At 43.9% G+C, this 70063-nt stretch overlaps 3 protein-coding genes across 4 annotated transcripts; 2 read left to right on the top strand and 1 right to left on the bottom strand.

The window, feature by feature from the left end:
* Positions 1-4455: 4455 nt before the first annotated feature.
* On the bottom strand, positions 4456-15752 carry ACTR5 (actin related protein 5). The gene is made up of 9 exons (XM_050907581.1): positions 15369-15752; positions 14235-14464; positions 13123-13292; positions 12056-12273; positions 11530-11712; positions 8751-8873; positions 8068-8207; positions 7021-7153; positions 4456-5574 (listed from the first exon to the last, which is right to left on the bottom strand). The coding sequence occupies exons 1-9, from the start codon at positions 15750-15752 to the stop codon at positions 5317-5319; spliced, it is 1839 nt and encodes a 612-aa protein (XP_050763538.1). The 3' UTR covers positions 4456-5316.
* A 1807-nt stretch (positions 15753-17559) lies between these two features.
* ADIG (adipogenin) lies at positions 17560-22934 on the top strand. Of its 2 annotated transcripts, none has more exons than XM_050907429.1 (3): positions 17560-17686; positions 19493-19794; positions 21638-22934. In XM_050907429.1, exons 1-3 carry the CDS (start codon positions 17560-17562, stop codon positions 21893-21895), a joined length of 687 nt encoding a protein of 228 aa, XP_050763386.1. In that variant the 3' UTR covers positions 21896-22934. The 2 variants fall into 2 exon arrangements, with proteins under 2 accessions (XP_050763386.1, XP_050763387.1); XM_050907430.1 differs by lacking the exon at positions 17560-17686 and adding an exon at positions 19398-19458 and having other exon boundaries at positions 19564-19794.
* An 8723-nt stretch (positions 22935-31657) lies between these two features.
* On the top strand, positions 31658-67476 carry ARHGAP40 (Rho GTPase activating protein 40). The gene is made up of 15 exons (XM_050907553.1): positions 31658-31713; positions 47222-47424; positions 51926-52146; positions 55343-55418; positions 56011-56162; positions 56780-56945; positions 57294-57385; positions 57516-57593; positions 57853-58012; positions 58773-58855; positions 60024-60230; positions 60506-60646; positions 62338-62498; positions 63525-63580; positions 64825-67476. The coding sequence occupies exons 2-15, from the start codon at positions 47244-47246 to the stop codon at positions 64929-64931; spliced, it is 1881 nt and encodes a 626-aa protein (XP_050763510.1). The 5' UTR covers positions 31658-31713; positions 47222-47243; the 3' UTR covers positions 64932-67476.
* Positions 67477-70063: the final 2587 nt, after the last annotated feature.

The following is a 70063-nucleotide window of genomic DNA, read 5'->3' as shown; positions in this document are numbered from 1 at the left end:
GGCAGGCTAGTTTTTCTTATTTATTACTATTCTCCTTTGAAGAGCACGAGAACACCCTGAAGAACAAAATCTCCACATCAAAATCTTTAGTGGAAAGATAAGACTACCCAAAAACTGTTTGCATAGACTGGAACTTGCCTCCATGCAAGCCTCAGACAAGGCAGCGAGTCCCCAGCCTCCCATGCTCGTATGGGACAGTTTTCCCACTGGGCATACGGAGCCATTTAGGAGCATGGAGGATGCTCCAGGAAGAGGTGCAGAAACAGGGTGATAGTTTGGAGAGGAGGAAAATCAGCCTCAGCTGCAGCCAACAGCCTCCCACCCCTCCCGAGCATCAGGGCACTCGGGAAAGTGCCTACACAGCAGCCCTGTGTGCCACCGCCATGTGCCACCATGGCAGCTATGAGGCTTTTGGGGCTGCAGGTTGCCATCACCCCTCAAAACTTCTCCCACCCAGAGGTCCACCACACACCCTTGCCCTTCATCTAAGTAAGGAAGGCACCCAATGCACTGTGGTCTTCCTGCTATCCAATACTTTATCATCCACCGTGTTCCCAACTAGTTTAAACATGAGGAGCCTAGATACTTGGCAAAGGTGCCTCTCCTCTGGAATTCATTTGACATAGGTTTCAATAAAGCCACACTTTTTCCTTGCATGTTGTAAAGCTCATTTGTCCAACCAGACCTGCCAAGAGCAGCGCACCGAGCTTCCCCAGGGATGAGCTTCCTCTTGATGTAACAGCCTGACTGTGGCTACTGGAAGTGCAGGAACCGGGATGCCTTCACAGAATCTCACTGGCAACATAAAAGATGCTTTCCCCATCAGAAGAGCACATTTATTTCCTGACAGATGAAGGGAGAAGCTGCTTCATACTTCACCTCAGTCCTGAAATAAATAAAAAGCTAAAAAAATACTGTCCTGCCTAAACCCAGGAATTTTAAGAGCATAAAAGTATCTGAGTCAGATGATAAACCCAGCCTGCTTCATATTCTAACTGACAGTGGTCAATAGCCATTGCATAAGAATAAAAGCATGGAGTGATTCTTACCATACAGCATGCTTCTTCCAGCTTCTGGCAATGAGTGGTTTGAAGACCTTCCACTTGGCCCGTTGTGCATTAAGCATAGAAGGACCTATTCTCCATGATTTTACTTGACCTCCTCTCCTTCCCCACAAACCCCTTTCCAGCCTTCCCACCACCCTTACTGCCTTCTACAGTAACTATGCACCCCGTGAAACCCTCTGCTAGCACCATTCTCAGGTTAGCTCTGCTGTGACAGATGCTGAGGCACAGAACCAAGGTCAGAGCAAACAGCCATGAATTGTCATGAGTAGACAGACACGAAAATGGATCCAGGTCTCCCAGCTCTCGGTGCAGTGCTCTCATCACGGTCTCTGCTGCATTAGGAAATGGAAACCAAGCCCACTGCTCAAAAAGAGGAAGAAAAGATCCCTAAGGATGTAAAAAACCCAATACAATTTAAAAAAAAAAAAAAAAAAGAAACTTGAAACTATGGCACTTTGCCACCCTAAGAGGTAGGGCTGGGCTCATGTGATGAACAAGGAGGGGAAAAGATGTTTGTCCACTAAACATAGGAAACTGAGCACCTGAAAAGAGGGAGCAAAAGGAGCTTGAAGAACTCTTGGCAAACCGCGCCGGGGGAGTTTGAGCCACTTAAAACTGCAAAGTTTTGTTGAAGCTGATGCTCAGGGACCGGCTCACTGTCTGCACAAAGCAGTGGGAGTGAGCAATGGGAATCAGCACAGCTGCTCTGTGCCTGACGTATCGAACCGGGGTGGAAATCCCACCATATGACTTTGGGGATAATGTTAAATCCATGACAGCATTCTCCCCTCCCCTGCTCATCCCACACAAGCTTCAAAACTTCTGGTTTATGACTGGCTGCTAGAGGATCATTGCAGGCTGTCTCTGGAGGGATAATCCTAAATTTTAAGTGACAGTTCACGGGCATCTTCTCTTTCTTCTGAAATGCTGTCTTACATGGCACATTAAGTATTTCGGAGATTAATAACTGGAGCAAAGAGTTCTAATCTTGGTGTCCTAGCGGAGATTTAGCAAAGAACGGTTAGTGTTTGAAGTCGCCATGGCACAGGAAACGTAAGAAGCCTTGAAGACCAAAAGCAAGGCTCATATGCAGCTCAAACGGAAATCTGGGACATTAAACACGTGATCTATGTTTAGTCTCCAGGGCTGCTCACTGACGTGGTGTTTCCACTCGGAGCAGGTCTTGGGGACCCTGCAAAAGGTGGAACCCAGTTTGAGCTCTCTTTTAGATTAAATAGACCAAGATCACCACGCCTGTCAAATTGCAACTCGTACTTTTGTATTCTTTGACCTGAATTAGGTGATAACTGAATTGTACAATAAGGTTACAGGTTGCTTTGAACTTAATATACTGAGGACCAAATGGGAACCACTTGACTACCTCTGAACTGGCAATTGCACTTTGTCAGCTTGCAGGACACTCGCCAGGATAAACACACTACAGATTTTGAGGCTGCCTGCGGAGCAGCTCACTCAACAGCAGCTCTACGATCACTTGGCAAAGGCCCTCACAGCGTCAGTTCAAGTTTCCTGTCCACAGAATGATCTTTTCTTTTTTTTTTTTTCCAGTAAACAGTTTCCTCGTCGTAACAATTCCTCCTACTGCTCCTCACACAACCAGAAGTCCCATTAAAAAGGAGCCAAGCAGGTGCCTTATTGCCCTGCTCCCTTCTCAGGTGGCATAAACCAATGCACAGAAGAAATTGTCCAAGCCTCTTCGGGGTTTGGAGAGTCCTGTGCCAATTATATGGAAAACTACCAAATTCTGCACATGGGTATGAGAAAACCTTGCCACAAGTGTCACAGTGGTGGAGCTCCACAAGGACTCCGACCAACACTACTGTCAAAAGTAATGCCGTTGTGTCCTCCTGCCCTCAACACCACGCGCTCCTTCCGTTTTTCTCCTGCCAGCACCAATGCTCACGTAGCGCCACAGCAAATCGAATCGGGGAACTGAACTTGTAAATGGGTAAAGTCAATCCCGTTTTGCAACGTTCACACTCTTCATGGTGCTACTCCAAGCAACTGAATGCCCACCAGCACATTCAGAACAGCCTGTGACTGTGATCACGTTGTCCAAGTTCATTAGTTGCTCCAGCTATTGTGGGAATAAAGTAACAAATGAACAGCTAATATTTAGGAGATTATAAAATTATGCTTCCTTGAAGCTGTTTAAGCAGCTGATCTGGCATCTCTGTACAGAATTAGACAGCTCTGCTTTGAATTAATGCAAGTGAAGTGGCTGGCACAATTTGGCCAAACATTTGAACGTAATATAACCATCTACTACAGATGCCGTTTTAGGCCTTCATTCTGGAACAGTTTTATGCACAACACCCTCTTATCTATTTAGCAGCCAACACGAAGTATCGGAACAGATTTCTGTATCTTGAGCGACCACTCTGCCACGATAGATAAAGATGCGTCAGAAAGGGGTCAAATAGCAATGCGACATCATACACTCTGCTCCAGGTCACCGATATGAACTGAGAGCAGAAAAGACACGTTGGGGTGTAACTTTGCCGTGTTTCAGCACAGCACGTCTTTCCACATTCTTTACCACCCATAGAATTGCCTTAATGGTCCTGAAAACTAGTACGCCTCCAGGCAGCTAGGGATAGGATCAATAGTCCAAACTTGAGGTTACCTGAAGGCAGCAAGCTCCCTTCTCCTCCTCCTCCCCTGCCCACCAGCCTGTTAGGACCTGGTGGTCCAAAGGTCCACCAAGACCTGTATCCCACCTGAGAGCGACCAGTGCTGGGTGCCGCAGGAACCACCTAAGAGAGCAGGTCTGTAACAACGCTTCCCTCATACGCTCGCTGAAGAATACGTGACTGCAGGACCTCCTACACACAGGTGAGACCTCCGTATTCGATAGCAGATTTTTCTTTTTTTAAATTGTAGATCTGGGTAATACTTTTTGAATCCAGAAATGTGTGTATCACATCCTGCAGCAACAAACTCCTCACTTCAGCACCAACACGCACCTCATGTCCTTTGTTTTGAGTCTGCCAGATGACAACTTATCTTGATGCTCTGTGGCCCTTGGGGACAGTAAACCACCGCCTCTTCACCTTCTTTATACCAGTTCTGGTCTGGATATTTTCCCCATAGTCTTACCTTTTCCAGCCTAATAGTTTACAGCTTTTGCCAAAGTGATGGAGTCTGCTTAGGTTTCAGTTCAGCATTTAGTATTGATTATTCTTTTGGGAAAGCAACAGCAGGTTGTTCAGTATGACAACTGAATCCCCAGTCAAATTTAAGCTAGAGCGTGTTGTGCAGGACAGGGGCCTGGCTGCAAACCTGCATTTTTCAGCAAGGTGCAACCAATCAAATACATCCTTATTGCTGTACTCTTTAAAGAGGTCAAATCACTGAAGCACATAAGTTAGTGGTAAAGCAAAGAGTTTGCTTTATTGCTAAAACAACTTTTGATAAAAAAGTCCCACCAGTCGAGAGCTGCCTTGCTCAGCCACCACTCTTGCAAAACCACTTCCAGACTGCGCTTTATGGAGGGTTCTGTCTTTATAGCTGGACAGTGCTTTAGGTGACCTGGTCTCCAGTTTCAACCAAGACATTGATATTAGTGACATAAATTATCTCAAAAAGTATCTGAAACCCCACTGCTTATTCGGCGGTGGTTTAGCAGAAAGTGTGTAGCAGGAAGGAAATCAAACAAGACGCGAGCGCAGGTGGCCTCAGGAGGAAAGGCACAGATCTGCCCCTCCGGCCTCCAGCAGCACGATGCCTCCCAACCAACACATCCAACCAACAAACGCTCGCTGCAACGAGCGAGGGAGACGCCTGCTGGCCTGCCTCGCTTGATACAAGCCCAGCTTCTGGATCACGCAATAAAAGCGGTATAAAACCAGTACATTTTAATTAAATAAAAAAAAAAAAGCTGTAAAACATACACTCTCAAAAAACCCTGAGTCTTACTATGAAAGTTTATAAGATGGTATTTTTCTCCGGAATGGACTTCTGTTGCGTTCCTCCTTGCCGATGCATACTCCTGTGCTGCGCATGAGCGGCGCTAAGCGTTGCGAGTGCTACGACCATGCCAGCTGCCGCCCCGGCGCGGCTTGTCCTCCTCCTCCCGGCAACTGGATGAGATGCTCAGTGCTCTCTGAGCAGCCAGCAAGGCTAGGCTGAGGCCTGCACTCCATGCACAGCTCACACCACACGCCAGTAACTCTTCTTTTCTCTGCACTGTCATCTCCACCCGAGGGTCTGTGCCACAAGCGCGGTGCTATGCCTGCTCACAAGGATTGCCTGTGCTGGATGTCAGCGCTCTGCTTGGTGCTAATGCCTCTGTTGTCCGCGGGGCCTGCTTTGGAAGGCGAATGGGAACATAGACATTTGAAGCACAGTGTTCCTTGAGGTATTCTCCCCCTTTTTCTTCATAGTCTTTTCTGGTTATCCAGCCTTCCTCACGGGTCATGTATTCCACTGCCCAATCCCTAGCCCCATACCAGGCATCTAAAACAGGACTGGAAGCAAGGTGAACCTGGATGGAAGGAAAATAGAACAACAATGTCAATTCAACACAGGAGATAAAAGCCCTTTTTACCCTGATTACAGCGGTATGTGACACAAACCACTGAATTTCAGAAGTTTGAGCTGATTACTTTTCCCCAGAGGCACTGAATAATGTTAGGAGTGGGTTTGAAGTGTGTTTTCACCTTGAGATCAATTCTTCATGAGCCTGCTTTGTTTCCACAGGCTGAGAAAGCACATGGGTGTATCACATTCACAACCAACAGCCCTCACAGCTGGAAGCCAATGCTGGAAGAGTTGGTGGTACTGCAAAACAAGTATCAAGTGCTCCAGCAAAACTTCCTCCTTGAAGTAGCAGGGAGGAATACTGCAGGCTAAGAAATGTCAGTATGTGGGAAAGAACCGCATGGGCTCTTTCCAATGATGTAGATTCATACTTCCATTTAAACTACTCCTATTACTGTAGCATGAACTGCTTTCCTGGTTCAGCTATGGGCCTCCTAGACTAGACACCACGTAAATCCCATGTGTGATACCTGTGAAGTGACAGATTTCTGACAGGACCACACTATGGACCATATTTGAACGGAAAGAAGGAAGCTCTTATTCAGTTACAAGCAGCGACATTAAAAGCAGACAAAAACGCACTGATTTTCTTCCTACAGACACAAGTTACATACTCAAAACTTAGCAAGCAATATCGTTTCTAAAACTACCAAGTATATGGCTGTAACTAAGTTTCTGTCAGTCACACCTGGCCCAGAGCTACGTACAATAACCGTACAAAACAAGGGTTGTGGAATTACAAGATTATATTTGCACTGATTTTTTTTCTCTCCCTAGTTTATAACCTGATTTTCTATTCAAGAAGATAGTAGATTTGAGGAGACAAGGTGGTTTCAGAACAGCAAGTCTCCTTACAGAATGCATGGCAAACTCGGGGACTTGCCCAGCTTGTACCGTGCTTGCTACTAAAAAAGATGCAAAGGATCACAGGTTTGCAAGATACTCACTGAATCTCTTTTGCTGCTGTCCCAGACAGTCATTACATGTAACAAACTGAACATGTAACTTAGTTTTGAAGTGAGCACAGTTTTTCCCAGCAACTACTCCTAACAAAGGTCGCTTGCTCCAGATAGTAACTGTCCCAATCCTAAGAAATCAATCTGCAAATTTCCAGCCAAACATGCTTGTGTGTGCATGGTCCTTTAGCTGAAGCAGGTTTTCCTTTTCCAAGGCATCTACCCTACTCTCTCTAATGTCTTCAGAAACAGCAACTGTATCTTTGCTTAACCTTCATCTTCTCAGGTCAAGAAAGCTGTTTGCAGTGTCTTGTCATAAAACACTCTCCATTCCCATGCTGTAAGTACACCCCCTCTGTACCTCTCCCAACCCCAATTACTTTTGAACATAGGTGAACAGGCTGTTCACGCAAGCATCGTGTCAATACACGTACCTGAAAAGATGACTGGAACGGCCTCATTTCGAGGAGTTCCTTCTGGACTCTGGCTTTCAGTCCAGGGTACATTGTATTTCCACCAGTGAGAAAAACATTCTGGACAAGAATAGCTTGTTGTTCCTTTGGATACCTACAAGGAACAAAAAACAACTTCAGTCTTTCTCAAGGACACCTCTCCTATGAACTGAACAGCTATGGGGAACACTGATACCTTGTCTTCAGGATTCACTTTGAGAAACTTCCTTCACCTCCCTAGCATGCAAACCTGTGTTCATTTGTTTTCTGGAAATTCAGAGGGTGGTACAAGAAAATCCTTAAAGCACTCTGTGCACTGTACCCCGTAAATCAACAACTCAGTAGAGCTGCAATTCTTACATTTCAGAAAATGCAACCTTCTATGTTCATACAGGTCAGGGGTGACATTTTGCTAATGCTAAGTTGTCTGGAAATAGTTGTCCAGCAAGCGTGTCTATATCATAACTTCACAATGTCACCCCTGATTTTGGTCTCCCAAAAACAGAGCCTGCCAGCTCATTGTTCCATGGGATGGACATTTACAAGGTTTGTTGTTTCCCTCTATAACAAGTTGGGCCAGGGGTCTCCAAAGCGGGGTGTGTGCAAGAAGAAGATATTTTTTGTACCATTAATAAATAAGGAAATTACAATAGTGTTTATTTCACCTTTATCTCATCCTTTTTTAATTTCTATTTTTGTGTACGTTTTAAAATGTACATAATATATTAGTTCAGTAGTACCTGTATGTAATTTATAAATATAGATATATTGGAGGTGTGTGCTCAGAAATTTTTTACTGATGGGGTAATCAATCAAAAAAGTTTGGAGACCACTGACTTACGACAAGCAGAGTTACATGTGGTTTTCAGAACAGGAAGACATGTCTAACCTGCAATGCTCAACCCCACCAAAAAGGACTATTCAAACATATTTTCTCAAATTACTGTTAAGTAACCAGTATTGCAAAAGCTGATATCAAAACAAGACTAGCTTGTTTGAAGTAAGTGCCAAGCAGCTTTGTAAACTCACCTTTCAAGGACATATTGCATGGTTTCTGCTATACCAGCCTGGTCTTCTCCTATCAGGGAGGGCTGGAAGACAATCTCTGGAGCCCTGATTCTTTCAGTGCCAAGGAAAAGCTGGTGGTACTCTGCCAGGTTAAACACGGGCTTTAAAAAGATGAGATTGAAAAGTAGTGGGAAATTATGTTAAAGAACAGTAATATTCTAGAATAAGCAAAATTTCCAAACAATTCTGTACAAAAAACAGATCGTAACACTCTCACAGAGAAAGGGCCATGCTGTAAAAGGTTCCAAAAGGCCAAGGAACCTGGACTTTTCCTATACTTTATTCTGTTTGGTGCCACTCAATCCTAAGGCTCAATGTCACAAGTTGAAAGCTGTGTCCACTGGGATGCAATATGAGGCTATGCATCACACAGAAAAAAACTGGAACAGGGCTTTTTTCCCCTAATAACGTGGCACTGCTACAACAGGCACTGTCTGCAGAGTGAGCCAAGTGGGTATATTCATGTTCTAAACCATCAGCTAAGATTGCAAGGATTTCTCCTTTCTTAATGTCCTGTTCAGATAGTTAAACATCTCTTCCAAGAGCAGGCAAACAATGTTTGCGTTTGGAGAAATGTTAGCAGACTAGTTGGACAACTGGGAGGCAGCAACCTCTGGCACGAGGCATAGATACAGAAATCAAACCTGCACTGCAGCAACAGGCTTCTCAACCTCAGGCTGTTCCTCAGCAAATAAAGGTTCAAACTCATTAATACTTTCCACATCCTCCAGTGACTGTTCACTGCCTAATGGATCCAAATCGGGAGTCTGGAAACAGAGAAGATATATTATGGCAAGTTAGCTCAGGTGTGCTAGACACATATATGACTTCAATTCTGGTGACACATTTGCAAAATTCAACGCTGATTTCCTCAAATCTCAACTTTTTAACATGGCTGAAATCAAATATGCCATTCTCCAGCACTGAAGACAAAAATCAACATGGTGAACAACCCAGAAAACAAGTTAAGACAGACATTCACTCAAAGCATAAAAATCAAACACTTTCAATAAATTTATCGCGATGCCAGCTCAGAAATTAAAGGCCTTAGTCAACAGGCTGACTGCCAGGATCCTAGCCAGCCACGTCCTAAACATAACAACATACTAAAACTTATTAAAATAACTTTTCAAATTGGTTAAAACTTGGTGCACTCCCAGCACCTCTAACTGCTCTATAATTACCATTAAATTTCATGCCTTGCTTGTGTGGGACTGGAAAACAAATATTTGCTAGCTACAAAGCCGCCACACAATTTTTGACAGTTTCAACCGCCTAGCACTTGCACACGGGATATACCAAAAGCCCCTACATTTTACACAGATATGAAGGTGCTCCCAAAGCTCCTTCCTAATGAAAAGCATCACTCAAAATCCTAGAGTACTTCACTCTTGTGAAGTAGGAGCAGCTTTTTAATTATTGCCTTCATTTTTGTGTTACAATGTTACCTTTAGGATTTTGTTGCTAAAGATTTGTTTTTGTTATTTTAAATTTGAAACGTTTGTTGCAATGTCTAGCAAGCAATATGAGGATAAGATAAAGCTAGATCATTTAAACATTAAGTATCTAGCTAACATCCACTTAAAACCCAAGCAATTACTCAAACTGAAGTTTAAGCAGTGTTCATTATTACAGCAAACAAACAGTAGTCACCTGAAGTTATCTCCAACACTTACGCTTTGTTAAATCCATTTCTTTTTATGTTTTAAAAAAACCCCAACAAACCAGCAACAGAAAGAAACATAGAACTCAGCTGAAGACTTGGCACAAACCCTATGACAACATAATTAGCTTTTAGACTCCTTTACACAGCCACAGAGGGATGGCCTATCTTCACAAACAGATTTGGTGATAATTGCAGGTGCTCTCACAAAGCATAGACCAAACAAAAAGGCTTGCGGATTCATTCCAAGGCCTGAGACTACACCTAGTAAAGAAGAGGAGCGTGGGATCCAAGATGGACTGGTTGGAACTTAGGCATGTTGGAACTTAGGCGCAACCACTGAGTGAAATTACAAGAAGCTGACAGTCTTTCAATTATCTTTTTCTAGAACAATTTCTTTCGATAGAAGGCAGAAAGATTCTTTACCACAATGGTACGTCCATCATCTACCTCAATTTCACTCAAACGCAGTCATTCTGGTTCTTACACAAGCTTTACTGACAAGGATAGGCAAAATATAACACCCAGAAGATATCGGCTCACCTGCTAGTTTTGGCTACATCTCAAGTTCCATGTAAGACATAAGAACTCCTATATCTGGCACCACTCTTCTCTGTGCTTCAATTTTCTGTTTTTCTCTCTACCTTTTCCTGAGCAAAGATTTATATAACTAAAAAAGCTCTATCTTATGTGCCTTGAAAGGCAATTACAAGTAAATGCACGAACAGCCTTACACCATCTCTTAGAAGGAGCTGCTATGTGCTGGCCCTGTATTAGTCTGGCAAAGCAGCCAAATAAGCTTCTCATCTTCAAGACAACTCCAACGACCAAGTGTAGCAATTAATCTTTCATTGTTAAGTAAACAAAATAGAACATGCTGACTAACTGCACCAAAAAAAGATAGCCAGAATGAAGACAAAGGGTTAGCTGTTTACCATAAAGTTCTCTGCACCTGAAAGGGAAGAACAGAAAGGAAAACAAATACTGTTTTTAACAAAAAGCTTGACAGGTTCTTCTATATCTTTAATAGAAGGCTACTGACATTTAAGGATGACTGTCTTGGGATTATAATCACTTGAGGTTTAAGTACTTAAAAATCCATGTCATTTAATTGTCAGACACTGAAGAAAAAAAAAATTCTTCAACATACCAGGCCCATTTATTTCACCAAAATTAATGTAAAAGCAGAGTTAGAGGTTGGTTTAAAGTATGAACAAAATCATTATGTTAGCTGCTGCATTTACAACCTCTAAGCAATTCAGCAAGCCTTAAGTAAGGACAGTGGCTGGCATACACTACCATGAGTAATTACAAAGGGAAGCAGTGGTATCTTCAGTGGTGCCTTCTCTGACCTACAAGGGCTATTTTCTTTTTTCTCCAACTTTTTAAAGGTGTGCAAGAAATTTTTAAGGAAACTTACTGATTTCATATAACCGTACTTCAGCTACTGTCAGGAAGCCTAGAGATTATGCTTAGAACTACACGGAATCAAACTATAAGATATGTCCCAGAGCACAGTGCAGAACAGCACAAGAAGGGTTACTGATTTCAGGCGTACTCTACAAAATCAAAACTGTCACCTTCCGTAGCTGCATAGGAAAGCTGGAAAAGAGAAGCAGTTGCCAAATTAACAATGAGTCGCCGTGTGTTAAAGGAAAAGCTTAGTTCATCAATAAAAATCTGAAGGGACACATTTTCAAGCATAGAAACTTAATTCTCTCAGAGATAAGAAGAGGACTGACTTGGTGAAGAAATTGTACCTCTGGCTTGCTGTCCACAACATCTACTTCAATATTGACTTCTGCCTGTAGGATTTTCTGCTTCGTTTGTTCAACAGACAGACTCAATTTGTTGATATAAGACTGAAGTTCTTCTGCAGAGTCCATGTTCAGCTCCACCAAAGCTTTGTGGAACTGATCCATTTGACCATCTTCTAAAAGTTCCTACAGACACATCAGAGTTAGATATGATGAACAACACAGAGTAACCAACTATCTGTCAACTGTGCGTGTACAGGTACTTTGCCTTCATTACTAGATATTATGATGTGCACGCTTCAGCAGCGCTCAAAATATTTCACAAAAGAAGTACTGTTCAGAACCTGGAAGCATCCTCTGCATCGATAATCCCTCCCTTTTATCTTGCAAGTAAACTTAAAAAGCTCCTGTCAGAAAATACACAGGACCGTCGTAGCTTCTTTACAGTGATGCATGACCTTCTGATAAAGCTCCGAGGGCAGCCTGCCCTCCTCCCACAAGATCACACAGAAAACTTTGCCTTGATTACCTGTATGTATAGTAACCTGTCCAGCCTCTCTTGGTCAAGTTGCAGCTTCTCTTCTCGACGACGTGCATTGAGTTCTTGAAGTCGACGTAATTGCTGCTGCCGCCTCTCCTGCTTTTCCTCTGATGTCAGAGTGCTTCCCAGCAGTTTGTTAGAGAAAGGCAGCTGCATCTTGTGCATGTTGTTCTCATAGTACTCCGGGGACCGCCACTTCTGTAGCTCTGAATGTTTTGAAAGCAAAATAACTGTCTTGCCAGGCTGAAAACGATGATTTGTATGTTGTACGCACTCCACGCTAAGTTCAGACTTAGAAGAAAGAAGGCAACAACGGTCCAGCCTAGGATTCTGTCACCTCTTGGCAGCTGCCCCCGTATTTAGCTGCCCCCTCGGAGCACTACCTTCCAGTCACATACTCAGTGCACATGGTTCTTAGTACTCTGATCTCCAGCATGCAGGAAACACAAAGTACTAAGAAGTGGGAAGTGCACACTAACGTCTCTTCTCTCTTCCCAAGGTAAGGGAGAGTTCTCACATATTTCTAAGGACTCCTGTAGGCTCTTTCATAAGTGACAAGTTTAAGAAAACACTCTTCTTTGGCCACTACTTTCCACATTTACCATGGAAATTTAAAAACTTCTTTAATTCACAAGAAGTCATGAGAAGCGTCCTCTGCAATTCTGGAAACCTTAAAGCAGGTAAGAAACATGGCCAGATGCAGAAATCACCCCAACCAATTTAATGTTTTGTTGGAAGTATAAAGTAACTAATAAAACAAACTAATTTTAAATTATTTTCCTCTGAAATAATCCCAATTTTCATTCACAGAGAAATTTGAACTCATATAGATTTTTTTTTTTTGTAATTTAATTTTATTTCTATCTTAATGTTAAATTCGAAACTGTTGTCAAGCATTTCCCATGAGGTAGATTACCAGAAAGACAGCTACAAAGAAAGCAAAACAGTAGTAGAGTATTTCTGCCAGAACCCAGCCAACTTGAGAACAAGGGATATAGAGGACAAAACTAAGTTTGCATGAACACTATCTAGCGGTAAATTACAGCTGGTTTTACCTTCTATATAGTCCTCTGCAATGTAGCTATGCTCATGCAGTATTTCCTCCATGCGACTGAGAGTGATGGCAGCAAAATGTCCTGGGTATTTCAGCTGAAGGAGGCGTTGAAGATATACAGCTGCTTGACACCCTCCAAGATTAATACGTTTGCAGTTTTTAGCATCCAACCTGAAAATGCAGAGAGACACAACTGAGATTGGAGAGATCCACAAGTTCAGTGTAAAACAGACCTCCTGCTTTCCCCAGGATTATTTAATTTCTGATATGGTTGACAGATGAATATTCACAGATAAGTATTTCAAGATTCAGTTACCAGTGAACCTAACACACCTGCTTTTCTCAGACAACAAGCATAATCACTACTTTGTTTATTGCAGATGCTTTCTGAAAGGCTCTGTTTGCCCTTAAAAAAAAAACAAAACAACCAGTAAATAATTTTGGCTACAGCAAGGAAATGTTCTATTTTAAGAAGGGAAGTGATGGTTAGTGGAGCTAAAAGTAGTTCCTTTAACCTTTGTAACATTTCACAGTTGGCGAGGTGTAACCCTCGAAAATTTGAAGCATCTACCAGATAGAATACAGCCATTTCCTCCAGTAAGGATTTAAAAAAAAAAAAAAAAAAAAAAAAAAAAAAAAAAAAAAAAAAAAAAAAAAAAAAAAAAAAAAAAAAAAAAAAAAAAAAAAAAAAAAAGAGTAGAGCAACATAGCAGCATAATCAGAATGATAAAAGCCTCAAGAACTGCAGAAATCTCACAGAGCAGGTTTTTTTTTGTCCCAAAGCTGCCTTAAAACCTAACATATGTTTTTTAACACCTGATCTTACTTGGGGCAGATATCCCCTTCTACTTTTGAAAGTACAGATCTATGCATGAATAGTAACTAAAAATACAATATGTACAAGGACAGCACTGTTTCTTCAATTCAAAATTCAACAGAACTTAGCAAATCTGCAGACCTAGTTTTAACTCGTCAGTATAAATTAAGACCTGACAAGAACTTATACTGCAGGAGCTAGAATACCTAATGCTGGAGGAATGGGTGTTTGCATCCCTGACAAGTCAATGACTGACAAAGAGAGGCTGCACCATACTTAAGGCACCAAGAACTCACCTGCCTTCTAAGACTGGCAAAATGTGCGTACACTGATAACCTGAAGATATTACCAAACCACTGCAGGGCCAGTTCTGCCTTCTGTTGTGGTAAAAACTGTACAAGCTATCTACGCCATAGGACACTTTTGGCACTTGATAACATTCGAAGAGGAGCTCTGACATCATTTGTCTCGAATACAGAGGATTGCACACCGCTTCTGTCAAAACAATTGGATGATCAACACAACCCTGTAAGAGACAAGAAAAAAGAAAAATAATAAAGGTGTGAAAGGAAAATCCAGGGATACTTATCCTTGCCTCTTCTTTTGAACATCAGCAAGAACTCTTCCCAAACAGCAATGAGAAAGCACTTTTATGTACAGGCTATTGATCATGTAAGTTAAATTATATCTAATGCTTAAGGGAGTAAAAAAGAAGTCTTGTCTATAGCGAGGCTTCCAATGTTATTTCAACCAAAGAATAAACCCCTAAGGGCGGAGGAGAATGGATTTTTAAAAGCATATACTAATTATTAAAAATCTAAGTAACCAAAACCTATGTAATGAGGAGACGAAGTGCGAGTGAAAACTGGTGGAAGTTTAGTTCAGCACTAGGTAAAGCTTTCAAACTGGTGTTGTCATGCAGGCAAAGGCTTCATGGTCTGAGGAGCAACTCTCAACTCAGTTGGGTACACAAAACAAGCAGGCAACGAGCACTACTAATAAGAGCAAAACGAATAATGTTTAACATCCTTCTCAAAAACTGATCCTGGACACTGGTTCTCGGCCACAGCCTGACAAGATGCTGCAGTCCAAGCCTCTCGCCCTGCAGTTGTATCCTCCTGCTTTCCTTTTACCACAAAACTATGAAGAAATCAAGAGAATAGCGGGGTTCAAAAGACACCCCTGGGGAGCACCTGGCCTGGCCAGGGTCGCCACAGCAGGTTGCCCAGGGCTCATCCACCCAGGCCGTGACTATCTGCGAGCAGGGGGACAACACCACGTCCCTGGACAAGCAGGTGATGCTGGGCCTCTCCATTCCCATCACGCACAACCTCCCCCTCCACCCAAGCCCCTCGCAGGGCCGGGCCCGGTTTCACCGGCTTCTTCAGGGCCTCACCCCGGCCCGGCGTCCCCCCCCCGCCCGGCGGTACCTGCGAGGCGACGCCGAGGCGCTGGAAGACATGGTCGAGGAGCAGCTCCTGCAGCTCCAGCTGAACGGGCACGTTGCGGTCGAAGGGCGAGCGGAGCAGCCACCGCAGCGGCTCGGGGCTCCCCAGGTCGTTGCCCACCTGCGTCTCGGCGCCGGCCCCGCCGCGGGCCCCGCGGCTGCGCGCCGCCAGCGAGCGGAACCGCAGCAGGGGCTCGGCGGGGACGGCGGGGTCGGCGGAGGCCCAGCCCGCCCGCGTCTGGAAGGAGCCGTTATCGATCACCAGCGGCACCGGCTGCGGCGTCCGCACGGCCGCGCTCGGCTCCAGCACCGGGTCGGGGGCCCAGCGCGCATCGCGGAAGGCGAACACCCGCGAGGCCGCCGCCATTTTGCGCCCTCCCCGGCTCCCTCCGGCCGGGAACGCGGGCGCCGACACACGTTCCGGGCCGCGGGGCAGCGCCGGCTGGTGGCTGCGGCCCTCGGGCGAGCCGCAGCCGTCGACCGGGCCGCGGGGGTGGCGGGCCTGCGCCCCCCAACTCCCCCTTCACGCAGGGACACCCGCGCCCTCTGCCACTCCGAGTTAAGCTTCGACCTTGAAACCTCCCCGGTGTCTGAGGCCTGCGTGGAAGTGAACACCCGCGGCCCTGGCGTGTGCCAGGCCGCCCTGGGAGATCCCGCACACAGCGGCTGCTTCGCCGAGGCCTCGCCAGCACTCAGCGTGCACATCTCCCTGCCCAAAACAGGGCGCCGGCCGTGGCTGAGGCGTCCTCGCCTTCTCAACGAGCTTCTGCCGGATCCGCGCCCTGCACCGGGCAGACGGGCACGCAGGGTGGGAGCCCTCCTGCCACGGCGGCGGAGGGAAGGATGGGCCGCTCGCCAAACCTGGCCGCCAGCTCGGCTCGGTGAAGAGCCAGCGTGGACCCCGAGAGGTCCCAGTGACAGGACTAAGAGAAACACTTTACCCTTAAAACTGAAGAGATCACAATTTCTGGATTCTGCTCCTTCCCGTCGCTCTTGTCACGGCATTTGTAGACAAACCACTAACAGCCTGATTCTCAGAAATGCCACCAACCTGCAACCCCCGCTGTGTGAAATGCGGACTGCAAATATTTAGCGTCCTTGAAGCTCAGGGCATTAATGGCTTTTCTCACTGGTTTACCCAATGCACAAAGTAGGGATAATAGCTTTCTTTTATCATGCAGGGGTGTTATTAACGTGAATTAATAAGAATTTGCAAAGTTCATTTAGATCTTGGGATTAAAAGGCTCATTTCAAGGGGCTGTTACTACATAAAAACAAACACATGCACACAAGCAAGAACGTTAAATGCATGCAATCATTCATAATGTGTACTTACATAGCTGCTCTCTCCTGAGGTTTACTGAGAGCTACACAAACAATTAATTTAGCCAAACAACCCCCTGTGAGGTACGTGATAGATAATGGTTTTATTTTATTGAAGAAGAAACACACAGTGTGATAAATATCAAGTTACCAAAGTCACATATCTGTTCCTACTTTGATCGCTACTGAAATCCTTTACTATTAAGCAATACATTTATAGACACATACCCTATGAAGCATGCTAGCTTGCCTTTCTTGGAGGGAAGGGAGATAGAAAGGCAATTAAAATACAAAGGTTTATTTTCCTAATGGATTAACTAATAGATGGAAATACAGAGAGTAGGCTAAAAATAGAGTCCATGTTGATATGGGACATATTTGTGCTCCATGTCAAATAAGAGAGCCTGGGAGAAGTAATTTTGAGCTAGTCATCCTCTACACATCTCTACAGGGTTGATTCTGCTTTATTGATTTCTCAAAAGCAACCTTGGCTGCCCAGTTTCAAAGTGGCTGAAGTGCTTGATTATCTCCCCTATATCTGAAGACATAAACATACCTTTAACTACTGTTTTAACATAAGCCTTGAAAGCTTCCTAACTTGTATTTATCCTTTAAATAGCAGCCGAAGGAAGGACAATCAAATCAGATGTTTTCTCAGTTGTTCTTATCCCGTATTTAATCCTTATTACTCCCTCCCTGCATAGCACAGGGCTGTCCCTTTTGCTAACCATGCTGAGTACATCAGCTGTCTTCTTGTGATTAACACAGTGATGCAACGAGAGTTATTAAAAGGCAGTTAGTAAAGCAGAGCAGGCAAGCTGTTCTAAACTTAGTGTAGCCTGAAGCAAGCAATGAAGTATCCTCTGGTTCCTTTGGTGAATGATCTGACCTTTCCTCTTCTTTTCTTCTGGTTTTGTTTGCCATTTGTAATGCTGTTGATCATAATGATTATCTGGCTACAGCTTCTACTTAATGAAGGTAAGTTCTGCAGTTGATCAGATAAAATGCTCCTGCATAAAGGCTTTATCTATTAGCTTCATCTTTAAAGCACTCTGCTAGCTATTTTTAGGCTAATGCCACTTGTCACGGAAGGAAACTAAAGGGTTTTTTAGTACTGTTGGTAGCATATGGAAAACCAAACTCAAATGATTATGCTTTTCTATTAAAAATGCTTATAAGACGACAAGCTGCTGCCCGCTGTTCTTCCTTACCCTCTCCCTTTTTCTCAGAGGTACTTTAATTTAAGAAAGGCAAAGGACAAGTAATTTTTGTAAATTTCTATTAAAAAATCCCCCAGAGAGCAAACCTAACCCTCTAATTTTGTACACTTTCAGACTCTGGCATTATAGTTCTCTTACACTACTTCTTTTTTGGGGGGTGGAGGGTGTTACCAGGGGAGCTGTTAAGGGATTCTTTTATCAATGCTGAGGCTGATAGGAAATTTTTGAAGGGAGCAGGACGTGCATCTTCATTTATTTGTGTATTTTGCTCCTCTTTCCAGTTCATCACTGATTCTTATTTCTAACATGTCAGTAACTGATAACAGGCTTTGGTTTAGGCTAATAATAGGCTTGTTGATGTACTCACGAGGATAAAGCCTTGCTAGTTTGCTCTAATGCTGGAGCACAAGCAATCCCGGCTGAGGAATCAATCGTAAGTTCAAAAGCAGTGATTCTGCCTTTGCAGAACAGCTGTAGGAAGGAAAATAAGAACAAAATTTTACTTCAGCAAGCTTTTACTTCTATTTGGTAGAATAGAATTGGCCCTCTGTTCTCACTTAATAGCGTGGTAGCCAGTCCTATAATAGATCCCATAGGAATAGCGACAATGAGACAATACCCCCAGACAGCAGAGGAACAGGAGGTACTCACCACAGCACAGGTTGTCCTCCTCCCTCCTTTCCTGTCCTGCCTGTGTGTGGATGCTGAATTTTTTACTTCCAGCCCCCATTTTGCAGGCTTAGCACACAACTGATGCTCATAACAGCCTCTGCTTGCTTCAATAGTAAAGTATCTTCCCTCCACACCTCAAGTGTACTCTTGGGAGTAACCGAGCACAGTAATTAAAAAATGCAGGTTGTAAGAGGTTGTGACAATTGTACAAGGTACCCTGAGCAGCATAGGCATGGCTTACTGCTGACGTCTGCAAAGCAGAATAAAATATCTGTTTTGCATAGGGAAAGGGTAGCTGTGCCACATACTTATACTTTTTGCCCAGACAGAGCAACTCTGGAATCTCTTGATGCTTTGAATGAGATTTTCAGGTTATGCGTACTACATTGACCTTCACAATTTCTGGCCCTATAGTGACTGTTATTAGCACCAGGCCTCCAACAATTTCCACAAATGCTCTAAATTTCGTTTTAATCAATAAGACTAGACACATTACTAGATTTTTACATGCTAGTGTGTTTACAGGATTAGAACATTACAGTGTTTCTCAATCGCTCTTAAAAGAAAAAATAAAACAGTGCTCTTTTTAATAACTTCCTAATTCAGTCATACCCACTTATTTTATACTAGTTCACAGCAGGCACAAGTAAAAAGTGGTATGTGTTTCAGCTCCTCCTTTAATATAGTTGCTGATTAAGAGCTAATTGGTTAAAATCAAACACTTGTACAGGCCTCTTATTGCCTAGTTGGGTTTGGAAATCCTTTATTACAGCTGAAAAAGATTTGCAAGAAGAACCTTGCCCAGCTCCTAGGTAGAACATGCAAGGCATACAGCTAGGGAGAAAAAGTCACGTACAGGTATTGTACATGTTCTTTTTAAACCTATTTCTAGCACAGATGCCCAGTGCAGAAGAAATAAAGAAACAATCTTCTGATGAGCCTGATTCTGACTCTAAATTTGAGGATGAACCAACAGAGGAAGAAAACCAGAATAACACATCCAGTACAGAAATGCAAGAGGAGGTGCAATCCAGTGGATCTGTGGGAAAACTGAGGCCCAAGCCTGCTTATCTGAGTTCAAATCCAAAAAGCCAAAAGCAAAGTCTTTCTGCTGTAATCTCAGACAGCTGGTCTCAGAGCCAGGAGATAAGATATTCCCACATTGAGAAGAGCAATTTCTGTAAGATCATGATGGTGAGTAGTGTGACCAGACTACCTCTTTGCATATCTACTGCTTTTGTGCCTCAGCTCTGATTTTTTTTTTTTTTTTTTCCCCCCCACCTCTGCCTGACTCCCTGGCCTCTTGGGTAAGAGAAAGCTGTAAGATTGGTTTCTGCTTGGTTAATGACTAATGAGAGTTTTTTCTGTCTTCCCTATTTGGAATGACTCCTGTTGTATACAAGGTAAAGGTAACACAAAATTGTACAGAATAACTATCATATGTGTGTACTGTATAAATATGTGTGTATATAGATTTAAAGGTATGTATACATATTTTAAAAGTCCTTGAGAATTGCATTTGAAACAGTGAAAATTTCTACCTATTCCTCTAAGATAAGAAGTTTAACTCAACTATATATAGAAACTCCCCTGGTATGTATGGCTGATACTATGTATTTTTAAAAGCTGCTTCAGATTTCTTACAGGGGAGTGTGTGACTAAAAATTAGACGTATTTCCCATGCTCAATAAGAGCTGAAGCCAGAAGTCTCTTTGCAAACATGGCAGTCCTAATCCTCAGGCTTTATAGAAATCCCAAAAGATATATTTGAAGCAGTGGAAGAGCTTAATGTCTTGTGTGTCTTCTCTTTCTCTGTGCCTTGACTGTATGTTCCTTTGCAGAAGGGGCTCAGAAAGGAAAGCTGCTCTGTGCCTCCACTGTCACTATTCACAGTCCTGTCTACTCATTTACTTTGCTGGTCTTTTTGAATTGCGGCAGCTGAGGTACTCACATTTACTTCCACCACTTTTGCTGGAGCGGTAACCTTTGTTAGGCTAGAATAGCGAAGGACTGGTGTCATCTTAAATTGCTGCAGTTGTTTAACTAGCACACCCTGAAGCTGACCTTTAGCATGGAATCAGTAATATCTCAAGTCAAAGTATTTTTGACATCGTTAACACCACCAAGGCAGTACCAAGTCAGTGTAGTAACACTTTTTTTTTTTTATTGTTGTTTGTTGTGGTTTAACTCCAGCCGGCAACTAAGCCCCACACAGCTGCTCACTCACTCCCCCCGGTGGGATGGGGGAGAGAATCAGAAGAGCAAAAGAGAAAAATCGTGGGTTGACATAAAGACAGTTTAATAGGTAAAGCAAAAGCTGTGCGTGCAAGCAAAGCAAACCCAGGAATTCATTCCCCACTTCCCATCGGCAGGCAGGTGTTCAGCCATCGCCAGGAAAGCAGGGCTCCAGCAGGGCTAATGGTTACTTGGGAAGACAAACACCATCACTCTGAATGTCCCCCCCCTTCCTCCTTCTTCCCCCAGCTTTATATGCTGAGCATGACATCCTATGGTATGGAATATCCCTTTGGGCAGTTGGGGTCAGCTGTCCCAGCTGTGTCCCCTCCCAACTTCTTGTGCACCCCCAGCCTGCTCGCTGGTGGGGTGGGGTGAGAAGCAGAAAAGGCCTTGGCTCTGTGTAAGCACTGCTTAGCAGTAACTAGAACATCCCTGAATTATCACCACTGTTTTCAGCACAGATCCAAAACATAGCCCCATAGTAGCTACTATTTTTGTTCAAAGGCTAGAGAAACAATGCTAAGAATGAGCTTGGACTTGTCTAGGGTACCATTTGGTTCTCCTAGAGCTCTTCACATATACAAGTATTGATTTGAACACAGTAGTTTGAAGAACTGGGATTTAAACTTGTCTCTTGTAGGATATAATACTCATACTGAAAGGCTTGCTAGTTGTGTTGGGTGGATGAGGGAAGGGAACAAGCACTTGTGGTCTCAAATCATTTATATCCTACTGAAAACTGAACCTCTTCTGAAAACATCATTGCCATGACAATTCTGTTCCTCCTTTTCTTCACCAGCTGTTGTGCACCATGCTTTCTTCTCTCATCTGGAACTTTGTCTGCCAGTTGCTCCAGATCTCTAATGTCCTGAGGATTCAACTGCTGCCATCCTCTCTGACTATCTGCATGGCTCAGCTGTTCGTTTTGCTGGGTGAAAAAGTTGTGAAAATCCTGGGCTCCCTGAGGCTGGAGAGCAGAGGGCTGTTGGCTTCAGTCTTGGGGAGGAAACTGGAACAGAGTGATGAAGCTCAGAGAACCACCTCAGGGTGGAAATAAAGCAGGTAGTCCCACAACCATTAGCAGCAATCCTCCTCAGCATCAGTGAGAGCTACTGCAGCATGGCAGAGGGAGGTTGATTCTCTGAAAAGGAAGCTTACTCAAGACTAAGTCGACACGCACTCGGGTCACAACAGCTATTTTCAGAGTGAACAGTATTGACTGGCTAAATATTAAATGGATGACAGCAGCCAGCCTCTTGTCCAGTGCTTGGGTGCGTACCCTGCTCCCCTCCCACTTTACAGAGGGATGAGTTCCTTTTTTATATGGACCAAACACAGTGATACTCTCTGTTCACTACTACTAATTGTTGATTTCAAACAAATAAGATCAAGGCAACAGCTCTCAGTAGCGGTTCTTACTGGAGCTTAAATGCAGTACAGCCTAGTGATTGTTTTACTCATACTGCAGTTAGCACTCTTCTGATCTCCAACTTGTCAGTTCTCAAAGTACGAAACAATTTTTCAACACTCAGGTCTAACAAATGAAATGAGCCTACCTCCAATATACAAGAAATAATTAAGCATTTAGCAGGTACTGAGCATGAATTTCCTTCATTTCTGCCCAGGATATGCTTTTTCAGCACAGCTGACAGGCTAATACAAGGTTAGATTACAGCCCGAAGAGGCACTCGCCAACAACTTGATTTAACCAGTTGGTGGGACTGGGATGAGCCATAATTTTGTGGCTTAAGGGTTTATCCAGTCGTCGGGCTATGAACAGAACAGCTGTTTGCTCCTGGTGTTGATGCACACGTTCAACAAACTCATTTTTAAAGAGGACCTGAATTAGGAAGTCGCATCCCAAAAAGCACATTGCCGCTTGTGAAAAATGTTTGTCTCTGCTCCTGAAGTAACCATGTCTCTCTGGAGTCTTGCATGGGCAGACTGTGTAACAGTTACACTAGCCTGCACTAATTATGAAGTATGCCTTGTTCATGTTTACTTGTCTTTCCCTCCCCATCCCCTGAACTCCGCATGTCCAAATATTTGTCCAGAGCAACATGCTCTTAAATAAAACTTGTTTGTCCATGTCTTTATTTTCGCAGGTCCTTTATTTAGAAAAAAAAAAATAAAAAAAATAAAATTTGCTGTACCTCAGCTGTTTGCCGAGGAAATCTCCGTCTCTCCCCGGAGGGTGACCCCGGCCTAGGGTGCTTCTCCTTTGGGGACGCCCCGTTTCTTCCCCGTCTGCCAGCGGGGAGCGGGCCGGGGTGGATGTTTAAGGTAGATGCTGAGGGACCGGTTACAGCTGCTGTTGTTCGCGGGGGCGAGCTCGGGCAGCGGTCCCGCGTAGGGTCCGCCCCGGTCCCGCCTCTCCCGGAGCCCGCGCAGGGGCCGCTGCGGGCCCCGGGGCTCCCCGCGCAGGCAGGCAGCGGCCGGGCCGGGCCCCCCCCACCTCCGGCCCCCCGCGGGCTGGCCCTCGCCTCCCGCCTGCGCGGGGCGGAGGGAGGGGGACGCCTCGCCTCGCCGCTGAGCTCCGCGCTTGTCCCGGGGCTGACTCCCGGCCAGCGAGCCCAAGGAACGATTCGGGCTCCGGGGCTGCTACGGTGCCGCTGCCAGCCCGGGAGCGGCTGCGGTGCAGCTCGGAACAGCGGCGGGTGGGTGCGGGCCGTACCGCGGGCGCGGAGCGAGGCGCTTCGGCTGTCGTGCCGCGCTCGGATGTGGAGAGAGCTCCCGTCTCTCTTTTTCTCTTCTCCGGCTCGGCTGCTATTGTCTGCGGCGCTGACCTGACCAGGTAGGCTGATGCTCGGTGGTGGGAGGGAGACTCTGGCTGTGCCCCAGAGGTGTGGGGTCTCTCTCGCTTGAGGTGCTGTAACGCGATTCAGTGCCAAATCGCTGCTTTTCCTGCAGAATTTGGCTTCTCCTGCCTCATTGGGGAGTGGGGTTATTTTTTCAGCTACAGCCCCCCTACTGACATCTCAAAGCTGTCTTCCCTGAGCCAGTGAGAAGAATGTTTTCTGGTAGTCTCAAGGTTTTTCTCTTATCCTTTTCCACTTAGTCTACATGCGCTTAAAAACATGTTGGCAAGAAGGACTTAATTTTGCAGCTGAATCACTGGGGTTGCCTCCTGTCTCTATGGGATTTCACTTGTTTAGGTTACTGGAGTATGTTGGACTCTCTGTTAATCTCAGTTCAATAAGAAACCTTACTATCTTGAGGCAGTTGCCAAAATGCCACAATTGAAGTTAAAAACGTTTTACTGGGATCATTACTGCAAAGAAGTAGATGAACTGGGGCGAGTAGGTAAACTATCTAAAGGTCTAGTAGAATATTGATGCTTCTTGTATTGCATGGTGATGTTTTAAAGCCTGGTAATACCAAAGTATATGCTTTGGGTAGTTTTTAGTCTGTGTAAATACACTCGGAATAGCTTTAGCTTGGCTGGGCTGGCTGTCTCTTGCAATGTCACTGTAATAGCAGGGAGGCTGGTGCCAGCGTGCAAAACCTGCTTGAGAAACCCAGTTTGAGGATTACTAGTTCCTGTGGAGTTCCCCAGTACCACAGCTATGCTGATGGCAGTAGTGGCTTATACCTGGTTTTCCTGTCTCTGAGCTATGAGAAATAATGCACAACTAAATATTTAGCTGTTAAGAACACAACTTGTGTGTGTGGATTTGGCTAACAGTAGTACGGAAAGGCCATTTTGGCTCTGCTGTGAGTCTGTGCTTCTTGCAAGAGATTGGTGATGTGTGAACCTGACCTGGAGAATGGGCCCAGACCTACAGACGTGGGGACTCAGTTTGAACCCTGTAGACTTCATGCTGTAGTTCACCTTTGTTAAAATATTTCCCTGAATCTCGCTGTAATGCCTGCCCCTGTGCCTATCTTTGCTCAGCATTTGGAGTTCACAGTGTGAATGTAGCATGACCTTTCAGCTGCCTTGTAGTCTGCAAGCACTTGAATAGCACCAGTGAATTTGTCCTTTAATTTCCCTTTGCTGTTGTGTGCAGAAGCTGTTTTCTGGGCATCAGCAGGAGTGTTAGAGCTTGCAGACTTGGATATCGTAGTAGAGCTCCTGCCAGTGTGATTGTTTGCGGTGATTGCAAATAGATGCTTTTTGTTGTTGTTGTTGTTTTTTAAATTAAGGCTTTTCTATAGTTTTGGATTTAATTCACCTGTAAGGTCTCTTGTTCACCTGGTGCAAAGCATCATTTCTCATATGCATCCAGCAGCCTCTGTCCCAGGGCCCTTCTATAGTGTAGCAAGTACGTAGTTTTCTTAGCTGAAAAAGTTTGATACCAAAACCTGGACTGAACGCTTTGGAGCACAGCATTAGTGAGAGCTGTAGTTTGGTAGTTTCTTTTGGCTGAGGTTAAGCCTCCTGGAAGACGGAAGCCTGCATTTCTATATACTGAACTGTACCGTAGATGTTTTATGACCTTTTGCACATCACTTAATCTCTATTTTTTTTTCCCCTTCTTATTTGTAAAGCATTTACTTTGCAGGCATGTTACAGGGATGGGGTTTGTTAAACATTAAGACTCCATTGGGAAGCACTGTACGTTGAAAAACATAGATATCAGTTTCTTTGTCCTCTGAGCTCAAAACTCTGGAAGAAGTTGGTAAAAGACCCAAACTCTAATCCAGTGTAAACTCAAGTGACCTAATGCTTTTTGATGGATTTAAGTGATAAACATGTCTGAAAGCAGTATGTCAAAGCATTTCGGGATAAGGTCTTGCAGCATGTTGGGATCCCTAATTTGTCGGCTGGGCCTCTCTTGGTAACAGCTGGGTGAGCTGTGGCTGTTTATGTCCTGCTCCTGGAGGAGTCATGGGATGATTTAACTTGGCCGACATCTGGTTTTAGTAAAGAGGAATCGGGGTTCTTGGGTCCAGCTGCATGTAGAAAAATAAGGCTGCAGATTTGGCTCATGGTCCCTTGTGCCCCAAGAGGGCGCAGCGGCAGCAGCATAGCTCTTGGTGTAATCAAGACAGGGTTTTTGAGATGCTGTTTTTCATGCTGAAAGGAAAACCCGTAAGTGTTGTTTTCCAGTTCATAGCGTCTTAGATAAGTTGGATGGAGAATCATGTCACTTGTCAAAGCTTTATAAATTGAAACGGGTGAGGGTCCAGCTTGCCTTAAGGAAAAATACCACTCCCTGCGAGTACAGGAGAGTGTTGAAACGGAGGCCCACAGAGGTTGTGGCACCTCAGCCCTTTGCAAGACCCAACTGGCCAAAGCCCTCAGCATCCTGGTCTGGCTTCTGTTTTGACCCTGCTTTTAGCAGGAGGTTGGATGAGGTGGTGACCTGAGGAGCCCTTCACATGTGCTTGTGATAGCACCTGTAAACTGCTGCGGGGAACGGTGCCCTTCTCTGTCCGCACAGAGCGAAGGACCCCCACCCCTTTAGTGCCCCATTAAAAATCACTGTGTGACTTATGCTGGGGTCTTCTGCTTTGGCTGGGTGAGGAGGGCACTCAAGGTTACAAGTGTATGTGCTATACACTCTCAGCTTTTTTTATCCTTTAGAAGTTAGAGGCTACAATGCATGACCAAGAATACAGTATATTCTAGCTTCGTATGGCTGTTAGGCTCTCAGTTCAGCAAAATGTTTGCTTAATTGGGGATGTTATGGCCCATATGCTTCTATTCCAAGCAGTTTAAGTGCTTTCAGTTGGAGACATAAAAATGTCTTAGTTGTGACATGGTGTTTGAGCCTTCCTGCTGCAGATGTAAAATCCATAAGGCAGTGAGTCTTAATTGAAACCTGCTGGAGTTATTTTTCTCCTGCAACGTATTATATGAAATATTCTTTATGCAGCTGGCTTGAAAGGACTACCCTTAATTAGATATTTCTAATCAATTAGTGCTGTTCCTTTTTGGTAATTCTGTTCCTAAGAAACATGATTTTGACTTATATAAGGCACTTTGATTTGATATTCTACATATCAAATATGGCCTGTACGATTTATTCATTATTTTATGCCATGGACTTTAGGTAGAAGTCATTCACTGCAGCATTGTTAATCGTATGGGTAAGTCCTTCCAGGTGTGTTGTGTAGTGAAAAGCTTGTCTGAAATCAGAACTTGTTGCTTGAAAAGTTAGGTCTCTAAATAGGTTTTAGATTCAGATGTGTATAATACTTTCTGGTATTTGTTGCTGTTTGGTAAGACCATTAGGTCATTTGCAGGGGAGTATGTTTTGTGATTGCAAAGAAGTTTGGAGAAAGAAATAGAAAAGCTGATGTAGCTTAAAGCATATTCCCCGAAGCAGATTACTCCAAGAGTCTGGAATGTGTCGGTGGGAGGCTTCAGTTTTAGTGAGATGTTGCTCCATGCATGCAGGAGTCCTTCCCCTCCTAAATAATTGTTTCCATCTGTATAGCTTATTCCATCAGCCCCTGGGCTGCTAGTGCCTGGACTGTTGAGCTGTCTGCAAAATTTGGATCTCTTGTAAAAATGAGGATCTTTCTCACTAAATCCTCTGTGCTAGCTATGTATGAAGGGAACTTTGCTGTTGTCAAACAGGAAAAATAATAGGGCGGCCCCCACTGGGGGACCTTTTAAAATAAACAATATTCTGGTCTTTCTTTCATGTCCTTTTAAATTTTTAGAGGGAGAAGTTTCAGGACCCTCAAATCTTCTTGCATAATGTCTGGCAAGCCTATTATTAATTCACTAATTGTCTGAGAGTTGTTTAGTTTTTACATAATACGAAATTTTGTCCATCTATGATAACTTGCAATGCCCTGGCTACTTGAATTGACTACTGTGGCTTATGGTCTGTGAGATGCCCACGTGAACATACACGCTCCCATCATATGGTGGAGCCTGAGCGTAGGAAATGACACTGAATGCAACATAGTTGAGATCCCAGCATCTCAGTAAACAGCTTGGCTGAGACCCAAGCACACTTCTAGTGCATGAACTCCTGTTTGGTGCTTTCGCGGCACTAGTGTACTTATCCCTTTGTCCTGTTTTGCCCTTTTATAGAAGGTTCCTTCTAGGACTTTGTTGGCAGTGGAGGTTGGTACCGACACATGTTACTGTTATGCGTATATTGGGAAAGGACTGCCAAGGAGGTGGTGAGGGCAGTGGCAAGAGCCTGCTCGACCATTATACGCTGATGGTTCAGCGGAAGCATAGCAGGCAGGCAGTACATTGGTGAAGCAGTGACAGCAGGCTCCTGACCAAGAGTTATTGTTTTATACTTCTCAGTTATCCCTGCCTGGGACACCTAATGAAGTACAGGAGAGACATCATTGTAACTAAGAAACAGTAGAATGGCAAAAACGCAGAGTACTGTTCACTCCCTTGCCTCTGCAATCTTCTCTCTGAAGGGTCTCATTTCTGAATTAGTTGAGGTCGGTTGAGTGCCTGTTTCCTGGAGGAGGTGGCATAACAGATGTATTTTTCATTAATCTTCAGTTCTTGGTGAACCTTCACTGGACTTAGCCTGTGGTGGATGTGGAGAGCATACACACGAGGAAAGGAAGTCTGCCTGTTGAGGTGCTGGGGCATTTGAAGGGCTGTTCTGTAGCGCTGCTGGTTTGGGAAGATGACTTTTGCGTGATGGCTCTGAAGCTTGTGCATGAGGTGTCTTGCTGATGGTCGTTGCCATTCAACTGCTCTCAAAACATTTTCACCGCTGCTGCCAAATTAACAGTTATGCCAGAGTCCTGGGAGCTCGGATTTCTCAGTGTCTCTGTACGCAACTGAGCATGCTGCCAGTGCTTGAACCCCCATTTCTGCTGCTTGATCATACTCCTGACAACCCTAACCAAGGGACCAACACTGGAAATGCAAGCGGTATTTCTTGCCTTGAGGATGCGTGTAAGCTCTTGAGTGAACAGGAGCCTGTAACTCTTGCAAGGTCCGTAGCAGATGGCCAATATATAATGGAACTGGAAGGATATCCTCTTTAGGCAACTAATAAATACAGCTTTGCTGATGAAAGTTGTTTTTCTCGGTCAAGGTAAAGCTCGGACAATGTTAATGTTTGAAAACAGCAGGGCTAACACAGTGGAAGGAAATCCTTGCATGCCTCATAGCGGAAGGTAGACATGAAGCTGCAATATATACATCCCTGCAGCTGATCTGAGATACCGTTGTTTTGGTCAAATAGTCCAGAATCCTGGACTCACTCCAGCTTGTGCATAAGAAGGGTAAAAGTAGATAAAGGTAACAGCTGTATTTAGATGCAGTATTTCCTTTGACTAACAGGAGAGGAAGGAAAGCTCCTGGGAGCAGTCCTTCTAATGATACTGCTAATCCAAGGGTTTCGGAGTTCGTTCACTTCGCGCTTCCTACGCTCTCCTGGCCAGCGTAAAGCAGGCGTGAAGCTGCCGGATGTTTGCAGGCCGGGAAGAGTTTGGAGCAAGCACAGAGCTGCCAGGTCAGTTGGGAGAATTCAAGGCTTTATTAAATACCAGCACGCATTGTGGAAAAAGCTTTTTGGAGAATGGCTTTTTGTGAACCTTATTCTAGCTGCAACGATGTGTTAGCTGGAAGAAAATCTAACCAGGGGGCAAATCTATAAGTAGGACCAAGGAATTGCTTCTTTAAAGCTTTCCTGTGAACTCTGCTAGTGAGGTCTGTGCAATTTTGTAATGGATTAGCATTCTCTCATTGTCAGTGTCAACAAAGCAGATGGGAAAGAAAAACTAGTCTTTGTAAAGGTCAAGAAGCTGCCGCTTGGTTGCTAGCTGGGGATCTATGAATATCATTTAACCCCGTACGAGTACTTTTTCTGACAATAGTACTGAGTCAAGTGTCATGGTTCATTTGGACCTCTCAAAGTTATGGGAGGACGTACCATGTGAATCCAACTTTATTACATGAGCTTATTAGGTAAAAATCAAACAAGGGCTCAGTCCCCTTTCAATGGGCTGGTGTAACTTGTTAATTCCCTAATTCATTACTTCATTAATTCACAAATTCACTAACTCATGTGCTTATGAGGAAGCCACTTGCCCAGCTGATGGTGAGAATGCTCATCCTTCCTCCTCCATCACGGTGCAGGTGTCCCAGTATCACAGTGGGAAGCCTGGGAGCCTCAGCAGTGTGGATGCTGATGGGCCAGCTTGAAAGCTTTTTGGGTAAGGTGATGTACTTACACCTTCCGTCATGGATGTTTGGTTTCTACCATTCCTGTGGGTTGTTCCAGTTAATTCTGAAGAGTTTCAGTCTTATCAGAAAGTGCCCAACAGTTGCTTTTGCACAGCTGCAAGGACAGCAGGTCTTATCTCCTCCTCTCCTTTGTATCTGGCATACGTGTAGCTCTTGCTTTAGCCCAGCGGTGCTGCTCCCAGCATAGATCAGGCTGAGCTGTGTCAGCGTGAACTGTGTGTGGGCCAAAAACTGAGCAGGAGTCAAGTCAGCAGCCACAGTCAAGTGATGCCTGTGTCAGAAAATGTCCATTGTACAGAAGTTTGGTTGCTTAGACCAGCTTGGTTAAAACACATAGTCCTGAATGTCAGTTTGGCTATAACAGTTCATCAAACTTACTAGAGCTGTGAGGTAAAACATAGTTGCTGTAGTTCATCTGCTTGTGTATATATCTTTAGATTTAATTTTATGAAATCTTTGTAGTTTTTCAACTCACTTGTGAGTCTGAATTGAAATTCTGCTTGTTTAGCTTGTGGGATTCACTGTGCTTATTCAGTGGATGATCTATGTGCTGTCGTCTTTTTGCCTTTGCAATAGCACTGTGTTACTCTGAACTTGCACACCGGGTGTAAACTGAAGTATAAAAATCTGTCTTGCAGCATCACTTGATATTGATACCTGAGACTTCATATGTCCGATCTCCTCTTTGGCCCTGCAGTTAGAGCAGTGGGTTTTTATACAAGAACAAAGAGCATGTGGGGATTTATAGGCACTACTCTAGTCTCTGACCGACCTTTGAGATGATCTTGCACCGCTAACCTCACCTGCCCTGTGTTCTTCCTTTAAATCCTGCACTACAAAGTTGTTTGGAAATATCTGCAGCAAGCTCTTCCATCCCCTCATTGGCCCCTAAGTCCTACATCATGCCTCCAATCTTCCGATCCTGGTTTTCATGAAGACTCATGTGATTAAACTTTGTCATGAATATTTTGGAAAAACAAGACCTCTCCTAATGAGTTAACAAACTCTTGACTACTAATAGCTCTGTAAGAGCTGTGAGCAGTATTGTGCAATCAGGTTCAGCATCTCAAGCAGTTTTGTTCCAGCTGTTGCATCGTTTATAGATGAAACTAGTACAAACAAGCTCTGCGTGGTGACTTCAGAGCAGAGTGCCAGCGTAGCAGAAATAGTGACAGCTGACTTTTTTTTTTTTTTTTAAACTTCTGAGCCTTTAAAGCAGCAGCCCAGTTCTGTTTCTGTCCCAGCTCTCTTCTAGAGGGCAAATGAGGAGAATGCCCATAAATATAAATTATGGGCCACTTGTAATCTGTGCACACACAGAGAAGTTTGGATTCCTCCTGATGGACCTGTTACTGCTAAAGAGATGATAAAGTAGAGCAGAAGCCTGTTAGGATAAGTGATGGCACTTTTGAGTGCAAACACAACTGTTGCTTATGAGTGGAATAATTAGCACTTACTATTGCCTGACTGCTAAACAAGAACTTCTGCTACTAGGCTGTATTCAATTTTCTTTTTATTTTGGAAATAATTGATTGAGCAATCAGGATCTGTAAAAATGCTACTCCCTTGGAGAAGGGGGTATCACTCTGTTCCCCTGCTCAGAGGCTGATGGATGTCCTACCCACAAATGAGCACAGTGGCATTTTGTTCCCAAGTAAATGCCCTATATCCATGTGTGTAGGAACAATGTGTGGGGACCTCTTTGGCAAGTATTTTTCTCTGGATCATGAATTTGGAGTATTTAGGTAAGAGGATTTAGTTTTTATTGTAATCATTCAACAAGAGAAGCTTCAGTAACACAGAGGGGGTTCCAGCCTAATCTCTGAAGTAGTTTCAGCTAGTCTGACCCAATATAAAAACTTCTGGGGACATTTTTAAAACTATAAGATACTAAAATCTATCAAAAAAACCCTAAGTGTGACATTGCTTTGAAAACTGCATTTGTACTTAGTCCACACTCTGGTCTTTAGGTGTTTCACTTTTAATCTTAATAACTAGCTTAGTTGTGTAGCTATGATCAGGTCACTCTGACTTTTCTCCTCCCCTTGTCTTACCATCCTTGCTAAAACTCTAGCTTATCTGAGTCAAGCTATCAGTAGGTATTTTTTGGCTGTCTCATACCCTTGGTAGCTCTGAACCATTTGCTCTGCACTGATTGTGGGGCCATGCCATGTGCATGACTTCTTTTCTTTCAGGAGTGGATGTTTGGCATTCTTTGGGCAGTAACTCCTATGGGATGCCCGAAAACACACTGACTCATGGTGAGTTCAGCCCATGGAGCCCATCCCGCTGCTTGTGATTATGGTGCAGGAAATAAACAAGATGACAACCTAATCTATCACTTCTTTGGGCTGAGAACTGGGGCAGCAGAATAAGATAGTCTGTTTCTGACACTCTTCCTATTTGTAGCTCTGTTGCGCCATCCATTTCCCAGAAGGGAACAGAAAATCCAACTTGCAAAAATCAAAATGAGGTTTGTGAAATGGGCTGGGATGCGAGCTTGGGAATTGGAGCTCTTGCATATTCTTTTTCCTTTGAAAATTAAGGAGGTGCAAAGCGTTCCGTGAAGGTGGTGCTGGGGGCAAGCTCTGCAGTGTGGGCTCCAGTCCCGTGTGAGCTCGACTGACACAACTGGGCTGGCATGAGATGGTGGTTACTCATTGCAGCCAGAGAGGGAACCGACTGCTGATCCTTTGTCCCATCTGCCTCTCTTCTATCACACCTTAGAAATGATGTGTAGCACTTTGTCAGCTGGTTGCAGTGATGATAGGTCCCTGTGTTTGAAGGAAGTGAACAAGCAGCTTGGTGATTATTAATCTGGTGCCTGTTGCTTCTTTCTCCCTTGAGTGTCCAGCAAGAAAGATACGGTTTTTGCAAGGCACAGCACCTGGTAGATGTCAAGCATGTGTTTGAATAGGGAGGTAAACAAGGTCATCCTCAGAAACCCGCTAAGACTTCTAATTTTGTACAGTCTGAAAATGCCCAGGAGGCAGAAACATATTCAATTGAAATTAGTAAGTCTTGGTTATTCATCAGAATAAGTGGTTTTGTGCATTAAGAATAGCTACTGTGTCTTAGCGCTTCCTCCCATTGTTACAGCTCTTCCTTGAGCAGTGGAAATGTTTTGGGTGGTTTAAATTACATTTACAGTAGTAATTAGGTTTAAGCAGCTTTGCAGTTTGCTTATCTAAATATACATCTGTGTCTAAAGAGCGTATGATTTTTTTTTTTTCCTCCTCCTTCACTCCCCCAAGCCATGACGTTGTCAAACAGGGTGGGCAGCTGGAGGCAGTCATGTATGCAACCACTGGCCCGTGTCTGGTGGAGATCTCTGCTCAGAGCTGCTGCTTCTGATGGTAACATGATGAAGTGGCTCTGGCTTTGACTGCCAGCCGGCTAGTCCTGCTCCACTACAGCATAGCATCCCACCAGATACCAGGGGTTCCTCCTTTCCCCAATGTTTTTTTCTTTTTTCTTAAATGTGAGATTAATAGCCATCTGCATGCAAACAGTCTCAGCTTAGGAAGCATCTGTTCTTGCTGTTTGTCTACCACCTGAAGTCCTAATCCTCTGTCGCAACTCTTGGGTGCAGTAAAGCAGATTATATGCTCTGACATACAGCTTGTGGCTGCAGGCAGGTTGGGTTTTACAGTAAGGAGAGTCTGACTGTTCATCGTCAGGTCTGAGCCACCCTAAGCGTGGGTAGAGCAGGAGGGTCAGGGGGGCGATGCTGGGCAGTCGGGGAAGGTGATGCTTTACCTCTCCACTTGCACTGGGTTGATACCCCAGCACCCATGGGCATGCCTGTATCTCTCCCAGTAGGATGACAAATTAGATCTCGTCTCGTGAAGTAAAGTCACGAGCGGAAGCGCTTTGTAGGGTCTGAGTGTTGCTGTGGCTGTTTCTTGACAGCTGTTGAGCTGAGAGATACTTGTTTGGTTTCCCAGCTCAGGGCAGAGCAGAGCCAGCGTTGCGGGGCTGGCTGCTGGGAGCCGGTGCCTGTTACCCAGATGTGATTGCAATTTAGCGCTTCGCCCCAGGGCACAGCCTGGGTGCTGCCTCCCTGGCAGACTGGGAACAAGCTGGGACTTGGATAATCTCACCGCCTTGGTGACTCCAGAAACTGTAATAATCTCTTAATCTTAATGGGTCCACGTGATGAATAGGTAGCACTACTTGAGGATTTTCTTGATATGTGACGGAGCGGAGAGGAGATAAATTATTTTCAGGCTTTCCTAATATTATGTACTCTGTAAAAATAAACCTGCTGGAGAAAAAAGAATTGTGTGTTAGGGATTTCAGCTACGTTCAGGTTTTTCCACTCTACTGCACATTGCAGTGTCTTTCACTTGCATTTGATTTTCATGGTAACAAATTACTTTGGGGTTGCTTGAAAAATGTAATGCTGCCATAAGATCTGTGATGCAGCTCATGAACGTTGTGTTCAAGCCGCCCTGAAGGCACTGATGCTGAGCTCTGTCAGGCAGCGTTCAGAGGCAGGTCTCCCAGGCTGGTGGGGTCCCTGCGGTCTGGCAGAGGATTCCTGTCATCGTCAGGTCTCCGGCCTGCATGTGCTTTGCCCAGCTGAAATTCCCGATTATCCAAAAGCATGTTGGATGTTTTCCCCTCTCCTTTTTGGTCCTGAAAAAAATCAGGTTTACTGAGTGAGCCAAGTCATGTCAGTTTGGCAGGACGTGTAGATACCTTCAGAAATAACTCATGCACTAAAGCTGTGACGATAACAGCGCTGGGTCTGGACCAGTGATTCATTTGAACTAATTGGCTGCTGAGAGCATTGGTATGTCTCCTTGTCTCCATATTTGAGTAAGATTCAGCTCCTGTGATCCAGATGATCTCGTCCTAGTGAGCTTGGATCATCTCTGATGATGCCAGGAAGACTGTCCTGGAGCATGAAACGTGCTGGAGAGCTCGAAACTAGAGTTGGAATATTTATCCTGATTCACTCCGTCCAAAAATGCAGACTCAGCTGGCCTCATGTCCTATTCCTCCACCTCTTTTTTCACAAGCTAGGAAATAAACTTGCTGATTATTCCTCTCAAATACCATGAATAACCAAAGTCCAGACAGGAGTGAATACATGAAAGGCCGTAGGTGGTAGTGCAGCTGTTATTATCCACAGAGATCTTAAACTTTCCGTAATGCTTGTGTACTGCTTTATATGAGTAATCAAAGCTGAATGTACTATTAAAGAATTCTGTTTTCATTCTGGATACTTTAAATTCTCCTCATTTTTGCAACAAACCCGCCTGAATTATTACTGCTGCGTTAGAAACCTGCGACGATGAAGCTCGCTCGTACGAGTGACTGGCAGTCTGTCTGTCTGAAAATCTGCTGGTCAAAAAGGACAAGCAGCTGGCTGAAGTTATTAAAAGAAATGTAATGAGAAGGAACATAGCTGAGGGATAAAAGAAATGTAGTTGTGGGCTGTTGTGCCCATCTACTTGCAGTACTGGCAGCTTAGATGTGCTTTTGCGTATAGGAGAAGCAATGGCCTGAAACCCAACCACTTGTTTCAGGCCAAGGTGCGCTTGGTGGAAGGCCTTTTGGAAAGGCTGGGTGCTCCCTGGGGAGAAATAACGCTTTCCTGAGTTTGTAAAAACAGTGACGCTTAGAGCAGGCACATATCCTCTCATAGATGTTTTTGTTGTCGTCCCTCCTTGCTCTCCCTTCTCATGTCTCAAACCCTGGGCAGTTTGTGTGGTCACATATGATGGTGTACGCTTCTGTCCGATGTAGCTTTGCAGCAGCCGTTGTCTGTGTACCTGAATAAAAGCATCAGAATTGTTTTGATTTGCTTTTTGCATGTTGCTAAGTTCTTCGTTATTGGATGAATTTTGATAATTAGATATTAGGAAGAAATTCTTCACTATGAGGGCGGTGAGGCACTGGAACAGGTTGCCCAGAGAAGTTGTGGCTGCCCCATCCCTGGAAGTGTTCAAGGCCAGGTTGGATGGGGCTTTGAGCAACCTGGTCTAGTGGAAGGTGTCCCTGCCCATGGCAGAGGGGGTTGGAAGGAGATGATCTTTAAGGTCCCTTATCATTCTATGATAATATGCTGCCTACGTATAATTCAGTGCTGTCGTAAAAGCTCATGGATGGGCTTTGGTTATCACTGTGAATTTCACAAGCTGGTACGTTCTGTGGGTTGTCTTGGTTTGCAGCTAATGGAGGAGGAGCTATATGGATTACCTGAGTTTTGAGAATCGTAAGGGATCAAATTCATTAGGACCACTTGTAGTGAACAAGCTAAATAAGAAATATAACACGCAATGTATATGCAAGGCCTGTGGGTTTACTGGGAACAGGAGTGAGCCAGGGGAAGCCAGCTCTAACTCCAGCTGTACCCAAGAGCTTTCCCACAGGCGTGTTCGGTTACCTGGAGAAAGACCCACCTTCAGCAGGGTGGTTCCTTCTCACTGGAGGGCTGTCCTCTTGGTTTGCTTCACAGCGGCTAAAATTTTGGGAGGAGGAATAAAATTTTGCAGGAATTGGGGGTAAGGAGAAAAAGGGGTGGGTGGGGGGGAAAGATTCCCATGAATATTTTTGCATACTTAGCATGGGGAGTTGTAAGCGTCCCAGAGCAAATATCCTGCCTGCGCCTGCCCGGGGGGACTGAAGTTTGGGCAGTCGGGCAGCGTTCCTTCTGCAGCAGGTCGGCACCTCGTGTTCGCGAGGTGGGGTGAAAGCGGCTGGACTAAAGCAGTGGCTGGAAAAATACCTGTGTTAATGGGTAAGGAACAAAAGTGAGAGGGCCTCTTTGCATGCTTTTATGAGGGGTTGTCTTTAAAATAGCTGCTGCTGCCCTTTAAGCTGTTGCAGGCAGAGCAGGCTGAGCCATAGATCCAGTCTTACTGGGAATATTGGAAACGAAGAGCCGGGTTATTACCTGCGCTGGAGAAGCTTTGCGTGTCTTTGTTAAGGAAACGTAAATAAATGACTTGTCCCTTTAACTTCAGGATTATGAATAGTAAATGTTAGAGGAAAGGGAAGTTACAGAAACACTGTGAAAGGAGGTTTGGTGGAGAGAATAACAAGGAAAGAACAAAACCTGTTATGACGGCTCCAGGGAATCCGATTGCTTTAACCCTTTGCTTGCTTGTGTGTTGCTTGTTGATGAAATTTTAAAGAAGGATCTGGATCTTGCAAAATATTCTCTGTGGGTGTTACGGGTTTGCGCTGCTCTTTCAACACCAGTGTCTTACATCCAGCTGGGATTTACTCACTGCTCAGCTATGGCAGGAAATGCTGAATTTGCTTTTTTAATAAGCGCTTGAGTTTTTTGCTGCCCCCCCTCCCCCCGCCCCGAGTCCCCAGGGAGATATTTTGTGCTTTTCTTGATGTTCTCTTACTTCAGAGAAGTACAGTTTTGAGGAGCAAATACGCTGTTTGACTCCTCCTTCCCAGTGCTGCTTTTGAGAGTTACTTTTTCACGTAGCTGAGGCTTGAGTTAATGTTTAGCAAGCCTTAGCTTCAGCCCAGGCTTGGAACTAACTCCTTGCTATTTTCTGCTTACTCCGAGCGCTGGATGCTGACTGTGGGCTGTGTCCTTCAGCCCGCGTCCCAGGCGTGGGCGGCTCAGCCTCGGGCAGCGCTGCCTTGAAGGCGCAGGTGGATTTACTGTCACTTCTGCTCGGTCCGCCCAGGCGGGTGGATGCAGGGAGGGAGGAGAGGATGCTCACGGCCACCCGATCGGCACCTCGTGAGTGACGAGGAGTGACTCTTCGTTATCAGCCACGAGGCTCGGCAGCCGCTCCTTGACTGAACAGTGGAGGGGCACGGATGGACTGACCACCGCTCTCCTCCCCATCCGGACATGGATGAGCGTGGCACATGTGGCTCCGGGGTGGCCAGAAGTGGGATCCCCAGGCCCCGGCTGGTGTTGGCGCCTGCCCGGCCAGCCAGCTGCGCCCGGCTTGGCAGCCTCGGCAGGTACGGAGCGCCGTCGCGGGGTACGGGGCGATCACTGCTCTCCTTCCTCCTGAAGGCAGGGCATAGAGGCAAGGCAATGCCTGGGGCGGGATAGGTGGAAAGAAGGTAAATTTCTAGAGGTGAGCAGGCTGTAATGTGCTCTTCAAAACTGTGCTTTGACTGCCTTGATCATGAAATGAAACCTACTAAAAAAACTTGTTGTTGTTGTTGTATTTTTTAATTAACTCTATAATTGGGATGAGTGCAGCAAGCTGTGGAAGTGGGACCTGGGGGGTGCGTGCGTGGCTGGGGGGCTAAAATGCAGACTGCGTGTTTGCTTGTGATTCAGTAGTAACGCTGCCCTGGCAGCTTGTGGGGTTTGAGGGCTGTTCAGTGATTTGTAGAACCATATGAAGGTAAGAACTGCATATTTATAAATATTGTGCAAAGCACACATACTAAAGGATACAACTGAAAACTGAACTACTTTGCTTGGCAAACACTGTACTGTTTGTGTGCTTAAATGACATTAAATGACTTAAGACTTCATCTAACATGTGTTTGCATCAGCTTAGAAGTTGCACCAAGTTTCAGAACTCTCTGCTGCAGTAATCAAAACCTGTTGGTTTTGTGTGAATGTACTCACAGTGATTTTATTTCTAACCATAGCTCACGTTTTCATGTTTCCATCTGATTTATTTTTCCTGGTCTGCTTTGACCTTGTATGTAGAAGCAAGAAAGGAAATCTTTAAAAGATCCCAGGCAAAATTTGAGATTAAAAAAAAAAAAAAATTAATAGTAATCTTAGGGGGAGTGACACAGGAGTAACATGGTAAATTACTTTAAAATTACCCATGTGTAAGAGGACTAGACTAGCATCTTGAGTACTGCAGGGTTTCTTTGATAAAAATCAAAATATTCAGTAACAACTTATGGTTTTTGCCAAACAAGTTAGTTGAGTTCCAGTGTCTGTACTGGTGCCAGAACACCTCTGTGGTCAGATCTGAAGAGGTACTACAGCAGGAACACCAAATTTGCTCCCTAACTTTGACCAAAACACTTAACTCCTAGCAAGTGGCAATTCGCATCTGTTCATTCAGGCCTCCCCAGCGGGTGAAACGCGTTCCATATGTATATGTGTAACTAAGCCTCTCTGCTAGGATTGACCTAAAATATGCCTGTACAATAAGGTGATGATACGCCAACCATCCTGGTCTTCTAATTAATTGACTTTAATGACTGTTTATTTTTGCAGCAGTAACTGTGGCATGCTTGTTGTTTCCCATTAAGACGCCTACCGGCTTACCCGGCAGTGGTGGTGTCATGCCTCCAAAGCACTGCTGAGAAAAAGCCATTGCTGAGCCAGCTCTCCCTCCCTCGTGCTCCTCCTCTCGGTGGTGTAAAGCTTGTGGTACCCAAGGTGGCTTGCGGCTGGGGTCGGTGGCCCTGGGCTTGCAGGTGGCGATCCAGTTATTAGTTATAGAATTATTTATAAATCTCAACCAAGGGGAGGCTTTTCATGGCAATGTAATAGCCAAGCACTTTGTCTTATGTGTAGTAACTCTTACCTGAGAAATCCAAGCAAGGAGCTTGTGACTGTCCTTCCCATCTTCCGGCATCCCTAACCCTCTCATGCGTGAAGCATAGCTGGATCCCAGCACATCTCTCAGCCCCTCCTTACTTTGTGCTGGTCAGCAGGTTACTCTTGTGATCTCTTCAAAGTCTCTTGCCTGTTCCCATACATCTGAGCAACAACTTATAATTACTTATTCTCTGCTGTGATGTAGGTACAGCTGGTAGAATGGGCTACAAGAAGAAATGAGAATGAGTTCTATCATCCTGATATACTCTAAGCTCAACATTAAAGAACTTGTAGGACAAATATTCAGTGTGTGGGAATCTGTGCTTTTATAAAAAGACCTTTGCATTAATGAACGATCACACAAAAAATAAATTCACAGCCTTTTTATAAAGGATTCAAACACACTAGCAGTCTTTCCTCTGAAAGCCATGTGGTCCCTCGCCCCCTTTGTCCCTAAGCTGGGCAGCTGAGGTGTACAGAGGTTTAACATCTCGCCTGAAGTCACAGCAGTGATGGAAATAAAGTAAGGGTGTCTCGTCTGACGTAACAGTAGCGTGTTTTGAGGATGCGTTTAGTAACTGGGAGGTATTGACTCATTCTGGCCTCGGCAGAATCCCTGGCAGTGTGTGCTACGGGGCTGTGACAGCCAAGTCACTAAAGGGCAGTCAGTCCGTGCCAGCCGCTTCATGGGAGTGCCATGCACAGGCTCAGCCTCGCGGCAGCCGGAGGGAGCCCAGGGCAGCTTCTGCACTGAGGAGGGGGTAGTGAGTAAGAACAAGTATGCAGGAGGTCCTGTCTGCACCCGGTGCCGCTGGTCTGTGGGTTTTGCAGCCCCGTGCTAACTGGTCTGTGGGGTTTGGCATCCTGGTGTCGTGCTGATAGGTGGAACTTGAATGGCAGACTGGATCTCTGTGGCTGCTGGATGGACAAAGCTGCTTGTGTGTTTACATGAACGTGGATTCAGTGGAGTGTTTGAGGATGGAAATAGGGATGAGAATGCCACCTTTTAATTAACAATTCTCATCTAATCATCCGGTAGATCAGGCTTATGAATTCACAGTTGCATTAAAGATCGCAGTACTGCTAAAGCTTTGTTTTGGCCAGGTACCCCTTCCTCGCAGCCGGATTTCCGTGTCAATGAAAGCCCTTTCCTGTTTGGCTTACTGTGCTAACGCAGGGAAAGTGAACAACGGGCTCGTCTGCAGTGACCTTACAGTGAAACAAAAAAACACGTACAGAGAGCGTGGCTTACGTCTTCTGAGGCCAAAACGAACGCTGGCGTGACGGGACAGACACCCAGCTAATAGACTAAACTAAATATGGCTTTGAATATTTTTAATTTGGCTGTATCTGCCTGGGCTTATCAATCCGGTGTTTGTTCTGCTCTGAGTCTCGGTCTGAGACACCTCCAGGCCGATCTGTAATTACAGGCCACTTTTGCTATTCCTTAGCTTGCTTATTTAGACCCTTACTAGACAGAGCAGAGACAAATCTATTCCAGATGAAGGCCTGAGACACAGACGTTGAAATGGAGTTTCTTTGCCCTTAAATACTTTGATAGAAACACTTATTGTCAGGTAAGTTATAACCTATGCTTTATTTAAAACTCCCAGTGCTGTGGTGGAGGTAACCTCTGGAGTCTGGGTCCAGCACAGAAAGCGAGAGAGGTGCTAAGCTAAAGCCGTGCGTTACACAAAAGCGTCAGGATTCAAGTCTTTAGCTCCACGTAGCACCGGGCAAAGGATGGCTGGTTTGTCTTCCTGGTGTCACTAGGGATGCCAGGGCAGGAGTTGGGGAGTGCCTTGTTGTTGTTGGAGCGGGGAAAGCTGGAGCTGGTACGAATTACTCCACGCATGCAGAGCTATCTGGCACGTCCTCTTTATCACTTGCAGAACAGGCTTCTTCAAAACAACCTTAAATGACGCTGCTCCCCGAGCTGCTTGCATAATGGAAGATCTTGATGAACTGATAGCTGTGTTACTGAAAACAAGCTGTAATCTTATTAGCAAATTGTAGTAGTGACATCTTAGCTATTCTTGCTGGTGCTATAGAGACAGACCTTCAAGTGTGCCATCCCATGGCTGTGAAGTCCTTGATAAAATGCCTTAATGCGAACATAAGTGGTGGTTGGCAGCAGTGCTATATAAAATAGCCTGGGCTAAAGGCACTGTAACTTCTCGTAGGGGATGCTCTCAGTGAAACTACTAGGTATATGAGCACATCCCCTATGGTTAGAGGTATGCAAAGACGTGTGTCAGTAGTGGCAGCCTGCTTCTAAGATTGCTTTAATTCTGGCTCTTTAGCTGCTTTGGTTTAGTTAAGCCAGGGAAAGTAAAGCATGGTAAGAGTATATTGGGTAAGTTACTGTTCATCGCTGCCACAGTAATTTGATAATTAGTCTGTCTTTGCTTTTACGGTCTGGTCCAAGGAATTTGAACCAGCCACGTGTTTTTCATTTTCTTCTAAGAGTAAACTTCAGTAGTGCTTTTTTGCTTCTTGTTGTGGGGAGAAGGGAGGAATTGGTAGTCTGTGGTGTTTGTACTTTGTGTACAAAATTTGACGGACTGTAAGGGTAACAAAGCTAGGCTTTCAAGATTTGCAGTAGAGCTTTCTTTTGGTTTAGACCTTTGGAAGAAAAGTTGTGGAGCTTTTGTCCACAAGGCATCTCCTGGATAAATTTGCTATCTGTGTTGGGAATAGAGTTTTGTGTAATTCTGTGTGTCTGAATGAAATAGCTGATTATGCATATTTCATCTAAGATTTTGATAAGAAGTAGATTGACTTCTTCCATACGGGGACCTATTCTTATATTAGCATTGATATCTTTGAAAGACTGAGGTTTAAACTTCCAACACTTTCAGTAAGCAAAATATATATTTTTTTATATAGCTATAGGTATGTGACTGACTGCTTCAGGATTTTCTCCAGTTTTTCAAATACTCCTGTCTGTTGTTTCTGGATGCCTTTATCCTACTACATGATTTTTAAAGAAGAAAACCTGTCACGTTATGAATTGTGGTGGGCTGATCTTTAGGTGATTCTTTCTCTTCAGAATTAACTACACAGTTCTTCATTTGGGTTTAAACTGCTTGCTTAGGGTTGGAACTTGGAAGCAACGTGAAGAGGGACTTTTTCCTGCATAGACTTTTTTTTTGGTTTCTTTTAATCTTGTGCTTTTGTACCCATCAATTGTTTTTGACCTTGAAGTAAATTGAAAGCAGGTAAGATGTGTGTGTGTTGTGACGCTAATGTATTTTTGTTCTCTGACTTAGTGTCTTTATCTGTCAAAATACTGCAACCAGTTGATAGAATAATTTCTCACTTTTTTTTTTTTCTTTCAAAAGAGCTTGTGTTTCATGCTAGTGGTCTGAATTGCTATAATGCTGTGACTTGGTGTGCTGCTCCCAACTTGCTCTTGAGGTTAAATTGGACTCCTTCCATCTGTTTCTTTGTTTCATGCATATCTTTACGCTTGCTCCAGATCTTTGGAAATGTCTTGATAAACTAGGTGCTTGTTGTGTGGAAGGACTGCCTTGTATGAATTAATTCTTCTGTTCTTGTTGCTTTTTTCTCATCTTAGTTTTTCTGGAAACAGTATTAAATGAATTCCATTTTCTTGGCTTACACTTGTCACCTCCTGTTCTGTTTGAAATGCTTGAGAAGGAACCTCTTTATTTATTCATCTACTGGAGAGGTATTTCAATGAGGGAAGGGTGTTGAGCAAGCAGTGGAGTAGTCTAGGCAGCTAGAGATCCTTTGAGAAGCTCTCTGATGGGAATGATTCAAGCCTGGAATGAACAAATGCATAGCAACAGTGTTTAATTTATTTTGATATTCAAGAGGGCCAAGAGTTGCATGAGTGTTTGCAATATATTTGCCGTGTGTTGACAGTATCTAGGATCAGATCAAAAACTACTGTGAGACTGTGTATTCTAGCCCAGGATTGGTGAGCCACCATCACTCAGAGTCAGCGCTATGCAGGCATGCAGATCTTGCTAAGGACTACCAGTGCTCTGCATGGAGGGGATTTATAGAAGAAATAATATGAAAATGAACTGTATAAGGTCCATGCCAGTCTAATTTCTCATAACTGTGTTATTAATACCGTTAAGTCAAGGTTAGACTGAAGGTGTTAGGCGAGTCAGCTGAATGAATCTTGAGCCCCATTAAAACTGGCTCTGCTCTTAAACAAGAGGAGAAGGTTGCGTTAGGATGGTCGGTCTTTCCGCAGAGTCATTCCTTTATGGTTGTCCTTAACTAGATCTTTCTACCAGTTTGCTTTTTGTTGGGTTAATTTTTAAAACTTTATAATCTTAAGCTTTTTGTTACGTTAACAGTGCAACTGAGTGAACTTGATTATTCCACCTACTCTTTGCCCAGTTGCAACTGAGCGATTAACATTTTAAGCCAACAATCTACACTTTCAATCTAAACTGTTGCTATGTTTATACGTCACAGATTGCCCTCCATTGACTTGGGAATGCAATGAGGAAGAACAATCTTGTAGGTGCACTGAATCTAAAATTAACCTTCCACCTGGGTAGTTGGATTTGTAAAGCACTGTGTTCAAGCAAAAAAAAATTTAGACCAGAAAATAAAACATTTTCTAAATTTAAAGGCCTGAGTTTGCTTTGGTGTTGTCCTGTGAGACAGGAACAACAGAGCTAGCTTAGGACTTGTAGAGCTAGGCTTTGGATCCTCCTACTGGTGTGTAGGGCTGCTGTGTGACATTAGCATCCTGCACCTTGGTGAAATTGAGTTTAGTGCATCAGTCCATGGGGTTGTTGAGAAAAAAAGGTAGGATGGCTTTTGGGCTGTGTGACGCACAAGTAGTTCAAATATGGCTCTCCTAGAGTAGGCATATAGTGTGACTGGTGGTGGAGCTTTTTGGTGCAAGCACTACTAGATCATCTGTATTTCCAGCTGTGGAAGGAAGCAAAATAACTATGGGTGGTATGGAAGCATGAGTCAGAGTGGGATGGGGTACAGCAGTTCGCTGTTGTTCAGCAAAACTCCTTGCACCAGTACTCTCTTGTCTTGATACGGACTGAAGGTGCTGGTAGATCAAAAATAGCTGCTGGCAAGGCTATAGCCTGAAACCTGGCCTGTAAGGATGTTGTGACCCTTCTCAGGTGTGCACCAGGAATATGCCCTAATGCCTTAGATAAATATTACTCCACTTGGTCGTAGTATCTCCTGGACTAAAACTTGCATTCAGGATCTGGTATCTGGGTAAGTCACACAGAACATCCAAGTCAAGAGTCACCCTTTTGAAAGAGCTGAAGACTGTATTTACATTGGCTTAAAATTTTGGGTTTTTTTTCCAGGCAGGCCTGTGGCAGGTGTGGGGAAGGGGTTGTCATAGCTATCTGTGACACAGGCTTGCCGCAGAGCACGTGTGCTGGGTGCAAGCTGCTGCTTGGGTCTAGGGTAGGTTCTGCTGGATCTGCAAACCAAATTCTGTTTTGGTGTGAATGCATGGAGATTTCTGGGATGTTAGATGAGCCGACTCTAAACCAAGCTGAACGTCAAGGAAAGGTACATCTCAGAGCTGCTTTGATCTGTATAACCTAGATCCCACAGTAGTATAGGGCAGTAACTTAGGGCAAGAAGAGGAGTTGCGTGCCTGCTGAGTGCCTTTAGCAGAGCAATTAGGAGAGCTTGTAAGATGGTTCCTTAGCCTGTGTAGTTGTGCATTGGGAGACTGCTCTTTAGGGCAAGTTCGGCTGCCAATGTTTCTGGCACTGATATGGCCAAAACCACGTTCCTCAAGATAATCTAAAATCCTCCTTCTATAGTTAGTTTCATGTTGCAAGTGATGGTTTCTATTGACTGGTGTGTAATAGAATTCTAGTGAGATATCATGGCAAGGTATTAAACAGTCTTTTTGATGCTAGCAGGGTGGCTTTGTTTAAATGTAATCCTCTTACGAGAAGGCTGTCAGCAAATGTGGGAAGATGGAGAGGAGTACTAAAGATGAAGAGTTAATGTGAGGGATGTGATCTAAATTTTTAACTCCTAATGGGTAAAGATGTAAGTAAAAAGTTGAAAGGGGAAATAATGATTTGGGATGGTAGCTGTAGTAGAAGTGAGAGAGATGGGCATGAACTATGAAGGTAAAAAAAAAAAAAAAAAAAATCTTAAATTGACTATTTAAGTGCTCTACCAGGCTATAAAGTGGCATCCCAACTGGAGGCCTGTTATTTAGATGTCCAGGAGTGGGAAAGGTGGGGATGGGTACTAAACAAGTGGATCACCTCTGCCCTTGTCAGAGGTGGGCTGGGTGGCGTAATAGCTCTCTTCAATCTTTCACTTTTGTGTTCCTGTAAAATAAACAAACAAAAACCTTATTCTTGTTCTCAGTGCCGTTGCTGTCTCCAGATGTTTGTGGAATGATGGTTATTGCTTTAGTTCTGACCTTTAGAAGAGAAGGGCTGCCTATGCGCATGTTAGAAAAAGCTACGAGCATAATATGCATGCACGTGTGTAAATATAAGTGCAGAATATCCTTCAACATAGGCCTCTTGGTTGGTAGATCTTCAAATTTAGTCTTTTATGACTTGAAATGCTTCTTATAACAGAAGCAAGTTAATGCCAGAACTGCTAATAATGGCTTTCTGGAACGAAAGGAACTAAAACTTTCCAGATATTTTGCCATCTATAACTTTCTAAGTCCTTCCAGAGTTGGGAAGCTAAATTGCATTTGGCAGTTGTTTTGTTGTCATGGTTTTCAAGGCGAAAGACTTGATCAGTTGTTTTTTGGGGTTTTTTTTTTGTCATAAGACTAAAAAGCAAGTCTGATCTGTGTCTGGTGGTGGTGGCTGTTCACGGGTGTTTTTCAAACCAACCAGTGTTAGCGTAGTCTGCAGGCTCTTTAATTTTGTATTCATAAGTTGAACCATTGAGGTGTTTTCACAAGTAGGTTCCACTTACCCCTTTTTTTTTCTTTTAAGTCTTTGAAAAAGATATACAGCAGGGTTTAAATGGCTTGCAACTCTTTGAAGTGAGCTAAAATTCATTTTAGGAGAGCCATTATTTTATAAACTGAGGAGAACCTCACAACTTTCTGCAGAGAGGTTGAAAGCTGAACGAGGCCAGTCAGGGACTTCGGCCGCCCATGAATTAATCAACAGGGTGGTAAGAAAATTCTGTATGTTTGGGTTTCCCAGGACACTTGTGCTCTTTCACAGCTGAAAAGTCTGGTCTGGGCAGGAAAAGAGGGCCTCAAACATCTGAGTTGTTTATTGCATGAGCTGAAGTGCAGGAGACGGAGCTGTGCCGGTTTTTGCATACGGAGGACAAGCCTGCTGGGTTCAGTCTGCTGTGGCTGCGAGTCATTGGACTTGCTGTGTGTGCCAGATAATCAGAGCACATGTGCACCAAGCTTGAAACATCTTGGTTGTCTGTGAATGTAGAGGGTGTCTGTGCAGGTTTGCAGGGGAGTCTTGGAAGCAAGTGTGGGAGTGGTAAGTGGTGTCTCAGAGGTCACTGGCAGGACAGCATCGGAAAACCCGTGTTGATACTGTGTCCTCTCACGTGTTTGGACAGCAGTTTTTCCCCTACTCTAGGGGATTTGATCCCAACCTTGTCTGTTATTGCTAAACACTAACCAAAGGAAGTCTAGCACTTACCTCTGTTTGGCTTTTATTGCAGTCATTAGTCAATGAAGACCGCTGTATTGTACATGCCATATCTGAAGATGTGTAGCTTAATCTCTGTCTCCTTATCTCTTCCTCTCTCAGCACCGGAAATTGCCCTTGCAAAATGAGCCAGCTTCCTCTGAAGAGTCCTTTGGCATCCCCGGTGTCAGAGGGCACGAATTCCAGGGTAGAGTCTTTGGACAACTTGTCAATGGACAGTTTTTGGCTGGAAGTAGAGAACATTAAACAGAGCGCTGAAGTCGAACAAGAGGAATGCAGCCTTGCAGATGTCAAAACACAAGAGGGTAGGTTGCCAAAAATGTTGGGAGTGAGGGGAGGAAGATGAACATCTTTAGAGAGAAAATTTTTTTATGCACCCGAATGATTTAGAAGCATGTTGGAATATGGTTAGAATATTACCAGTTAAATCAGAGATATATGTATTTATTTTTTTTTCATTGCGTGGTGGATAATACCCTGCAGAAGCAGAGTGCTGGCCTGGCCTGGTTTCAGCTTCTGAAACAAAGCTGTCTCTAAAGGTCAGTCAGGAGTACGTTCAAGGCTCCAGATTTTTGCAAACAGCCCCCCGCTAAGTGTGGGGCCTCTCACTCCCCGTGCAGGTGGCTGTACGGTAAACATGCTGTGGTAGCTGATGGTGTTTTGGAAGGCTTGTTTGTGTACGTGGTTCTGAGACTTCATCATGGTGGCTTTTATGAGAGCTGCTTTTGTGGAAGGCAGACTCTTTTCCCTCTGATTCACTATTCAAGAAACCATAATAAACATCCAGAATGACTTGAGTCCATCCACACAAGATTTTTCTTGTACACGTCCTTTTGTTTTTTTCCTCTTTCTTTCTTTTGAAGACTGCTTCGTGTGCATGGGGTGTTTCTAATGGGCTTTCTGTGGCGCTGATGTTACCCAGTATTTTGGAATAACTGGAAGCTGGACCAGTTGCCTTTTGACACGGGAGGTACAACATCCTGGGCTGTTGGAGGGACAATAAACTGTGATAAGCACCCAGCGATCCCATGGGTCGCATATCCCGGGTCCATTTTGAAGAATGCAATTTAGTTGGCGGTACATCCTCTTGAATGGTCGGCTTTGCAGCCTGTACAGCCTACAGCGGTTGTGCTGGCCTGATATGGAGAAGGATCCATGTGTGTGATGGGGAAATGTTTGAGTGAAAGTCCCAGTGTGCTGCCGGGCTTGGGAAGGGTAAATAGCTATCCTGGGTGCATGGAGGGGGCTCTGGAGAGCGGGGTGGGAAGATAATCATCAGTGTCTGCCATAGTAGACAAGACACAGTAAACGTTAAGGTCTGCTGTTAGTGTCCCTACATAAAGGACATAAGTTTCTTTTTTAGAACTGGAAGAGATGCAAAAGTGACTCAGAAAATGAGTGCGCCAGGAAGGAGACTCTGGAAAAGAGGCCATGCCATGAGATGAAAGGCTGTCTGGGATATCCGAAAGACTGATATGCTAGAGGCAATTTGATTACTGTGTGTAAGCAGGGACACAAGGAAAAGTGTCTTTTAATGCTGTATATTAATCTGACAGGCAAGAGCTGACTGCTTAATTGGTCATTGAAACCAGACAGACTTGAAATAATGCTCCAAGTAGTGAAACCTTCCCGGCAGGCTGGGGAGGGAGGTGTGACACGCTCAGCCTCCTGGTGCCTTCTGCAAAGGAGCTTAGTCAAATAAGCATTGTGCTGGAAGCGTTAGTGGTAAAGGGAAACTTCAGATGGTGTGGATGCAGGATTTGGCTGGTGCCTCTTGGCTTTCATGTCTCTGCAATTTACGGTTGGAGCACCGCGAGGTGGCAATGCAGCACAGAGGCTTCAGGGCTCCTCGGAGCCAAAGGCACCATCTCTCTTTGCATAAAGCCCAAGAAGTTGCGCCTGGGCAGCAGCTAGCAGCTCTGTCTGGAGACGGCGTGGCTCAACCTGACAAATACCTGATCGTAATCGCAGTACAGGGACAGCGTGGAGGCTACGTGTAGATAAGGCGCTGCAAAAACGCTGACCCAGTTGGAGAACACTGGTCTCCTGTGCAAGCCCTGTGTAAGGGGTGGCGTAATGGGAAGCTGCTTGTGACCTGGTGTTAGTGGGAGGCCAGCGTGTAAATTTGCAGAAGAACTGGGTCAGCAGAAAGAGTGCTGATGATCCTTGTGGCCTCCCTAACAGTTGAAAGGGGCAGAAAGTAGCTTTTTCCTGAAATATGAGCAGCATTGTCCTTTCCTTGCTGTCTGCTGTTCATCTAGCTCTCTCCAAGGCCTGACAGTACAGCAGGCTGATAACGTATGCACTCTGTGCGGTAGTGCCACTAAAATATCTGCTGGCATCCTTATATCATGTAGTCATGTCTGAGAAGTGTCTGCAAAGAGTGATTCTTCTCTACCTTCAAAAACTATGTAGGAAGTTGTGCTTAATGTGTAGTCTGAAACTGCAGGATGCTGTAGCTGTCCTTGTTAACTTTTTGGAAACTAAATGCTTTATTATGAATGGTATTTTTGGCTAGCTTATGTTTCAAGTAAGTTTTTGCAATTGGTGTTCCCTAGTTTTGCAAATTTATTCCCAGTTGTGCCCCCCTGAAATGCTGCTCGTCTGGAACTTGCAAGACAAATCTTAGCAGCTCTCCAGGCTTAAACCTGCAGCTCAGCTTCTGTGGATTGCATGGGTCTGACCTGTTTCTCTCTGATTTCCCCCTTCTCCCCATAAATAACCTATTTTCCTGGTTTCCTTTTGTGTTGCTGGCAAACATAACTGGGCCAAAAATATTAAATAGAGGAATTAAAACCTGGTGTTTTGGCATCAGATGGGGCAGTAGGCTCACACGGATGTCTGATTTAGGGCCTGCTGTTTAGTATTGTGTATTAGATTAGTTTCCTGTTATGACTGGAATTGGGTATTTTCAAAATTTGCAAGCAATACACTTAACTTCCTTTAGTTTCCAAAGACAAAATAAACCAGAAGTCTTGTGTGCCGTGCTGCTGTGAAACCACGGATGCAGGACAAGTAGCTGTACAGCGAGGAGTTGTGAATGGGACCACGAGCGCATGAGCAGCTGTAACCAAGCGAGCAGTACCGGGGGGATGCTCTTACCTGTTAGGTTCTGTAGAAACAGACATGGGAAAAGATCCAAACTTAAGACCATGTAGGAAAGCTAGCCAGTTGGCTAGAAGATTCGTTAAAGGAAACGCTTTGCTTCAGGTCCAACTCTATTTATCGTGGGGTGATGCTGAAAAAAGTTCTGTTTTGTTACAGTGCCCAAGAACACAAAGAGCGTGCTCTGAAGGCTGAAAAGAGTTTTAATGGAGTTGCAATATGTTTTTGCAAGTTGCATGAACACAGAAGTTTCCACAGAAAAATTAAATCATTTAATCTCTCAAGAAGAGCTGCATGGCTTTTTTATTATTGATGCAGCAATAATAAAACTTTGCCTGAGCAGCTGTGATAACTGAGGAGACACCGGTTTGCATAGGAAAGGAAGAGTGGGAATGAACTGTTCGGTTTCTGTCAGTTTAGTTGTGATTTTTCCTTTTCCCAGTATAACCTTTGGTAGAGCTATGCTGGAACTGCCTGTAGTGAATGAATGTGGTACGTAGAATTGAAAAGATAAAGGCTTTGTGGTGTTCACTGTATTAAAGTTGAAGGCACCTGCTAAATTGCTTCTTTTATCCTTGGATTTCAAGTAGCTGCCTTGCTCAGGGCACTTTCTCACTTGCACAAAGGGTGCATCCCATAAGGAAAAAATTGTCTTCTGTGTTTGAAGTGCAACTTTGTATATGTTGAAGAATGAAGTGGAATTGAGCTTGTTAGAGTAATGCTGCTGTACTATCTCCAGGCTTCTCACACTTCATTCTGGAACTGGAATGGTCTTTAATTTTAGTGGTGTTTTGAATAGGCACAGACATAAAGCGAATGCACAGAGTAAGAATAACGTTTTTGCTTTTGTTGAATGACTGTATGGATACCAATCCCCTTAAAAAAGTAAAGAATAGGGATGGTGTATACAAATAGTTCTGCAAGTATATTAAATAAAATACATTTGAATCTACCAGGTCAGTGTCTGGATATTTAAAAAAAAAAAAAAAAAGTTGTTGGTACATAGGCATGCATATAGATAAATAAAAATTAAAAGAAATAGCCAAATAATTGGGAAGAGTACAAAAGCCAAATGTGCAGTGTTGTATGTTGTGGCTTCTCACAGACCTTTTATCCATTTTCAAAGCTGTCAGAGGATCAGGCGTGCTCCAGGGAGGCGCTGCCATTCATTCGGAGTTTGCTGTGCGCTATTGCCTGCTGCCAGATCTCCCCTTTGCACAGGCAGTCCATGTAAAGGCAGATTTAAGCAAGTGCATCTGACTTTCCTCCGGTGTCCTGTGAAAGCCCCCACTGGGTTCAGTTCCTGTTGCAATCCTTGTGCTAAATACCATGCAGAGTCACACTTGTGCCCAGCTTCTACGGGAGCCTAGGTTCCTGGCAATAGCCATGCCTCCATAGTTTTTTCTTCTCTTTTTTTCCTCACCTAGGATGAGGAGAAAGGAGGATGTGGGCAGTTAGAGTGCTGCCTCTCCTCCGGTTTCACCCTGATAACCCAGCTGGGTACCTGGCAATAGGGCTAAGATTTTGAGCATAGCTGTAGCTTCCTAACAAAGATGTGGCTCCCTTCCAGTGATGTCCCATTGCCACCCCAGAAAGGGGATGGCTCAGGCTTCTGGTTTTCTGTCTCTGAAGTGTTTCAAGCACTCAAATTGCTGTTATCCTTTCTCTTCTCACTCACCCCTTTCATCCCTTGCCTTGCAGAGGGAGAAGCTGAAGCCGAGTGGCTCCAGGACGCAGGTCTGTCCGACCTCCTCGGGGACCGTGCCTCGGAAAACGACAACATCGTGCTGCTCTCCACCCTGACCAAGACCCAGGCTGCTGCTGTGCAGCGGCGGTTGGATACCTACTCCCGGTCTCGGAGAAGGAAGAACAAGCATCCTGTGCGTGATGTCCGAGACATTTTTGGAGTGGTCAGCTCGGAGGTAAGTTGATTTAGTGGGATCTCTTGAAAGACTTTGTTGCGTCGTGGTAGCTGACTTGGCTTTCTGGATCTAGGGCTACTTTCATTTCCAAATAGATGACTTCATCTCTTGAGCTGAAATGAAGTTGAGATTGTAGAAATTCTGTATCCAGGTTGCAGCGTTGAGAAGTTGCTACAAAACCTGCAGATGCATAAGCTTCCCAGAGACTGCTGGAAGACTTCTTTGTAGTGCCTACAGCGCTGCAGCCTCATGGAGCGCTGGTATCGTTTGGAGCCCTCTTGTGTTCTCTTTATTCCAGTGACATGTTAAATCATTAACCAAAAAAAGAGAGAACTTCCTAAGTTCAGTTCTGGTAAGCTGACCTTGTACAGCTGGTAAGCCTGGAGGAACACTAGCCACTGCCTTTTTTTTTTTTTTTTTTTTTGCTAGAGAATACATAACCATTAGCTTTTCAGCTGCTTTCCTGCTGTGCTGCTCCTCTTTTGCTTGTGGCCACAAGGTACAGTATCCTTATTTTTTCTAGGGGCTGCTGGAAAGTATACCAACAGGGCTCCTTATGACTTTCTCTACTCGGTCAAGTGTCTAGTCAGAAGATATTGAGCTTGACCAAGACCTACCTTTTTCACTAGCGTGGGACCCTTGCTCTTTACCAGAACTGATTACTCCTTTTTCTCAGCCTGAGCCTCTTTGAAACTTCTTTTACTATAATGATATGAATTATATGCAAATAATCCCTTGAACGCCTTAAGGGAATGACCCTAGCAGTCTGCAACATCACTGGAAACTGCTGGGGTTGTGTTCTTTGTAACTGCCCAGTGTTGAGGTGCAGATTGCTTCCTTACTGTGAGTTGCACTGAGACAGAGTCACGGTTAATTCTGTTTTGCAGAGCGTTACTTGCATTCCTGCTTGAATGAGTGACAAAAAGATGACATTTCTGAAAGCAGTAATGCTGCAAGGTTGTCTTAGGTGTCTCAACTGAAATTCAGCAAGTTTTTAAACTTGCAGATTAAAAAGGAGCCTGTTGTATTTCCTAAAATAGTTTTACTTTCTGCTGTATAGGAATGGAGATTTTTGAGCTCTTAATCTTGTGTCCACTCACTAGGTTGCTAATATTTGTATTTGATAATTTGCATTTGATAAGCAACTGAGATCAAACCTGATGTTTTAAAGTGACGTTTTGGTATAATGAAGGCATGTACAAAGATGCTAAAGCTGCCTGTTTAAATTGCCTTAATTTAACTGGAAGTGAAATATTTTCTCACTTCTTACTTTGGGCAAGATCACTGGACTCTTTTCCAATAACTCTGCTGGAATTATTCATATTTTCTTTGGCTTAATTGTTTTTAAAGCTTTGCAGTTGCCTCTGAGATCTACAGTTTTTAGCAGAGGTCACTGAAACAAAAAACAGTGTTGGTTTTTTCCCCCCTCTCTTTTTAATGAAAGTAAGAAAATGTATTTTAAATTAGTCCCTTTGACTGTTCCTTCTTTGCTGAGTGGCCATCAGCTTAACCTCTGTATTCCTTGCTTGTCGTTTACTGTGTACACAAGGGGTGGTGTTTGCCCTCTGTATTTCATGGGAAGTGACAGATGCTCAGCTTAGGCAAATTGAGAGTGATTTTTATGTAAAATGATAAACTTCTGAGACGTTAGGATATGATACTGGATGTAGGCACTGAGCAGAAGTCATCTTTTACCTTTGAGTAATTCCTGGAGCAGTCCCAGAGGGAAGCAGGCTTTTTGGTTAATTTTCCATGCTGGTTTGCTGTGTCGTTCCAGTTCCGAGCACAATTTTGCGGCTGTGAAGGACGTATTCAGGAACCGTATGCCAAAACAGACCTGGTGTTGCTATAATGCTTGTTCAAGGCATGTAGCAAAACACGATAAATCCTTTGTTGCACAAAAGGATATTTGAAATCTTCACTTTGTAAGTGAGGAAACAGAAGTGCAGAAAAGTAAAGTTTTTTTCCCACAGTCTCAGAAATTCCTGATTTGGAACCCAGATCCAGTATCTGTGCCTTTACTGCTCAGTCAGGTTTTGGCTGCTTCCCACTACTGACTGCTCTCGCAGTGCGCTGGGAGCAGAACGTTTGAATGGGCTCTACTTGTGGAAAAAACTGTGTTCAGCAAATTGAGCTTAAAGCAAATTCAGTTCAGCTGTGACTTGAGTGGAAGCAGCTCAGGCTGTGAGAGTGCAGGCAGTGATGTGTCAGAGTAATTTGGATTTTTATTCCCATCAGTGTTTCAGGATGGATTTGCAGTTTGCCTCCTGCCCACCTCTGTCATGAGCTACTCTCAGGCATCAAAGCTGCTGGCATTTCTGTCAGAGCCTTTCTACATACTTCCCCTATATTACTGTTCAGTATGGCCTGTTTACACAGCAGCTGGATCTGAAGGTGCTCTGGCAGTAGTGTATGATGTGTGGTTCAGCCAGATGCGAAATGAATTGGTTCTGCTTTCATGGCAGCTCACCAGTTGTGCACCTACTCTAAAGATACAGTACATCTTCTGTACAAATTAACTGTGCTTTCCATTTGCTATGACTTTGCACAGGTTCCTTTTAACTTTCAGTCCTCGGTCCACAACTCCGTGTCCTAAGCAGGTTCTCAAGAGGTTGCTAACTTTTGGTAACAGAATATACTTTCCTATAGTCTAACTAGTTCTAGCAAAAATAAGGTTTTTATTAACAGAATTGCCTGCCAAATGCCTCCTTATACTTTTAAAGATTCGCTTCTCTCTCTGGACATGAAGAGGTAGGTTACTCTAAAGCCCATGAAGGGAAGCTTTTAGGTGCTGATGTCTACTTAGTGTGTTTTTTCTTGTGAAAGAGATCTTGTGATCACAGGCAAGGGGTAGATCCTATGCAGCTTTGTTGGTACACTGTTTGTTAGGCCCTCAATGCATGAACTAAAAGGGGGGAATTGGCTAATGATTGTGTGAAAGGAAGAATTGGCTCAATGATGTGCAGATTTATCACGAATACTGTCTATGAGGTAGTCATCTGTTTTCCACCTGCCTGCCAAATCCTCTAATTATGATTCTTAATTTCAGAACAGTCTTGTAGCCCTGAGCCTGAGCAGCTTTTTTTTTTTTCTTAGACTAGCAGACAATGTCAGATGTGTGTTTTCTGCCAAAATCAGGTTGTCTTATAATAACTTCTGTTTTGTGTAGGTAAACATGTTCTGGTTTATTTTTCAGGAGACAGCAGCAGAGAAAGAGGAGTCCAGCCCAGATCAGTTGTGGCACAATCTACGGCCTTCAAATGTACAGAGAAGTAAGAAGGAAGTTTTTAAATGTCGAGTAGGACTGAATGGGGAGTAGGATCTGAAGTAGGGCTGGAACTGGAAGGGAAGTTATACTAATCTGGGCTCTGAAACATTGGCCTTGCTTGTGGTTTGGGTTTTTTTGTTTAAATACGTGATTATCCACAGTTGTGGATTTAGTAAACTTTTCCAGGCTCTAGTGTTGTTCGGAATTGCCGCTCAAACTGATAACTGTAACTCTTCAACTGTAACTAGAAGATGCAAATAAAATCAGTCTAGCAAAGATCATATGGCGAAATCCTATAAACGCCATACGCAGTTGTGTAAAGAGAAGTTAGCCGTAGGTATGTCCTTTAATTTAAGGCCATGCTCATGTCTTACCAGTGATCTAATGATTGTAGCTGTAATGTTATGGCTTTAAGCTATCTTACCCTATTGATCAGTCTCAGGATTGTGCTATGAGAATGCTTTTCAAATGTTAACGTAGGATTTTTTGAAAGCAATGGTACCCAAATCTGTCTCAAACTGCTTTTTTAGCACACTTGTTTTCCAAGCTTCACCGTTCTGGCTTTCTGAAATTCAAGACAATTTCTCCTTCTGTAGCAGAAACCCAGGATTACTCCTGCACAGTTCGAAACCCTGGAAAAGAGGAGGTGTTCAACATGGATGTTGCCTACTCGGAGCAGGCGGCTGTCCTGCTCAAGGGATCGTTCTTGTCTGAATCTAGGAAGTTAAAGGATGGAAATGCCCTAACTGTAAGCACTGAAGGATTTTTTCCTGTTAGAACTTATTAGTCTTTTCTTGTCGAGAGGGGTACAAGACACCTGATTCAATTGTATGATCAGCTCTTGGAGACGTCCTCTAAGGATAGTGTTGCAATGGGTCTATATTGGGTAGGTATTTTTGGACAGGTAGTGCTGTTACCTTGCAGGGTTGGGCAAGGATAGCTGTTGTGTAGTGGAGGGTCAAAAGAAGTGAGGCTTATGTGTGAAATTAGCTATTTTGATACGGATCTGGGTCGTTTCCACTGAAAAGAGAACAACTGGACTTTCTTACTTGTAATTCTAACAGTTTTCTTCTCTGCAAATATACTGGACTACTTCCAAAGTTCGAGTAGGGTGGGTATCAAGCTGTCTTTAATTTAGACAAATTGGGATCTCCAATATGATTAAAAAGCAATACTGAAAAGGGAAAATATTTATTCAACTGCGGATTGAGTAGAAGTAGGAGTGGTTTTGGGCATTTGTCTGGTGTTGAAAACAGGAGAATGAATAGATGCCTGGTTATGGTAAGGAATGATAAAAATGCAGGAAAACTTGATAACTAGTAATAACTTGCACTGAACCTTTTGAGTGTGTGTGTTTTCCCTTAGAAATTTAAGATCCCCAAGGGCAGACTAGGAGTGACCAGGATTGGAGATCTGTCTGCTCAGGACATGAAGAAGATCCCCACACTGGCCCTTATTGAACTAACAGCTCTCTGTGATATTCTGGGCTTTGAGCTGAAGAGAAACAAAGCAACAAAACTGAAAACAACAGGTTAGTTTTATGTCATCTTAATTATTTTTTTGGTGCCTTTTTTTTTACACTGATCTTCTCATCGTTTTTTTCAAATGTTACAACAGAGAGGGTCTTTGATAAGAAACCTTGTGACAGGTGTGTTTTCCTTGATCAGAATTTCTCCTGGAAGTCACTGGATCATGACATCAAGACCTAGCACCACATTTATGTCTGACGATCAAGTGCACGTGTCCTGTTTAACTATTCCTCTCTTTTCTCCAGTATCTATGCTTACAAAATGTGCCATCTTAGTCTGCAGTGGGGGATATATCCCTCACACCTGTATTAGAGGGGATACAGACTTATAACATGTTGTTTCTGTTGTAGAGAAAAGACTCTTTGGAGTTCCACTCAACACTCTGTTGGAAAATGACCAAAAACTGCTCCCCAACACCAAGGTCCCTCTGTTACTCCAGGCAGTAAGTTCTCTTCTGGTTTCACTCACACCTCTGATCCTCAGATTCAGGAAGCCTTTGAGGCCTGTGATAAGGAAGGGCTGACTTCTCATCCTCTGTGCCTAAGAGCTTTTTTTTCCCCCCCCTTTAATAGCTGCTGTCCTGCTTGGAAAAGAGAGGACTTGAAACAGAGGGCATTTTGAGAGTTTCTGGGTCCCAGACCAGAATCAAGGTAGGAGCTCTTCAGTAGTGTTCGAAAGTGTCAGAGGTGATCAGGGAGCATGTTGCTGAAGAAAGTATCTAAATAGCCTGAATTGTCTCATCTCCCTTCCCAGTACAACTCGAAATGTCCATTGCTGGGAAATCTGGGAGTGTCTGCTGTGAGGGTCTCTGCACTCTTAACTTGATGGGTTGCCCTCCTAGTGCTCAGCTACAGAATTTCCGTTGTATTTGCTTATTAAAGCAGGTAATAAATTCCATCTTTTTCATAGAGTCTGGAACAGAAGCTAGAAAGGGACTTCTATACTGGCCTTTTCCGCTGGGATGAAGTCCACCAGAATGATGTATCTGGGCTACTGAAAAGGTTCATAAGAGAGCTGCCGGCCCCACTGCTGACAGCAGAGTACCTCCCTGCTTTTGCTGCTGTACAAAGTGAGTCCCTGCTTTGGCTGTTTAGCATCGGTTTGCTGGTTTGTGCTTTTCTTGCAAAGCTCTACTGGTCTTGGGCTCTCCTGTCAGGTGTGTTGGGAGCCTGTGGATTCGATGGGAATACAGAGCACGATGTGAACTATAGCCAAACCCAGTGTGCTGGGTGCTATATGTACTATTATGTATCAGCCTGAGAGTCGTAGTCACTGGTGCTTGGTTGCATACATCTTTGTGTAGGAACGCTGTCCTGGGGTCTTAAATTATGTTGTGTCATTTGAGGCTGCAAGGTTGCTACCAAGAATTAGGACAACTTGATAGATGATGACATGCAGGCTGAGCTGTGGCCACTGCCCAGGGTGCACGGTCTTGGCTTGTCTGCAGGTGACGCAGTGTTCTGCGAGCACCTGATTTTGAGGTTTGTGCCTCAATAGATGGTTTGAATGTGTCAAGCTAACTGTTTAAGTGCACAACTTTTTTTGTTCAAGAAATGGGGAATAATGGGATCTTTTGATGACCTTCAAGGGCATCAGACTTGCTGGTAGACTGTGTACTCCGAAGCAAATCAGCCAGTCTTCTAAAACATAGGTAGTTCACTTCGTAAGGGCAATATGAGCATGATTTACTTCTGTAAAACAAGGTCTCAAATCCTAGTTGACAAACACTACAATAAGTAATTGCCTTATTCCTTGCGGGATTCCCATGCTCAAAATGAACAGTGTCAGAAGCCTGAATCCTCTGTCCTGTTGTTGCTCTCCCTCTCTAGATATTCCAGACCTGAAACAAAGATTGCAAGCTCTAAACCTCCTGATCCTGATTCTGCCAGAGCCCAACAGAAACACTCTAAAGGTAACTACCTGTTCCGGATTTAACTGGAAAAACATGATCTCATTCCAGGTTTTTATTCGAGGAAACTCTATCAGCCTCTGTGAATAACATACGTCATGCTATTTGGTTTTATTTCACTGACTTGAGAATGGAAACCCATGATGGGGGGAGCAGGCAAACCTCAAGGCTGCGCAGTGAACGTAAGCTGTAAGCACAGTCTGCCTTTTGGGTACAAACTTAAGAGCAGTAGGAATTCATGTGGTCTTGGAGCATCCCATTTAGAAACATACTCTTCCTCTTCGGTGTGTTAAAGCACTTCACTATGGAGTGAAAGATGTATGGGTCTTACATTGTCTGTGGGCGTGCTAAGGTATAGGGAAAGAAATTCAGTCTTTTGATTCATGGTTTGTGGTATTGTCATCATCTATGAAAGATAATTTCAATTCTAAAAAAATACAAAAAAAGCTACTAAGCTTATAACTTCCTACCTTTTTCTGATCAGAAGGCATTTCAAATCCTTTCACCTACTACTTTTTGAAAGAATAAATGCTGATGGGATCAGCTTTGCAGGCAGTGCATGACCTCTGCCTTTCTGTGCTTTATAAGAGCTGTGGTGGTTGCTGCTGCCTTCTTTTTTTTTTTTTTTTTTTCTTTTCTTTTTTCTCCCAAGTAGTTCAGCTTCCAGGTAATAAAGGCAAGGCTGACTTAGCACCCTGCAAACTTTATTTAGAGTGCTGGAATACATAATGCAGTCAAAGATGATCTGTCATGCATTATGGCTTTGGTGGAAGCGTGAGGCAGAAGAGATGATCCAAAAGGGTTTATTTTTCCACACCTGGGAACAGCTTTGAGGGGATATAGGGGGAAGGGGGATCATCTTTGGATTCTGTAGCTTTTACAACTGGACTTTGTAAATTGCCGCCTGCCAAGGAGTACGAGCTCATCTACTTCCCACGCAGACTCTCTCCTGATTCGTGAGTGCTGGACAAACTACCTCTCTGCTTGGTATGGTTATTTGTTGCTATCCTAGTACTAGAAGTTGGTCACTGAACTTCCTGACTGGAGAAATAGGATTTGCTCATGGATATCAAGAAAAAAAGCTAATTAAATGATCGCTCCAGCAATTGCTACAGTAGTTTCTTGAGCATTATTAGTAATGGATGTCTTAAGTCTCTTCCCCTCTCTTTAGGCTCTACTTGAGTTTCTCAGCAAAGTGGTTGCCAGGGAGAACAACAACAAAATGAACCTCTGGAACGTTTCCACAGTCATGGCCCCAAACCTCTTCATGCACAAGGGGCTGCCAAACAAGATCCCTGAAGGGAAGGAGAAACAGCTGGCGGAGGGGGCGGCTGACGTTGTGCGGATGATGATCCATTACCAGGATTTGCTCTGGACAGTAGGTTGCACCGGTGTTTTGTGGTATAGTGTAGCAGTGTCTTGGTCTGGTTAGAATTGGAATAGGGGAAGAAGGGGTAGTCTTGGAAATTTTAGAGGAATTCGATGTCTGTAGGCAGAACCTCTGGCTGAATTCCAAGACTACCTGTTTTCAAAGTATACAGATATTTTGTCTATTTTAGGAGCTTCATAAAGTGATGTTTAGGTTCTTAAATGGCATCCTCATCTCTGCTTGATTTGTTTTAATTCCCGTTTTCTCCCTTCTCCCCTGCCCAGGTCTCCTCTTTTCTGGTAGCTCAAGTGAGAAAGCTGAATGAGAGCAATAGCAAAAGGTACCAGTTCTGTGACAAGCGAATTAAAAATTTATTGCGGAAGATCCATGCTGATAAAGACAAGGTGGAAAAGAACCAGGCAGAGGTGAGTTAGGGCTTGGGAAAACTGAGCCCTTTCATAACAGTGTCAAATGCTTTCATGAGAACTTGGAAAACTGTAAGGAGTGATGCTCTTTAAAGAGCAAGAGGGAGAAAAATCTGCAGAACAATGAGAAACAGTTTCCCAGACACTTTTGGCCAGGTTGTGGCAAAAACTGATCCCAACAGCAAGAGTACGAAATAAATTTCAGGCTACAAAACACTCAGTTAAGATGCTGCATGGTTGCAGGCGAGGGGGGAAGAGACCAGGAGCAGAAATGCTGGTCTTTACCTCACGTGAAGCGCAGAATTCATATGGCTCTAGGTGTCGTATGTGTTTAGACAGGTATGTCTGCCATGATAAAGGCAGACTTATTTTCATGAACTTAAAGCAAAAATTTAGGCTGTTACAGTAGTATAAAAGTACACTTTGCGTCTAATTTTCTTTTTGCTCTATAATGCTGCTGATCTGTATGGGAGGGTTTGAGGACTAGGTTCTTGCCACTTAAAAGGAGAGAAGTTAGTTCCCTGATAAATGGAATGGCTCTACTCCTTGTGTTGGTGAAGACTGAGATTTTTAAACAGATGTTGCTACCAGATCTGTTTGAGTATCTAAGTTGGGAAAAGATCCTTGGAGTCATTCTGACTTTTTTTGGGTTGCCACTGTTAGCTGAATAAGTGTAGGTCTGTAGGAGCTAGGTTACATCACGCAGTGCTGGATTTTAAGTATTGCATAGCAGTGGTGGTGCAACTGGGATGCTCTAAGGACACGAGCTAGATGGAGTCTGCAGGTAGAAATAATACATTGAAAGCTTAAATCTGCATACCTGAAGGAGAGTTTGTATTGTCACAAGCCAGTACATCCCCCGCCTTTCTATACGGGTTGGGATATTGAGATGATGTATGCCTAAAATTTGGCTTCTTAAGGTGGCATGTCACTGTTGAAGGTGCTGTCACTTCGAAGACGGCAACTACTGTTTAGGCAGTCAAACAGATGACCCGATGCTTAGGAAGTAGTTAGCACTGTTCTAATGGTGTCGGTGTTCTGCGCTGCTTTTGCAGAGGATTTGGGATCGCAAAATTAACTTGCTGCAGATCAGACCCTGTTAGAACAGTTCAACGTTCTCCACAAAAGTTCTGGGAAGTTACTTCATGAAGGAGTTGATGAAAACAGTCTTGAGAAAATAGCACTTGAACTCTGCTCTGTGATGGCTCAGTGCTTCTTTTTTTTTTTTAAACTACCTTTCTGAAATTAGGTAATCTGCAATTCAACTGTCTAAACTCCTTTTTCAGTAATTTAAATGAATTCCAGAGAAGTCTGTCAGACTTGTGCAAAAAAGTTTGTCAAAATTTATTCTGATAAATTGCAATTTCATCAAAGCTTGTGTCGCTTCTAGTGCCGGTGCTGTATTTGAACAGCAGAGAGCACCAGTGCACACTGATGGAGAGCGGTGCTTTTCTCCCCAGCTACAACACCGAAGCACTGATGATTTGTTTATAATGCTCACGTTGATGCTTCTATAAGCTTCCAGCCTGGAGTATGTGTAGAATAAGAAACAAACCTACATTCTCTGGACAGCTGGGTGGATAGGTTTAATTCTTCACACTCTCCAATCTACTTTGAAACTTGATGTTTTAGCTGATAAAGTCTTTCTTTAAGCACTTTCTTCTTTTTGCCTCTCTGCCTGCCTTGTTCAGCCTTCCAAGATTGTGAAAGTCCACGCTTCGCTTCTCCTGAAGGATTCACTAGAGGTGCATTTGAACAATGCAACCAGAGTTGCTGATGTCTTGAGGCAGTTTCAAAAGAACCTGTGCCAGAATGGCTGGAATATTGTTAACACTGTCAACCTCATCAAGTGGTAAATGGCTTTTTCTCTGCTTTAAAAAAAAAAAAAAAAGAAAAAAAGTACTAGGTAGTCTAGTTGCTGTTTTCTGTCTTCTGGCAGAGCTGATGTGGCGGCACAGTGAGCCGTTAGGAGACTGCTCTCTGCTCCTCTGTGCTAAGCTTTGGAAATAGTGTGTTGGATGGGGCAAGCAAATGTTAGTTCAACTGAGTGATTCCATCGCTGTGCTCAGGCTGTCAGGAGGTCAGTAGTCTCCTCTGGGCTGCTGGACAGCAAGTGAACTTGAGCAGCCTTGCTGAAGGGAAGGGAAAGTGGAATAGCATTGACCCTGCAAAACAAACCCTCTCTAGCTCTCCTGGAGAAAAGCGGCACCTATGCAAATTATTTGCCGGGAGTAGTATTTCCAACGTGCGTATGTTCATAAAGGGATTTCCTAAAATAAGCTCTGCAATTCCCTCCTATGCTCCAGTGGTGAATTGCTGAAATAACCCAAAAAATGAACAAAAGAATTTCTGCCCTGCTCGGTCACCATGCCTGCAGACTGTATTTAGTAGGTAAAGTGTTAGTGCATCTCCTGATTGTGTCCCTGGGCAGGAGATGTCTAGATGAGGGTGGATGGGAAGTTGGCTGAATATGGGTCAGCTGGGACTAGTATCTCACTAACAAGCTACTACAGCTGCCGAAGTCTTCCTGCAGGTGAGCTTCTCTTGAACAGGCCATCACTTCTAGAGGAATGCTGCCAATGAACTTTGGTATTTATGCCTGTTGTCTTCTTATTGAAAAGTTAGTGTTTGCATATAGTGTGCTTCTCGCTAACAGTAAAGAATATCTGCCTTGTTTTCTTTTTTCCCATTTTGGGTGTCCTTTTCCACATCTGCACTGTTCAGGAGGATGAGCAAGGTCTCTGTACCATGGCCTGTAGCTTCCTTGACCGTTGCTGGTCTCTGAATCATAAGCAATTTTTGGGAAGAAACCTTACTAAACTACATAACCTGCCTTTTGCAGAGCTTTGTTAACTTCAAGGTGTTTTTCTTTCTGCAGTAACAACTCAATGGAGTGCACAAACTTGCTCCTGTATGAAGTGGGAGGCAATATTGGTAAGTCTGGGTGGTAACTGGAAGTAAGGACTCTGATACCCAGTTTTTTATGCTTAACTTATCTTAGGAGGGAGTTAAAAAAAGGATGAGATTTGGAGGGCACTCCAAAAGTTAAAAGACGAATGAACAAGTGTGGGTTAACCTCACCCACAGCAAACAACACCTGTCAAAGCTCTTGTGTTCATAGTTCACGTGCCTTCCAGCCATCACTGCAAAGCCTTTTTAGTGCAAGTATGTGGGAAGGTTGAAGCCTGGACTTCCAAAACTACTAATCGATCTTATTCAGAAGCTGCCTGTCAAGAAAGGTGGAAACTCAAGAGTCCAGAATTCTTGCGGACAGAGACATGCAAAACTTTGTCCATCTTAAAAACAAACCTCCCATTCTGTTAAAAGCACCATGTTAAACTCCCTCTCCCTTCAACGATAAAGGTTCACGTTTGGGATGAAGTGCAGAACTTAAAACCATAAACTACATTCATCTAAGTAAAGGGCAACTTGATCCTATGTGACTAGGCTTTTAATTGTGTGCTTATCTGGGCTGTAATTAAGTGCGGTAGGGTGGCACATAGCATCTGTGCTAATGACTGCCAGCTCCAGGTGTGGCTGCTGTCTGCTGCCTTCAACTGTCTGACAAAAGAACCCCTACTAACTTGGGTGGAAGTTTCTCAAACCATGTAGTTAAACAAGTTGATGACGTTCATTAGTCACCAATTTTCACTCATCAATGGGGTAACGTCATCAAATGGAGGTGACTTAATATGATTGCAGCAGCAGATTAGGGGTGTCTGAAAACGGAAAGGAGTTCTTATGCCCTGTTACAGGTGCTTCTGGAGACTGTTGGTTACTGGAGTGCTGTGGCTGCCTCTTAGTATTTCTCTTAGTAGCATCTGTAGAAGAAAAGCTCTGTCATTGGAAACAATTCAGTCTCTGGATTTGATCACTAACATATTTCATGATGGTTTTCAAGTGCTGAAGTTATTGGGTATTAAAGTTAGAGTACCTTTCCACAAAGGTCAAAGCTTGGGCTTAGTATAGTTTTAACAAACATACATTCATTTTAACACAAATAACTAGAACTTTTCCAGATTTGTGGCAACGCTTCTGAATGGCTGTGATATTGAAATCAATGTGAGCAAATACCAGTTTTTAGGGGGGAAGAAAAACCCCAACAAAACCCAAAACGTAGCAACTATAGGACTAAGGCTATAAGAAATGCTTTTTTTCTGAATCTCTTGTTTTGGTAGGTGAACGTTGCCTGGACCCAGACACTTACCTCTTAGACTTGTACCACATCAATCCCCATGCTGAGTGGATAATTAAGCAAAATCCATCTTATCCTCGGATGTTCTAAGGATAGCGTGAGCAAAACGAAGCATTTGGTTGAAGTTTTTGGAAGGCATGGAAAAGCTATAGAGATGTTCCTGGTATAGTCACAGACTGGACAATGCTTGTGTCCTTGAAGGAAAACCAGCTTTATTTACTACTTCCATGACAGCTGGCTGTGAGAGTACACTAGCCTACATGCTAACAGGGGTGTTGATAATTGCTGCTTGTTATGTAGCAGAATTTGCAGGAGGTATGATTATTCTTAAACAAAATATCCCCCCAAAACAAACCCTGCAAACAAAGCTACAGTGGTTGAGCAGCAAAGATGGAACGGAAGAGAAGAAACATCTTTTTGAAGATGGTAGCAGACATCTGTTTCTTCTGGATTTGCTCTTTCTTTTGATCACATCCACATTTTGGAGGAGAGACAGTCAAATGCTGCAGCGGTACTAATTACACGCCTTTGGTAAGCTCCACTATTGACTGTTGCACATCACCAGAAGAAGTTGTGATCCTGGGTTTCACTAATAAGATACTGTTATGTTCTTTGAAGAATGAAAAAGGATGCTTCCAGAAAGGCCAGATGGGATGTGAGGCCAACATCCTGTATTTAATGACTACAGTTAAATTCATATATGCAACACAAGAAAATAACATTCCTTGGAAAAAAGTATGAGATGGACAGCAGCCTTTCAAATGTACAGTGTGATAGGAGAGACGCCTGTCCCATACAGCTCTGCTGGTAATACAAAATCAAATGTACAGGTTGCCATTGATGAGGGTAAAACATGCATTTATTTTGCTGGACAACCTATATATCAATGGGTAACCAAGGAAATATTCTGAAGGTAATTTGAGGTTAGTAATCTGACCTGGCCTCAGGAACTAAACTTCTTTTTGGAAGACTCTGTGTAAACATGTCTGTTTAAAAAAAAACAAAACAAAAAACCCCTAAGGTATGCAGTGGCTGAAATAAGAGGTCCGTGCCTGTACCTGGTCGCACAGTGGGTACTGAATTGAGGCTTTACCGTTCTGACTGCACGTTTTCATCCTGCACAGCACAGCGTGATCACTGTGGTCTGGAGAGACAAGGGTAGAGCAGAACGCTTGCACCTCGTATCACTGCATAGTCATCATACAACCTCAGCTCAAATTAGACTGCGCTTGTGGAAGAGGAGTGCAGAAGTATGTTTTCCTTTGTGGTGATGCTGAAATACCTCACGTGAGGGAACCTACTATGCAGTTACGGGGGATGGAACATGCACGTTTCTGAAAATACTGACATCTGTTTTTTTATATACTGTTTTCAAACACTTTTGGATATTTATTCATGTGGCAGAAGCAGGGCTGCCCTGCAAGTCTATACTCAAAGTATTTCATTTGCCAAATCCTAGCTGCACTAGTGACAATCTCCAGTATTATTTCCTTTGTTAAATGAATTTGTTTCCATTGCAGTCTGAACTTTCCCTCCTCTGCTTTTTTCCCCCCAGGCTGATGTGCAGCTATCCCTATTCATTATCTCAAAGTCCTAGTTTCTATTGTAAGGGCACTTCATTCTGTGGTTTGTCTGTCTGTGTGGTTAAATTCTCTTGGTGGTTAAGATCCTTGAGGAACGGGTGAGCCGTAGTCCATATTCTTTCTGACCTGTTGTGAATACTGTGTGAGTGGTGCTGATGTCTTGAAATGATGCATATATTAGAGAGTCTGTCTGCTTTTTTTGGTTGAGATGATGCGGATGCACTGACTGGTGGGATCATCTTCATAGCTGTCTTTTTAAGAACCCGTAACAGAAACTTGCAAAAAACCCCACCTCCCAGCCCTGACCCAGAACCCCAATGTCAAGCCTTCTTGAGGTGCCTCTGTTTTATAGGGCTTAGATTGTGCCTAAAGGGGCCTGATTCTTGTCCTTGAGGATGGGTGATTTGTGTCTCTTGAAAGATCAAGCTGCTTTAAAATTGGGCATTAAAAATCGATGGTACCTATTCACTCATCACTTCTGGAAATGTTTGTTGCAGTGATGGAGCTTAGCAAAGAGCAAATGCCAGAGATGTGATACTCTAGGAAATACCTAACACATAAAGGTATCAGTGTAAGCTCAGAGATCCTTTGTAAGCTGAATTGCATCCCTGCAAATCACGTAACGCTGCATTTTTTTTTTCCACCCTTCATATGCTGGATGTTTTATTAAATATACTGGTTTCCATACATATGAGGGGGAAACACTACATCACTGCTTCTGTAAACAACAAATGAGTGGGGTTTTTTGAACACCAAACAATGTGAATCAGTGCTGTGAAAAACAAGGTTGGTGCGAGGTTCTCATGAGACAAATGTCAGTTCTCAAATATGAAAGGAAATGTAAAAAAAAAAAAAACAACTCTTTCCAGATGATGGATATGCTTTTTTATTTTTCTTTCCTATCTTTGTACCAAAAAGTAAGTATGAATTCTTCAGTCACTCATGTGCAACCTACTTCTGAATGCTGGCTTTTAATAACTTTTTTATAAATTTTTAATTCTGTATTTAAAATTCATTTATTCAATGAAACAATAAAAATATAGTAAAATCTCTTGGCTCCAGTTTCATTAGCGGCTGAGAATCAGTCAGCACAGTAAATGGCACCACGTCTGTGAATGCCAGCAGGATTTGCCTCATGCCTGAAGAGGGATGTACCTGGGGTCTAAGTGAGCGTGACAGGAGTTCCATGCTACAGCTTCGGGAGAGGTTCCTCTTTGGATGATCCTGTGGATTAGCTTTGAAAGAACGATCCAGGAGGAGGAAGAGGGGGTCAGTGTTGGGTTTAGAAAGCCCAGAGAAAGGTTTGGAGCTGGTGGCTTGACAGGGGCTGAAGGTCTTTTTGTAAGCACCAAGGATTAGTGAATTCTGAAGGACAAAGAGCTGCTGTTAAAGATGTAAGCCTAAGGAAGGCCAGATGTCCGTGTCCCATGAGAAGTCCCCTTCCCACCCCCTCAGTCCCTTCTCGGTTGAGCTGTGCTCAGTGACGTACGTGCTGGGAGGACTGGCCAAGTTGGCCAAGAATAATAGGAATCCAGCCTGAATCTGGTTAAATTATGACTAATATTTTAGTGTTCAATAGTCAGTGATGAAATGTGGCATAAATCCACTGCTATGTGTTTAAAAACAGTAAGAGTAGGAGCCTGTCCAGTATTGGTGATAGAAAAGCAGGACTTGCTGTCCTGTCCAGAAACAAAAGGAAAGGGAGGAGGATCCAAGCAGCTTTAGATAGCTGTGTAATGATCAATCAAAAAAAGCCCTTGGGGATGGGAGAGATTAGCACTTTGATACTACTGAAGATGAATGGGTGAAATGAGTTTGATAAGCCAGTGTTTTCCTCAGATAATTGCTCTGAAAGCTATCTCCTCTGCTCAGAACAAAAGCCCAGTATTTATTCTGTATGCAACTTAGTCGGGTGTGCTGAGATAACAGGACATAGCATAAAAGAATCTTGCAAATGCTGGTTAAACATATTTGTGGATGAAGTGGAACTGAAATACTACACATTAAAAAAAATAAGTAATTTGCTTCAGGAAAAAATATTTGCAGAAATACAGGGTCTTCACAGGAATAAATGAAGCTTCAACTCTTGGAGGGAAACACCACAGGAAAACAACTAAATGCACTTCATGGAGCAAAGTAAGTAAATGACAGCAAATGCTGTTGTAAACAAAATACAGTTGCATTTGATTAAATCTATTTCCCCCAGTGTTCAAAACAAGACAAACGACATCTGTGCTTTTGCATGCTGAGAGAATGAAACTTTAAAGTTCTCTCCAAATCCTGTCTGGTCTTGATTGCACATGAGGATTGCATATGTCTTCACCTTGGGGGAAAAAATAAGAGGCCGTAGTTCAATACTTTAAGTTATTAGAAAAGAAAATTTGCAGCTGCACTGACTTGTCAGCCAGCAAATGGCCCTGGCAGGATCAGTTCCTGTAGTCTTCCCCAGCCACCTCTGTTCCGTACAAACTCAGGCTTGTATGCTTTGTTTTTTTGGTGTGGTGACAAACGCTTTCTTTCTCAAAGCAGCTTTGCGTTGGCTGTTCCTTCTCAGTTCCTTGTTGTCCAGGGGAAGGCAGATGACCTCACCTGCCGAGGTGCTTCTCCCCAGCACCTGGACCTCGTAGGATCTGCTGAGGTCATGGAATTGAAACTTTTTTCCCCATGCTATGTTCTGTTATCTAGCTCTGTCCAAGGACTGGTCTAAAGAATGGGGGTGGGGGGAGGAAATCCCTTTTATCCTTAGTCCTTGGAAGGGAACTTGAAGTGGTGATGTTGTCACTTGTCTGACCCTCTTGGCTGTCCCTGCTTGCCTGGCTGGTGAAGTTGAAGGAGTAATTAACTAGGGGATAAAGGAAGAAAGGAGGAAGACGACCAACAGAAACAGAGGGTGTAGGTGTACCTGTGTGCGTTGTTTGGTTTTTTGTTTGTTTTGCAGGGTTTGGAAGAGATGCAGATGCACACGATCTCCGCTGTCCTCTCCTCGCTCATCCCAAACCTTGTTCTTGGCAGGCTGCAGCGGAAACCTGCTCCAGTGGTTGCCCATCCTTTGCAGGCTGAAAACCAAAGGCTGGTTTCCCTTACCTTCAGCTTTCGCTAGCCTGCCCTTTCCGTGCCGGGAGGGTTAGGTGAGCCTTCAGTACTGAATGTACTTCATGTTGGTCCGTGCGTGTGGATGGATGCTCCAAGCTGTGCATGGACTGCTTGTTAGTTGTGTTGAAACTGAATCTTTTGAGCCTTATCCAGAGTTTTAAAAGGCCCGAGGAGCATGGTTATATGTAACCCACCTGTGTTACCACCTATCTCGGCTCTTCACATGTGCCTAGTCAGTGCAGGCAGAGAAAGTTGCTTTTAGCTGTGCTGATGACTCTGTAGTAAGCTGCCTCTGGACACAAGAGGCAGTCAGAAAGTGGAATAATTGCCTTTTACTTATAACAAACCAGCAGAGCTGGCTCAGAGTTTCCAGAGAGAAAATTAAAGACATTGCATTGTTTTCTTCAAAAGGAGAAATAGACCTGGGGGTTCCTAATAGCCCTCCTGATTCTGCACTGCGCTCTCAGAGCACGTTGTTGTGGGTTGCATTTATTATGAGCCACTTATTATCCCTAATTATTTAGCAGGGGGGAGGTCTCTTACTAA

This window comes from Gymnogyps californianus, chromosome 17 (assembly GCF_018139145.2).
Source record: "Gymnogyps californianus isolate 813 chromosome 17, ASM1813914v2, whole genome shotgun sequence".
NCBI classification, from domain to species: domain Eukaryota; kingdom Metazoa; phylum Chordata; class Aves; order Accipitriformes; family Cathartidae; genus Gymnogyps; species Gymnogyps californianus.
Note: the sequence above shows the minus strand (reverse complement) of the source record. Positions and strands in the feature narration are given on the sequence as shown.

Bases quoted from the DNA above. Each gene is read 5' to 3' on its own strand.
- ACTR5 (XM_050907581.1), bottom strand. From the start codon at position 15,752: ATGGCGGCGGCCTCGCGGGTGTTCGCCTTCCGCGATGCGCGCTGGGCC. The intron at 14,465-15,368 runs GTACCGCCGGGC...TGTCTCTTACAG, and splicing joins GCCTCGGCGTCGCCTCGCAG to GGTTGTGTTGATCATCCAAT. The intron at 5,575-7,020 runs GTACGTGTATTG...CCTTCCATCCAG, and splicing joins CGTTCCAGTCATCTTTTCAG to GTTCACCTTGCTTCCAGTCC.
- ADIG (XM_050907429.1), top strand. From the start codon at position 17,560: ATGAAGTATCCTCTGGTTCCTTTGGTGAATGATCTGACCTTTCCTCTT. The intron at 17,687-19,492 runs GTAAGTTCTGCA...ACCTATTTCTAG, and splicing joins ACAGCTTCTACTTAATGAAG to CACAGATGCCCAGTGCAGAA. The intron at 19,795-21,637 runs GTGAGTAGTGTG...TTTCTTCACCAG, and splicing joins ATTTCTGTAAGATCATGATG to CTGTTGTGCACCATGCTTTC.
- ARHGAP40 (XM_050907553.1), top strand. From the start codon at position 47,244: ATGAGCCAGCTTCCTCTGAAGAGTCCTTTGGCATCCCCGGTGTCAGAG. The intron at 56,946-57,293 runs GTTAGTTTTATG...TTTCTGTTGTAG, and splicing joins AACAAAACTGAAAACAACAG to AGAAAAGACTCTTTGGAGTT. The intron at 57,594-57,852 runs GTAGGAGCTCTT...TCTTTTTCATAG, and splicing joins GGTCCCAGACCAGAATCAAG to AGTCTGGAACAGAAGCTAGA.